Genomic DNA, 72,089 nt, shown 5'->3' on the forward strand with positions numbered 1-72,089 from the left:
CCTAAAACAAACAAAAACTCACACAAGATTACTGTTTCACTGAATTCCTAATCCTTCCTTTAAACTAATTAACAGACCCCAACGCTATACCACGATTACATGAACAGTGGCCTATATCTTAACACCAGTCACAAATCTGTAGACTAAGAGGAAAATGTTTCAGTTGGTTTTATTAAAACACGTAAACTAAGGCATTACAGTGAAAAGTAGAACTTGTAGAAATTGATTAATTTAATGAATACTAATTCGAGTGCTCCATTTTAAAGGTCCCTAATTGTTTTTGGCTTTGCATGAGCTGATCAATGGATTATCACGTATTATAGGCAGGCCAGCCAGTATATGGTGAGGTACATTTAATATGTGTAGATTTAGTTTAATATCTGAAATTCCCCAGCTGTTTTGATTGCTTTTAAATATTCAAGAGGAATAATACCACAAATAGTACTGTAATATGGCAAACTTTAAAACAATCGCATGTATACATATTCTCCTGCCACATTACATCAAATGAAATACAAACTGTGCATGTTTGAATATTTTGAATCTGCTATGGAGAGTGTTAAGGTGCATTATTCACATCAGCCTTTAGAATAAAACAATGTACCAGGCGTGCAACAGCGATTAACTCCTAAAATAAGCATCTTTCATTATTTTAACCAAAACCACTGATCTACAGGCAATGGCGTTTGTGCCTTGTACACAGAATCTTATACAATTGTGATATAACTGGTAAATGTGTTCATAGCACTTCCCATTTACAAAGCAAAACAAATATTATATGTACATTACACAAACTACAGAAATAAGCTTATGTCCACTATGTAGTTTATATTCGAGAAGAAAAGAGAAGCGGCACAGATCAATATTGTGAGACTGTAGCGGTTGGTGCTGTTGCACTGTGGTGCCGGAATCATTGTGCTGCGGGTTGTATCACCCGGCGCCCGTTTACTGTTGCACACCAAGATGGCCGCGCTCTTGGACATGAGATTCCTGTTCAGGAAAGTGAAGAACATCTCTTCTTTCATCCCTCGCAGACACCGAATGAAAAAGAAATGGGTAAAGTGGTCCTCAAGGCTCGTTTTTTAACACAATACCTGTATATAGGAACATAAAGTTTACAAACGAGAGGAGGCCATTCGACCCGTCGTGCTCATTTGTTGTCCATTAATAACTAAGTGATCAAGGATCCTATCCAGTCTGTTTTTGAATGTTCCCACATTGTCTCTTCAGCCACATCGCTGGGGAGTTTGTTCAGATTGTGACGCCTCTCTGTGTGAAGAAGTGTCTCCTGTTTTCTGTCTTGAATGCCTTGAAGCTCAATTCCCATTTGTGTCCCCGGGTGCGTGTGTCCCTGCTGATCTGGAAAAGCTCCTCTGGTTTGATGTGGTCGATGCCTTTCATGATTTTGAAGACTTGGATCAAGTCCCCACGTAGTGTCCTCTGTTCCAGGGTGAAAAGGTTCAGGTCCTTCAGTCTCTCAGTAGGACATTTCCTTCAGACCTGGAATAAGTCTGGTTGCTCTCCTCTGAACTGCCTCTAGCAACAGTTAGATGCAACTCCTCTAATCGACACCCTCTGTTTCCTACACATCAACCAGTTCATAATCCATCTACTTACATTACCCTGAATGCCTGCAGCTTCCAATTTGAGGATCAGTCTTTGGTGTGGAACGTTATGTAAAGCTTTCTGAAAATCTCTCGTATCATATGCTTTCACATGATCTATAGCTGCAGTTGCATGTTCAAAAAATTCTAATAAATTAGTAAGACATGATCTGCCTCGTCTAAACCCATGTTGACTATCTCCAAGAACATGGTATTCATTAAGATGCTCCTCTATTTTCTGTCTGATAATTTTTTCCAACTTTTCACAAGTGATGCAGGTGAGACTGATTGGTCTGTAATTTCCTGGTTCAGTTTTGTCCCCTTTCTTGTGGATTGGTATGACATTTGCTGTCTTCCAGTCAGTGGGCACATCCCCTGTTCTAAGTGTCATTTGGAATGTTTTAAATAATTATATTATAAATAATTTTCCTCATTTCTTTAAGTACTGTTGGAAATATACCATCTGGCCCAGGTGATTTGTTTGTTTTTAATTCTGTTAGTCCCTTTAGTACCTCCTGCTCATTTATCCTGATCTCTCTTAGGGTTTGACTGGACTGATTGTTAACCTGTGGCATGTTATCTGTTTTTTTTTGTAAAACCCTCTGAAATACCCATTTAGAACAGTTGGTCCTCAATTTGCTAAGTTTTGGTACAAATTTCACCTGAGCCTCAAGTAGTATATTCTTAAAATATAACCATCCATTTTCAACTGAATCTGTATCCAGTGTGCCCCAGTCTAACTCTTCTAAGTGCTTCCTCATACCTTAATGGTTTGCTTTTCTAAAATTGTAGATCATTGTTTTAGATGTGGTCCTTGTGTTTTGAAAGAATGCCTCAAAGCTAACCATATTGTGATCACAGTTTGCCAGTGGATCTCTAACTACTGTCCCTCTGACTCTATGTTGGTCATTTGAAAAGATCAAGTCAATGCATGCTCTCTATCTGGTTGGTTCCCTGACAAGTTGAGTTAGAAAGCAGTAATTTACCATCTCAACCATTTCTATTTCTGAACTTCTGTAGTCCCAACTGGGCTCTCCCAGTCTGTGGTTTGGGAAATTGAAGTCCCCCATTATAACAGCCACATCCTTGCTACATGCAGTCCTGATTACTCTGTACAATGCAACATCTTTCTGATATCTGAGTTGGGTGGTCTGTAACACACTTCTACTACTAATCCTCCAGATCTTTTGTTCAAAAGTTTAACCCACAAAGATTCTGTTTCATTACTGGGATCTAATTTGAGTTCTTCTGCCTCAATGTAATTTTTGACATATAATGCTACCCTACTACCTATTCGATTTTGGCTGTCTCTCCTAAACTGTTTGTATCCTTTCAATTTGTATTCATCCCCATCATTTTCTGTAAGCCATGTTTCTGTCACTCTTACAACATCATTGTCACATGCCAGCACTGAGGCTTCTAGGTCAAACATCTTGTTCCTTATACTCCTGGCATTGAGGTACAAACGTTTCAGGACTTTGCTACTAGTAGTTTCCCTTGGGTTTCTTTCTTTAATGGAACATCTCCCATTGTCAGAGCTCCCTGCCCCCCTGGTCCCTAGTTTAAAAGATTCTCAGCTACTCTGCACATACACTCTCCCAATGCATTAGCTTCACTTCTGTTTAGATGTAGACCGTCCGGTTTGTACAGGTCCCATCTATCCCAGAAGAATGACCAATGCTCCATAAATTTAAAACCCTCTTCCCTACACCAAGATTTCAACACGTGTTAAACTTTTTAATCCCAGCCTGTCTCCCTGGCCATGCAAGTGGTACCGGAAGTATTTCAGAGAAAACTACCATGGAGGTTCTGCTCTTTAGTTTCTTACCTAACTCTTTAAATTTGTCTTGCAGAACCTCTGCCCTACCTTTTCCTGTGTCATTGGTTCCAATGTGGACCATGACCATTGGATTCAGCCAGGCTTTGGCCAGTAGCCCGTCTACTAGTTTAGGGAGATCTGCAACCTGAGCACCAGGCAGGCAAGATACCATGCGGGTCTCCTTATCACTAGAACACACTGTGTTATCTACGCCTCTAAGAATTGAGTCTCCTACTATAACTACCTCCCTCTTCTGGGGGGGAGTGGGCACCATGGTGCTCTGGTGCTCAACTGCCCTCCCATCACCCTCTGAGCTGTCACTGTCCAACTCGGTGTCCAGCAGTTGGAACCTGTAGGGTGTTTCTAGCTCTTGGGATGTCTCTAAGGGATGTGCTCGCCCTTTTCTGTGTTTACGACTTACTGTAACCCAGCAGCTCTCTTAGGTTTTGGTGTGCTCACTATCTCCCTCATGGGCTGATTGACTAATTCTTTAATCTCACTAATACAGCGCAGATCAACAAGCTGAGCCTAAAGATCGCAGACTTTGATCTCTAGGATTTCAACATGCTGACAACGTTCACAAATGAAATTTTCTTGGATGAGTTCATCCAGGAAGGCAACCATTCTGCAAACCTGACACTGTAGTGGCCACATGCTTCTAAATGTTAGTTTTTTTTAAATCTCTTGGTTCCTGTTCCCTAATGAACTGCTTAACTTTTTGTGATCAAGAAACAGCGCAGCGCTTTCTCAACAGCTGCTTTAAGTAGCTTTTGTCTACCTACCTCCAGTTCACACCTAACTGGCTCCACCTGGAACAGAATTCCTGCTATTTATTGACTAAATTACCTTTCTATAACCTATTTACTTTCACCAACTCAGCAGCTGAACTGAGTTGACTTCAAGTAAGACAAACTGCAGACAAGATTATCTAAATTAAGGCAAAGTTAAAACAAAATGAGGAATGCTAAGACTGTCTGAAACTATGAAAACAACAAGATGGCTGCCTCTCACCTGTACTGTCCTGTGTCTGTCTGTGGCAAGATTGTAAATACTTCTCTAGGAAACACCTTCTTTGGGGTACAATACTGAAGTAAAATGACAGGCATCTAGCTATTTTTACTTTGTTTAACACATGCCTATACACTCACCTAAAGGATTATTAGGAACACCATACTAATACTGTGTTTGACCCCCTTTCGCCTTCAGAACTGCCTTAATTCTACGTGACATTGATTCAACAAGGTGCTGAAAGCATTCTTTAGAAATGTTGGCCCATATTAATAGGATAGCATCTTGCAGTTGATGGACATTTGTGGGATGCACATCCAGGGCACGAAGCTCCCGTTCCACCACATCCCAAAGATGCTCTATTGGGTTGAGATCTGGTGACTGTGGGGGCCAGTTTAGTACAGTGAACTCATTGTCATGTTCAAGAAACCAATTTGAAATGATTCGACCTTTGTGACATGGTGCATTATCCTGCTGGAAGTAGCCATCAGAGGATGGGTACATGGTGGTCATAAAGGGATGGACATGGTCAGAAACAATGCTCAGGTAGGCCGTGGCATTTAAACGATGCCCAATTGGCACTAAGGGGCCTAAAGTGTGCCAAGAAAACATCCCCCACACCATTACACCACCACCACCAGCCTGCACAGTGGTAACAAGGCATGATGGATCCATGTTCTCATTCTGTTTACGCCAAATTCTGACTCTACCATCTGAATGTCTCAACAGAAATCGAGACTCATCAGACCAGGCAACATTTTTCCAGTCTTCAACTGTCCAATTTTGGTGAGCTTGTGCAAATTGTAGCCTCTTTTTCCTATTTGTAGTGGAGATGAGTGGTACCCGGTGGGGTCTTCTGCTGTTGTAGCCCATCCGCCTCAAGGTTGTACGTGTTGTGGCTTCACAAATGCTTTGCTGCATACCTCGGTTGTAACGAGTGGTTATTTCAGTCAAAGTTGCTCTTCTATCAGCTTGAATCAGTCGGCCCATTCTCCTCTGACCTCTAGCATCAACAAGGCATTTTCGCCCACAGGACTGCCGCATACTGGATGTTTTTCCCTTTTCACACCATTCTTTGTAAACCCTAGAAATGGTTGTGCATGAAAATCCCAGTAACTGAGCAGATTGTGAAATACTCAGACCGGCACATCTGGCACCAACAACCATGCCACGCTCAAAATTGCTTAAATCACCTTTCTTTCCCATTCAGACATTCAGTTTGGAGTTCAGGAGATTGTCTTGACCAGGACCACACCCCTAAATGCATTGAAGCAACTGCCATGTGATTGGTTGTTTAGATAATTGCATTAATGAGAAATTGAACAGGTGTTCCTAATAATCCTTTAGGTGAGTGTATAGTAGAAATAAACTGTATAACATAATGCATCAAAATGCATCTTTTTTTGTTGCACGGTCACATATATACACACACGCACGCGTAGCTAACAGTCCATCTAATTCACTTTACAGGCTACCAATCAGCCCAGGATCCCTTCCACTAGGCTGGCTTTGCAGAGCTTTGATATGAACTATGGGGTTCAGTTAGGAGAGCGGTGGCCCTCGGTGCGAGTCAGCCTGCTGTCAGAGCAGAAGTACGGGGCTCTCATCAACAACTTCTCAGCACAACAGGAGCTGATGGCGGACCTGGAGAGGCAGGGGGCTCAGGATTTCGTCCAGGAGGCTTTTAGGACTTGGGGTGTCACCAAAGACACCCCTCAGAGTATCTTGCTAGGAACTGGAGGTGCTGTATCAGACTGTGACACAGGAGGAGATGAGGCAGACATGCCCCCCAGCATCAGCCCAAATGTGAAGTGTTTTGTGTTTCCTAAAGGTGACATCACTCGCTTTCATTCTGCCAGGTGAGATGTTTTAAAAGCCTTATAATAACCTGCTTTGTGGATTGGTCAAGATAGTGATAGGTAATTATGATGTGGTAGTTTTGTATGCTTGTATTTTTTCATGTAGGCATTGACATTAGATGGTGGAATTATTATTGTGTGTTTGGTGTCAGAAGTACTATCTATTTACAGTTGTCAGTGTGTTTGCAATGGTGTTTTGCCAGGCCTGACAGCACTGGTCTCCTGGGATATTACCTACTGGATGCCGCCTCCCTGCTCCCCGTGCTCGCCCTGGACGTGCACGATGGGCACACCGTGCTGGACCTGTGTGCTGCGCCCGGGGGCAAGACTCTGGCCCTGCTCCAGACACAGGCCTGCAGTAATCTTCATCCTCTCTCTCACTCTCTCTCCTAGCATGTGTTAATAAAATAAAATTCAGATTCTTATTGCAATAGAAAAACATGCATTGCTGCCAATTCTAAAATATGATTATAAAATTGTTCTATTCAAATCTTTTGGAGTTGTATTTGTTGGGTATGGCAGGTGTAATGTATAGCTGTGTGTGTTCACAGGACACCTGGCACTCAACGACTCCTCTGTGTCACGCACTGCCCGTCTGCGCAGGGTCCTGCAGAGCTACATCCCCAGAGAGCACCGCTCCGAGGACCAGGTCCGCATCACTTCGTTCGAGGGCAGGACTTGGGTAGAACTGGAGGGTGAGACTTTTGACAGAGTGAGTTGATTTTCTCCATAATGAGGGATTTCAGAATAGATTTTCATATGAAAACAAACTATGACTTGATTTAAATCACATCTCCTTTACTGTCTATACCATGGATGGACAACTTTGACTGTGGTGAAGGCCACTACATTTTCATCTTTACTACCAGAGTACCAGATTACAAACCCGCACTCTCACTAACAGCATATTGTAAACCACCTTCCTCTACTTGGCTAATGTAACTACTTTGGTAAAAAATAAATAAATGCTGCTGGCCTTGTATTTTGCCCTTCAAGTCAGCGATGATGATGTGGTAGTTTTGTAGCTCTAGCGGCTCCGGTGTACTTACGTTGAAATCCTTCAGGTCTCCAAGCAAACTAAACTTATTGGTTTGCCATTGAATTCAGTAAAATTATCATCCGTCTCCTATCTTGGCTGGAATACACAGTTCTCATGATCAATTCTTCTTTTTGTACCCTGGCTCCTCTACAGCTGGCTACAGTAGTTGAGCCAGGATTAAAAGTGCTTTTGATAATATTATAGCCTAATGCTTTTAGAGGAACCTTGTATTCAGTTTAAACGGACCCTATTTGGAATGAGAACTATCACAGTGTCTATATATATATTTTTTGTACATAATTTGGAAAGGAAAATGTATCTATTTTATATAATAAATCACCCCCCTTGGGACATAATTAGTAAATAATGTGAATGGTGTGCAGTAACTTGCTTTGATGATGCTCCCCAGGTGCTGGTAGACGTTCCCTGTACAACAGACAGACACGCCCTGATGGAGGAGGAAAATAACATTTTTAAACGGTCCAGGACCAAGGAGAGACAGAGGCTGCCCCTCCTACAGACACAGCTCCTGCTGTAAGTGCTGCTGCTGTTGTATTTCTGTGCTCTGCTACTTTTCCTACTCTGGTTATAGACTGTCTGAATGTTTCTAATCTGGTCCTGATACAGTGTGGGAAAAAAGTATTTGATCCCCTGCTGATTTTGTATGTTTGCCCCCTGACAAAGAAATGATCAGTCTGTAATTTTAATGGTAGGTGTATTTTAACAGTGAGAGACAGAATAACAACAAAAAAATCCAGAAAAATGCATTTCAAAAAAGTTATACATTGATTTGCATGTTAATGAGGGAAATAAGTATTTGACCCCTTCGACTTGGTAGCATACTTGGTGGCAAAACCCTTGTTGGCAATCACAGAGGTCAGACGTTTCTTGTAGTTGGCCACCAGGTTTGCACACATCTCAGGAGGGATTTTGTCCCACTCCTCTTTGCAGATCCTCTCCAAGTCATTAAGGTTTCGAGGCTGACGTTTGGCAACTCGAACCTTCAGCTCCCTCCACAGATTTTCTATGGGATTAAGGTCTGGAGACTGGCTAGGCCACTCCAGGACCTTAATGTGCTTCTTCTTGAGCCACTCCTTTGTTGCCTTGGCTGTGTGTTTTGGGTCATTGTCATGCTGGAATACCCATCCACGACCCATTTTCAATGCCCTGGCTGAGGGAAGGAGGTTCTCACCCAAAATTTGACGGTACATGGCCCCGTCCATCGTCCCTTTGATGCGGTGCAGTTGTCCTGTCCCATGAGCAGAAAAACACCCCCAAAGCATAATGTTTCCACCTCCATGTTTGACGGTGGGGATGGTGTTCTTGGGGTCATTCCTCCTCCTCCAAACACGGCGAGTTGAGTTGATGCCAAAGAGCTCGATTTTGGTCTCATCTGACCACAACACTTTCACCCAGTTCTCCTCTGAATCATTCAGATGTTCATTGGCAAACTTCAGACGGGCCTGCTTTCTTGAGCAGGGGGACCTTGCGGGCGCTGCAGGATTTCAGTCCTTCACGGCGTAGTGTGTTACCAATTGTTTTCTTGGTGACTATGGTCCCAGCTGCCTTGAGATCATTAACAAGATCCTCCTGTGTAGTTCTGGGCTGATTCCTCACCGTTCTCATGATCATTGAAACTCCACGAGGTGAGATCTTGCATGGAGCCCCAGACCGAGGGAGACTGACAGTTATTTTGTGTTTCTTCCATTTGCGAATAATCGCACCAACTGTTGTCACCTTCTCACCAAGCTACTTGGCGATGGTCTTGTAGCCCATTCCAGCCTTGTGTAGGTCTACACTCTTGTCCCTGACATTCTTGGACAGCTCTTTGGTCTTGGCCATGGTGGAGAGTTTGGAATCTGATTGATTGATTGCTTCTGTGGACAGGTGTCTTTTATACAGGTAACGAGCTGAGATTAGGAGCACTCCCTTTAAGAGAATGCTCCTAATCTCAGCTCGTTACCTGTATAAAAGACACCTGGGAGCCAGAAATCTTGCTGATTGATAGGGGATCAAATACTTATTTCCCTCATTAACATGCAAATCAATTTATAACTTTTTTGAAATGCGTTTTTGTGGATTGTTTTGTTGTTATTCTGTCTCTCACTGTTAAAATACACCTACCATTAAAATTATAGACTGATCATTTCTTTGTCTGTGGGCAAACGTACAAAATCAGCAGGGGATCAAATACTTTTTTCCCTCACTGTATCTTCCAACGAACTGAAATAGTGAATTCACTTAATAGAGGTACCTTTGAAAGATTTGTACATACAGTAGGATAATGTCACATAATAAAACGCTGGGATACATATGAGAAATGAACTAGGACTGAGGCTAAAAGGTCTTCAGTAGCAGTTGCCTGTTACTTGGAATGCATAAATAGTTGATTTTGTGTTACTGCACTTTTGTAATGCTTGTTTAAACTGTAAGTTGTCCTGGATGAAGGCATCTGCAAATAAATAATAATAACTAGGAGTTGATATATAAAGTGTTAGAAATATTGTGCTAATATAACTGTTAACCCTTTCCAAGCATGACATCATCAAAACTGTTAGATGAAAACATCTGGCAGAAGAGTTACTGAGCTTTTGGGCTTTTGTTGTTGTGACAAGGCAGGGTGCAGCCCCAGTGCTGCAGGTTCGTTCAGTTGAGATTAGCAGACTTGTATTCAGTGAAGTGACTTGTGTTGCACTCTCTGTGTTACTTGGCGTTGGCTCAGTGTTGGCTCTGTCTCAGGGCTGGGATTCGGGCAGCTCGGCCAGGAGGTGCGGTGATGTACTCGACCTGCTCACTGTCTCAGCTGCAGAACGAGTGTGTGGTGGAGAGGGCTGTCCAGCTGGCACAGGAGGAACTGGGAATAAGCGTCCATGTGCAGGACCTGGCCCCTCTTGCCAGACTCTTCGGGGACTGCTTCCACTTTGCGAAGGATCTGCGACTCGGGGAACTGGTCCTGCCACACCTCACTGCCAATTTCGGACCAATTTACTTTTGCAAACTGTGCCGGGTTAACTAGAGTTGGAACTCTGTTTTCTGGACACCTTTTTTTGGTTTGGTTGCAGCTTCTGGATGGACAATAAGTTCAGAGCAGAATGACATCCACATCTCTCTTCGGACTTCTGGACATCTAAAATATGCATGTCCTTCTGTTGGAGAATGATGTGTTGGAACAATATAATCTTGGTTGGTACATCTTGTTCTCGTATCAAAGATAAGCTCTTTAAAAAAAAAAAAAAAAAAAAAGTGAATGTTAAAGTGACTGGAACTAAGACAGTTCAGGTTGAATGTGATTTATTACAAAGTTAAGAATATAGAGCACAGAATACAGGGTAAAGCAAGGAAAAATTTATATGAAGACTTGTTTTGATAAGTCAGTGTTTTATGAGTCCCTGTCCAACTCCACCCACCAGAGGAGCCGATGGCAGCTGCCTGTTACCATACCATGCCTGTTACCTGAATCCCTCTCGGAGGTGATTAAATCAGCCATCCCCCATGCAGGTTAGGCAGGCTGTCTCATCACTCATCTGTATCACGAGCTTTTGATATGCTGTAGATACAAGACTGGTAAGCAAACCTGCTGCTCAACTTCCTGTGCATCAGCACGCGAGCATTTAGGGCGAGTGGACTTGTTACAAACGGGAATTTTACCAGAGGGGAATTTTCCAGTTTTAGACTGTTTTAATCCTTACATAATCCAACCAGATAAACCAGCTTCAGGATTTTAAAGAAATATGTACATATTTATTTTTTCCAATTTCTGCCAAATGGAAACTTACTGTTGGTATTTTGTTTCAAAAAAACTACACTGAGGAAGTTTAGTCTTCGGTTTTTCTTTGAGTTTCCTCAGCACATTACATTCTTAGTTACTTGTGAATCTGTTATTGATAATACATGTACATATACATTGATAATACATAATACAGCTGGTTTTGAGCAATAAAGATTTTGTGCTGCATTTAGAAGAATATTCATTTTTTGTGACATTTTGAAATCAGTACATTAATTTCTATGACTTGATTTCAAGGAGAAGGTAAGTTATAGATTTAAAATGTTAAAAACAGTCATCTTAAACTGTGCTGAAACATGCATTTTGAAATCATAACATTGTAAGATGTTAATTATTAATTGCCGTATTCCATTCTGTCAATAAATGACAGGATACAAAATCCAAGGTTATAAGGCTTTACAAAAGTATGCATAAGCAGAGTTCAGTTGCTTTGTTAATTGCATTTCACAGCCTTCTGCATTTTGTTCCAACAGTTTGTTTGTTTTTTGGCGGGGGGGATGAGGTCACTAGGTATAAGCAATGCAATCATGTAATAACTAAATTAATTACAAAGAGTCCTGGGCTTCCTAACTTACAAGCATCGGTATGATAAGCTGACTTGAATAGTAGGAATTGCCCAGTTTTAGCCTATAAATAGATGCAAGCAAATGTAGCCTAAAAATATGTAACTTTTTATATGTACTACTTATTATTATTATTTATTTCTTGGCAGACTCCCTTATCCAGGGCGACCTACAAGATATAAGTGCAGTACAAAGTGCAAAAATACAGTTCAGTACAAGGCATAAAACATTACAAATTCAAATTTTACATAATACAGTGCAATTCAAAGCATAATACATTATACAAATTCCAATTTACACAAGTGAATACAATATGAGGTCTTGCATCCTGGATTGTAAAAGATGAATGCAGACAAGATGTGAGGTCACAGTCAAGGGCCAAGGGAAAGAGAGCATAGGGGAAATCAAAATAAAACAAGTACTAGTAATGCAAGGCAAGTAGTGTGATAAAACGTTGTAAAGTGCTATCTTACAGGAGAGTAAAGGACTAAATTACAGGTGTTGTCTGAAAAGATGTGTCTTGAGTAATCGCCGGAAGGAGGTCAAGGACTCTGCTGTTTTGACGTCAGTGGGAAGGTCGTTTCACCACTTAGGGGCCAGGGATGAGACAGAGAAGCTCTGGAGGAAGGTGAGTGGAGAGGAGGCAGAGTTAGTCTTCTGGCACCGCAAGACCGCAGTGGTCTGGAGGGGATGTATGGGGAGACGAGGGTCTGAAGGTAGAGGTGCAGTGTGGTCGAGAAAGCGGTAGGTGAGGGTCAGTGTGTTGAACTGAATGCGTGCCGGTATTGGGAGCTAGTGTAGGGAGCGGAGCATGTGTGAATCTTGTTACTGCAGCTCCTATGAGACAAAGGTAACCTCATCAGCTACCTCTCCCCCTGTCTGCACTTCTCCAGCACCACACTTCCCATCCTCCCTTTCCTGTTGGCCTTTCATTTTAAATTTCTTCTTGTGAATATGGCCCTTGTTAAAAATAAGTTATGCACCCCAGGCCCAGGAGAATTATGCAAATTAAATGCAAATTATCTTCTTATACAGGTGTGTGTTTGTGTGGCAAAAAGGGGTTGAATAATTGTGGCTGCTGGGTACCCCAGGCTCCTCCCAGCATTGTCCCAACATACTGCAGTGCAGACCAACAGGGTAGGATGTAGGAAGAATAAAAATGAGAAAAAAAGTTTATCCCTTTTGTGACTTCATGTATAAAAACATCAATGGCATTGGTTTATTTTTTCCCTTTCTATTTCCTATCAAATGTTTGCACATGCACGGGTGTATATCACAGTCAATGACCAGTTAATGTCAGTGTAAAACTAAGAACAGTCCATTAAAATTGACTTGGGACATATCCTTGCAAATGTATAAAAACACTTTGTGTTCTAAAGATTCGACTTGGTTTAATTCTTTTCAAACTGAAATTTAATTTACTGCAAAGCTAATTGAAAAAGTTGTCCTCAAGCAAAGCTGACAGACCTACAATGCTAATACTGAATTATTGTAGCATTTTGTCAGGCAAGAAAAGTGTTGGTCTTATTTGGTGAAGATTGTTACATATCCCTTTTTCAAGGCTGCTAATTCTGTATTTTCACACATTACGTTCCTGTTCATTTGGTAATTGTCATTTACCTGCAATTTAGCTTACACTTCAACTGTGAATTGGAATTTTAGTGCATTGAATGCCAGTTTTTACAATAATGCTGATTTAATGTGATATTCTGTGTAGACATCGACATGAATCCTATAACACAATGAGTTCCAGTGCGACTGAAAGGAAAACACTGAGTAAAAGTAAAATAAAGTACGACATCAGCAAAGTTATATAAAAATGGATAAAGTGGCAGGAATTGTAAGAGTGAAATGGCCCTTTAAATTAGGAAACCATTCAGTTCAGAACAGTCCAAACCCCGGGCAGGATCGGACAGCGTCCCGCAGCGTATATTTTTGTATATTGATGAGTTTTTTTTCAATGTAAGTATTGTTTATATTGTAAATAAGAGTTATAACTATTCTGCTTAGGATGACAGAACAGGCAGGTGATCATGGATGCTACAGATTTGCTTTGGTTCACTTTGGGAATGTGATATGAACTCTTTGGCCTCTGTGGATATGATTCCTCCCCCCAACAAAAGCATGCAGGGGTCATTTTAATGCATGCGGCTTTAATTGCATTGCAGCCAAAGCAAAAGCGCCCTTCATCCTACTAGATCAGAAGCGACCGGATGTGGTTGATGATGAGCAGAAATCCCAACAGATGTTTAATGAAGTCCGTGTTTGACGAAACTCCATGTCGGGTTTTGCGGGTTTCTCTCCCATCGGCACCCTTTATGAGGAGCGGCGCCGCTGGAAGCCGGGCAGTGCGGCCGCTCAGTTGCCGCCATGCGTACCGCGTCTCGCTGCCCCTCTGTCGGCTGGTCTGAGCCCGGCTGCGGGGCTGTGTTAGCCGGGGTGGCCTGCGGCGCCGGGGCTGTCTTTATACTGTATAAATGGAGGAGTAAATACAGAGCACGGAGGAAGGCGGAGAGGGCGAGGCTCAAAAGGGAGGCATCGTTTCGGGAGGTGGACACCGCCGTGCAGCAGTTCAAGGAAAAGGTTTGAAACTCAGAAATCATACCCACGCTGTCCTAGCTAATGCACACACGTCCAACGCCGTGTATTTGGCGCAAGTATGACTATTGAATGCTTTCCAACTTGTGGCTAAACTGTGATTTGCGCACCTAAACAGTATTGCGGCGACTGTTCACGTAATAGCACGTCTCGTCTTCCACGCCCGTTAGTTATAAATGATAATGTACAGCATTCGTGCAACTCGATAAATACATATATGTTCTACAGTACACTACTTTTCCGTCATTGTAATGTGCAGAGTGCGCTTTAAATAGCGATCTTGCATGGTGTGGGAAGTGTATTGGTAATTGCTGCACAGGGGATGTGGTTACTAAGCATTAATGTCTAGTTTCCTACAGTAATTGGCTCTGGGATCTGGATGGACACCTGTGGTTTGTATGCATAACAAGGTTACCACAAGGTTGTCACTGCCTGTATATATAACAGTTTACTTAGTGCAGTGAAATAATATATAATCACTAAGAGGTTTTTCTGGTTTCGGTCTATTGTGTGTGTGTATAGCCTATATAGTTTATGGAAAGTACATCTTTTAAGGTCAACTTTTCCCCAACTGTCAGTGTTTTTGTCCTTTATTCATAGATTTGCACCATTGGAACAAATTCAAAACAAATATTCACTTATTTTGCTTAAATGGGGGTAGTAATCCCCCTTTTTTACCCTTCCCCCTAGCACCCTGGGACAGATTACGCCTCCATCCTGTCTTTGTCCCTGGAGGAGCTGAGCAGCCGGCTGAGAGAGAGATCACTGAGTCCCGAGACAGTGCTGCACACTTACATGGGCAAGGTGAGGCGCCCGACACACCCCGCAGCCTCGAACAAACGTTCAGTGTTGCTGTTGACTATTTTATGCAAGAAGGTGAACGCAAAAGGAGAATTTGGAAAAATCTGCTTTCTTTTCCAATGCGGTTCTGTATTTGCAGGCCCTCGAGCTGTCGAGGACACTGAACTGTACCACTGGATTCCTACTGGAGAGCCGTGACCATCTCCCACAGGTGGAGCAATGCACAGAGGGCCTCCTCTATGGGGTTCCTGTCAGCATCAAGGATAATGTTGCGTACAAGGTACCTTGCACTCTTCAAACCAACTGGAAATTGAATAGAAAAACCTGTTCGGCTTGTTTCAGTGTCTCTGTCTCTGTTGTCCAGGGCCATGACTCCTCTTGTGGGGTGCTGTCAAAACTGGAGCAGCCAGAACCTGAGGACAGTGTGGTGGTCCAAGTGCTGAAGAAACAGGGGGCTATTCCCTTTGTGAAAACCAATATTCCTCAGGGCATGATGAGGTAAATTACCCCCATCCAAACTGAGCAGTTTAGATATCGAATTAAAATGTGTATTGTAAACTGTGATTCTAAATCTAAAGCAGAGGCACTTCCCTTCCAGTAGATTAAAACTATCTTGATTTAGTGCTACCCTAGAATTATTTAACTGTTTTATTTAAGATTACTTTTAATCACAGTTGCATTGCAACAAAAAAAGATAAACCAGGATTACTAAATCTTGCACTAAGATACTAATCATACATTTATTTATTTACTGACAAATTTTGCACTTGCATATTGCACCATAATTAAAACATTAATACTTTCTAATTGAAACAATATAGCGGTTAATGATTTCATTTGTATTGTATGGAATGACAGTTTAATACATTTAAGACAGTCCGTTATAAATCAACTGAACATATTATGTTATGCCTAGATAGAAAGGCCTGCGTATTGCTAGTTCTGTCCTACATACATTTTGTAAAACTAAAATACAAGTTTAAAAAAAAAAAAAACAGTTTTTTAAGTTTAATTGTAAAATAAAAGAAGTGCTTTAAATCTTTATTTTCAGTTAGAGGTCAAATTGCATCGGCTTGGCACGTCACATTTTTTGGGGGGAGAGGCAAGAACAAGGGCACGTTTGTTTTTTTTTGTTTGTTTTTTTACATTTCTTTCAGTGTTCACTCATTTGTTTTGCCAACCAATTGATTATGGAAACTCTGGGTCCATGTATATTAAAAAATAAAAAAAGGAGCCAACATCATTTCAGCAATTATGAGGCAGTCATAACACCAAACACATCTGTGAATGTTAGAACATTAGACCTAGTAGTAGCTCGTAAAGTAATTAAATTCGGCATAGTTTTATTTCTGATGCATTGGACTCATGTCGGTCTTAATAAGTTAATGCCTCTCATCCGTAAAGAGAAATGCTCTCCTTCTCAATGTCGGCACTCATCCCTACATAGATTGACTACTTACATTTTATTAACTGTAGGGTAACTATCACGTTACCGCAAACTTTCCCTTCCCACCCGCACAATACAAAGACTGCGAGCGATCTTCAAAAAACAGATACAGTGGCAGAGTTTACCTGAATTAATATGTAAATTAGCTCTACATACAGCTCTCGCACTGTTTTAGCAGGAACATCACAGAAAGGGTGATTTACATGCACGAAAGTAATACTCGAGACACTGGCTATGTTCAAACCGCATAATACACACTACGTACGAGCATTTCAACATTACTGCAGTGTTGTCATGTAGGATGAGTGGTATGCAGTTTTGAATACAGCCACTGACAATCGAATACATAGCCGTCATGTGACAACTTGTTTAAATTAAATAATTTTTCATGTCACTGATGGAGTAGCAAGCCAGGAATATACATGTTTTATTTGGATTACCACACGATGTTCACTACTGATTTTACTGAGTTACAGTGTATGATTTCATCTTCCCATCTTTTATGTGGTCTTTATTAATCTCTTGGTAAAAATAATATTAATAGCCAAATTGTGCATTACCTTTTCAATGCATGGATATTATATGGTGTAATTTTGAGAAATGCATAGAGACATATTAGGTAATTTAGGATGCATAATACAATGAAAATGTTCTTTCATGTAGTCTGGAATTGTATTTTGTATTGGTTTAATCTGGGAATTGCTTTCACTTGCTTTTTTGTGATTAGCTATGATTGCAGTAACCCCATCTACGGCCGGTCGCTCAACCCGTGTAACCTGAACAAGACACCGGGGGGGTCTTCAGGAGGCGAGGGGGCCCTGATCGGTGGAGGGGGCTCAGTCCTGGGGCTCGGCACTGATATCGGGGGCAGTATTCGGATCCCAGCCTCTTTCTGTGGCATCTGCGGCCTCAAACCAACAGCTGGCCGATTCAGGTAAGAATGGCTCCTCCGCATTGCCTTGTTCTCCTCAGACACTGTGGGGAATCGTATATAGAGCTGGACTCTCCAGAGTGTACAAATCCCCACGTCAGGTTTTATTTTAAAGCCATAAGATCATACAAACATAGAAATATTTGTAAATATATATATTCTCAAATCTAGGAAAATATTTAACATAGCTATGTGGTATCATTATTTTTTATCATGGATGTGGTATTCAAGCTGGATTTGAAGCAAAGCTATTCCTGTTGGTGCATTTATTAGTTTGATTTTTATTTAATCGATGATCCTTTTCCCCCCTTTCTTTTAGCACACGTGGTATTCAGTCCTGCGTCTCTGGTCAGAAATCAGGTTAGATAATGCTTAATTTAAGCTAACAAGGTGCTAACTTATCTCTAGTAATGCTTTAAGTCCTTATCATATATTACTCCAGTTAGGCCTATTCTAAGTCTGCTGTTTAAATGACACCAGTAAATTTTTTCCTATCCTGATCGCATAATATTTTGAATATCAGGACTGAAGGGTATGGTTAAGACACAGATGAAAGTTATCTTATAAGATCTACTTCAGGCAACGTGTGAGAGTGTGATCTTATAATTTTTTTATTTATATTTTAAACAATCATTACCTGTTCACAAACGTATATATGTTAATAATGTACAGAGAAGAGTGCTTAGTAACCCCATCCCTGCACATAATTGGCTGATTCCAGTCTTTAACTATGTAGGTTGTAAAACATTACCATTATTTGTGCTTTGAACTCTTACCTACCTACATACATAATTCCTTTACAATAGACCAGGGAATGTTGCTTAACCTGTTGCTTAACAATCAAAGCATCAGTAATGCTTGCATGTGGAAAGAACAGTAGTTTGTTTAAAAAAATAATATGCAATAGGACTTTTGTACTGACTGTACTGTACTGTGATCAATCTTTATGGCTAAATAACTATTGTGTCTTGTGACTGATTAATGTCATAGCTGAGTACGGGTGTCTGTTGCACCCCTGCTGCCCAGAGTGATGTCCTGCTTGTCTATTGATCGCAGTGCTCTCCTCATTGGGCCCGATGGCCAGGGATGTGGAAGGCTTGGTCCTGTGCATGAAGGCTCTTCTCTGTGACCACATGTTCAGATTGGACCCCACGGTGCCGCCCATCCCCTTCAATGAGGAGGTACAGCCAGCACCCAAACGCAACGCTGCTTGAGTCGCCCTTACTGAATGTTAGCCCTTGATGGTGTGCTTGTATTAGTTAATCTTAATAAACATCAGATTGAACTGCAGAAATCGAGCAGCCACTGGTTCCAATTCGTTATTGATTGGAACTGACAATAGGAATGTATTTAATGTAATTATTTAAATAATTGGCCTGAAACAATAATGGAAAGCATGAAACCCAACACAGCAGAATGTAGTTGTTTTATTAAAGAGCAGAAATGTGTTGAAATTGATAGCCATCCGTTCACAGAGCATAAATAGGTAGAGGCTTCAGTTCTGTTTTTATGTGCTTTTCATTTCTTTCTTCTCTTTCTTGTTTACCTTGGTTTCTCTCCAGATGTACACGAGTTCCAAGCCCCTCAGGATTGGCTACTATGAGAGCGATGGGTTTCACATGCCTTCCCCAAGCATGAGCAGAGCCGTCCGGGAAACCAAGGAGCGGCTGCAGAAAGCAGGGCACACCGTGAGTGGGGCCTTCCCTTCCACAGACCTGTCCGTTACTGAATAGCACTCCTTCCATATTCCCGTAGACGCCTTGAGCCAAACGACACTCTGCCTCATCCATTGTTGACTAAATCCAAGCTTTTTAGTTTTGAAAATGAACTCGGTAAACCATCTACTGTCTGTATGACCTCTTCAGTTAACTATTTTGTGCTCTGTTTACATTAGATAAACCTGTGGGGCGATTTTATAGATTTTAACCTCTTGCAATGAGGAACATTTATTGCACTTCCACACACATTATTGAAACACGAGTATTGTCTAGTTCTTTTTGAATATAAATAAATAAATGACTTTACACGCAATGAAAGCTACTCTGATATTAGATCGATTTCAGCCCAGGTATGGCATGGCAAAACTGTACTTTATTCAACATGGTAGAAAGACGCAACATAGATCTAATGTATTGTTTTGGTTGGTGATGTCATCTCTTCCAGCTCATTCCCTTCACCCCACCTCACCTTGACTATGCCATACCCGAATTGGTCCTCAGAGGGATCCTGGCTGATGGGGCGGCCACACTACTCAAAAGCGTGTGAGTGCACCAGGGGCGGCCTGCACTAAACACAGTTGGGCCCTTTTGAAGTGACGAGTGATTAGCCTGTTCTGTAGCCCACCGAATGCTAAATCAAACTCGCTGTTTTTAAAGAGGTTATGCAATGAAATGAGAGCATTTGAGGCCTTTCTGTGACACTGTGATCTCGTTACAGGACTGAAGGCAGCATCGATCCTACAGTCAATGTCCAGATCATCCCCTACAAGCTGCCCCGTTTCCTCAAGAAGATCATCGCTGTCCTTCTGAAGCCCCTGGTGAGCGCAGCGTCACACTTCACTACCAAGACTCAACTGGAAGCGTTTTTAAAGTGTTTCTCCAAGCTGTGCTGTGGCCCTCTCTGTCAGTCCAGCCATTGTCTCATTAAGATGTCAAAATCCCATCAATCTCTCAAACAATTATACTTTGATTATCAGTAGACCGATAAACGATGTAATACAAATTAAATTAACTGATATTTGTGTGAGTTAAGAAATCAAAACTCTGTCTTAAAGATGAACTATTTTCCCTCCCCCAGTATCCTCGTGTATCCTCATCATTCAGCGCACTTTGTGGAGTCAGGTGAGTTGATCCTCATATTCGTATCTGGCAGTCTCTCTACTGTATAAAAGCTGTATTTGTTCGTATCTCCACCTGCTGTGTGTGATCCAGCTTGCCAGGAGGAGGAAGGCTAATTAAAGTGAATGTCAGTTATCATGCTTATCAAGTAACAAAGCATGTCAGATACACGCCATGTCTGTGCAAGTATCTCCCAGTTTATTGTGGTACGTTTACTTTCTATAATTTCAGTTCTATACCGGATCTTTGGAAGCAGCATGTGGCAGTGCAGGTAGGTCAATGTCTCAAAACTAAAGGGGTGCTGCCAATTGTGTATTTGAATACCTGTAGTGCACATTTACATTGAAACCCCAGAAATAAAACACCCTTGAGTCAAGGGTCAGGGGAGTTTACGCTGTAAAACAAAAGATGGTTGAAGTCTTGGGGGGGAAAAAGGAAAAAATGTGTGCTGGAATCTGATTGATTGATTGCTTCTGTGGACAGGTGTCTTTTATACAGGTAACGAGCTGAGATTAGGAGCAGTTGTGCTCCTAATCTCAGCTCGTTACCTGTATAAAAGACACCTGGGAGCCAGAAATCTTGCTGATTGATAGGGGATTAAATACTTATTTCCCTCATTAACATGCAAATCAATTTATAACTTTATTGAAATGCATTTTTCTGGATTTTTTTGTTGTTGTTCTGTCTCTCACTGTTAAAATACACCTACCATTAAAATTATAGACTGATCATTTCTTTGTCAGTGGGCAAACGTACAAAATCAGCAGGGGATCAAATACTTTTTTCCCTCACTGTAATAATTAAAAAAACAGTGACAACGAGTCTTTTGGGAAAAAACTAAACCCGTTTATTTTGTTTGTTAGATGTTTGGGTAGACTCGCCACAATAATATCCTTTTGAGTTTCTAAAAGACTTTTTCAATTGATTTTATGATATTGTCCTTTTTATACACTGTGAAATGAAATTAAAATGGAGAAAACTGAATATTACAGGTTTAGTCATATGAACACAGTCTTGTGGCATCTCTGAATTTGACTGGTCATATGTGGACTGTCATTAAAATGCACTGGATTCTTCCAAAAGCATGCAGTAATAAGAATAATGTGAAGGTAGGTTTCAACAACACTTTTCTGTTCCAGTGAATTGATTACAATAAAGAGGGATGTGAGCCCTGGGTGGGGGGGGTGTCCTGTAGTGCAGTGCTGGTGATCTCTTTGTCGGGTGGTTGCTTGAGAAACCCTTGTGTTTTGTAGGATTATTGCCACAATTTCATCTCTGAGTGGAGGAAGAGGGACCTGGACGTGCTGCTGTGTCCAATGTTGGGTCCTGCTTACAACCCCAACTACTGTGGAAAACTGATGTGTATGTATAACGTTCCAGCTACAACAGAGAGAGCTCTGTGTCTGGGAGAGTGGGCTTGTAAATAAGTAGATGACAAGAAATACACAGGCATCTGCCCCCTTTTGGCACCAATGGATGGATGGATGGATAGAATGAATGGAATGAATCTGTTAGAATGAACGGAACATCCAAACCTTGTGCTGCGTAGACTAGAGATCAGAATAGTTTTACTGAAATGAAACGTTGACGTGCATTCACACTTCAAGATCTTTATGTATGCTTTATTAGTGGCCATCTTTGAATTGTGTAATCTACATTAGTGGGAAAAACATGTTTAACATGTGTAAGTTAAGTCGGTTACACATGCTTTTGACATTAAAATGTAAATAATTGACTTATTCTCGCAGTCTCTTCTTTCGGTGCTGCGCTAGGCTTGTTCAGGGTGTGTCTTCATCACTCGGGGAGTAGTTTCTTTGCCTTCCCTTTGGTGATCTGATCGCTTTCCCCTCAGGTACCATCAGCTGTGTCGTGCTGTTCAACCTGCTGAACTTTCCGGCAGGGGTGGTCCCTGTAACCACAGTGACCGAGAAGGATGAGGAGGAGCTCCAGGATTACAGGGGCATCCACGGTGACCCTTGGGACAAGCTCTTCATACCGGTAAGTCTGAGCTGGCCGTGCGCCGACTGCATTTCTGCATGCGGGCAGTAGGTGGCAGCAGGAGACGGCGTGGGGAGCCTGGGGCCGGCTGTGTGCCAGTGTTGGTAGAGCTGCGTTTGTCTCGGCAGGCTCTGAGTGGCGGCCAAGGCCTGCCCATCGCTGTGCAGTGCGTGGCCCTCCCCTGGCAGGATGAGCTGTGCCTGCGCTTCATGAAGGAGGTGCAGACGCTCACTGCGTACAACAGCAAAGAGTGACTGACTGCGCACCAATTGCATTTGTAACTCCTTTACATTGCTACTTATTTTTTAACAATCGAATGTTTCTAGATCAGTTCATGCTTGTACGGGAGATGTGCACAGCTTTTGTTTTTAAATGTCTATTAAAATACTCACCACACAACTAGAAAGGTGACGGTGACAATGGTGGAGTTCACGCGTGTGTGTTTTGCACCCAGACATACAGGCAGTCATCACATCATGCCAAGACTGAGCACAATATCTGGTTTAATGTTAATTTTCTTCCACTTTTCTTTGTCTGTCTGTAATGTAAAGCAATATGTGCAAATGGTAAAAAAAAATAAACAAATTTAAATGCATCTGCTGACTCTGACTCTTGCCAATTAGTACTTGTCACGGTAAAAAAAAAAAAAAAAAGCTTAATTTCCCAAGCGTGAATGTAATGTTCTTCGATGTAATAGTTTTTTTTTTTCTTAATTGTTAAATGTTCCTAAGAAGCATCTTTAGAAGCCTAGAGCCTTGAAAGTTTATTCTAAACTGATTTTAAATTATTGTAAAAGCATAATTCTGCAGAAAGAAGACTAGTTAATGGTTTTTTTTTTTTGTTTGTTTTTTTTTTAAATAATTTTAAACTTAAAATTGACAAATGTGAAATGGATACAAATGCGCTGTTCTTGACTATCAGGTGTGGTAAAGCCTTTTTAAAGCGTGTGTTCACACAGGGGTGAAGGAGCCCTTTTGCCTTAAGTCCCCTTTGTAGGTGATGAAAATACAATGAGTGTCTCAAGCAATATCGCTGAATAGGTGCATGAACATTAAGAGGAGATGTTCTTCCGACCCATCTACTCCCTGCTGTCATTAAGCTGCAAAATAACATCATCATTGGCGCGGGAATCGAGAACAGAAAGGTCTGTTGTTTGTGGCGCGACTCTGATATGAACATTAAGGACAGCGAAGATGCTAAAATGTGATAGTTTCTGTTGTGTGTTTTTTTTTTTTTTTTTCTCCTTTATTCCACAGATGAGTGCAGATAATTTTCTGTGTGATTGTGAGTGATTACTGTATTATCTGTAGTAATAGAAGGAATATTTGGGAATGTTAGGGGAATTAATGATACATAAAACTATTTCTGTATTGACTGGTTCCATCAGCAGGGCTAGTTTGCTATGCCTGCATCTTGTGATTACCCCAATGTATTGTAAATATACATTTCCAATGGGTTTTACATAAATTTACATTTTTTAACACTCCTGAGATGAAGGACCATTAGGGACAAACTGTTCTATTTTTTTGTTGCTTTTTTTCCCCCCCTCTTCCTGTTCGGTTATTAAATTAGGAAACCGCTCTCATCACTGGTTAGCTGCTATTTTTGCAGTCGGCGGTGTAGTTTAGTAAACCGACCTTGGGGTTCACTGTCTTGATTTGAAAACGGAGAGAGCGCTTCTTACTTGGCTGTTTTAAACCGCGTGACTTGCAAATCTGATGACATTTAATGCCCTTTTGTTTATTTTTGTTTTTTTGTAGTTTTCCAGCACTGTCACTGCACACATCAGCAAAGTCCTGCATTCTAGATCTCGAACAGTTTTTGATTACAGCCTTTAGTCGCTCATTCTGAGATGCTGCTTTCTTTACTCTCCTTCACTGCTGTTACACCTTGAGAATGCGGAAATAAATAAAATAAACTGACCACACTTCTACATGACACCTTGACTTGGTGCATTCTCCACAATGTCTATTCTGTGATTGAGTGCAGTTGTCTCTGGCTTCTAGTGCTGTCACATCCTCACCTTTTTGGCAATGCTCCCTTTATTGGGTGAGTGAGCTCCTTACTCCCCACTAGAATGTCTCCCGGTTGTAGCCACCAGAGGGAGCCAAAGATCTTTCTCACACTGGTCTTCAGCTCATAGGGCACAGAGGGTTAAAATAGCAAATCATCAGTCCTGTGGGGCATCTTCAGACCACCCCAGTGCCACCCTTGCCAGTTCAGAGATTGACTTGTCTCGGGCAGACTGGGAGACATTTTTCTTTGGTTCCTGGTCTGGTGCAATTCATGGCCACAAACTGAATGTTTTGCGGTCTTCAAGTAGGCTTCTGCTTTTAGGACATTGAGTCCCATGGAACTGGGAGGCCCAGAGTCTGTCTCACCAGGGTTCTTTGGAGTTAATCTTAATAGCTGTGGAGAGAACTATGAAAAGGCAACCTGAACCCCTAACCTTTTTTGAGTATAGTTATATTTGACTATATTGGTGCCTGCAAATGTGCCCGATTGACAGAACCCAGATGAGACGACCATGTTTCGCATTACACAAGTAGTGTTTATGTATATTTAAGTATGTTGTATAACCTCTGACCTATATCCATATTCTAAGATGAAAATTAGTTATCCAATTGAATAATATTGTCACCCAACTTTATGGCCCCACAAATTAACACAAACCAGTTTGCAAAGCAGGTGTTTGAGCTCCAGTTCTGAAATGATTTGTCCCTGTGCTTGTGTGTCAAACTGTAGTTTGGTGCGATGCATTCATAAGAGCAGGATTGCTGTATGTTGGCATTTCCTATGTTAAGGGGCCGTTCCTGTGATGGATCCTTTTCAAGGATGGATTACACACAATTGAGAGAGCTAAACTATATATTTACTCTCCTCAGTCACCGAGAGACCGGGATGCGATGATTTAGTGCTGACTCGCAGACATCGTTCATCTGTAGCAGAGATTGCGAGGTGTCTTATCGGCTCAGTGCTTTATTAACCTCTCATAAGCCCACCATGGGGCTGGGGGGGGGGGGCCTTCTCTCTCTCTCTCTCCCGCAGCCCATTAACTCCACGCGGCACGGTGATCCGAGACACAGTCTCCTCGATTTAATAACGTCTTGCTGAGAGCAGAGGCGAATTAGGAAGCTCTTGTTAATGGGGCTAGGGGAGATTGCCGAGTTTAAATAATACTTAATGGGGGTGGTCTTTTTTTATTTAATCAGGAGCCGAGTTATAAGGGAAGCGATTTCATGTCAGTTCTTGTTTGCGAGGGTGGAGGCCAATGGTGGGCTTTCTTTACCCAGATGATCAGATAGAAATTCTAACCCTGTGCTTATTTCACTCTGTCTTCACTATAGCAAACACATAGTGCCTTCTGCATCAAGCCCTAATCATTCTGAACATTATATTATAATTGTTTAACAACTTTTTATAGTGACCTGACTTAATACACTTGGTACAGTGAAATGTGCCCACTAGCAGGGAGTGTGGTGGCCATTGTGCAATTGCAAATCACATGACCGGCACTTTGAGAACAGCTTTTGGCATAACAGGAATGGGACTTCAGAGGGCACTTGAACAGGTATAAAGGCTGCCCTACTTTTGTCAGCCAGTTTTATTTTTAACTATGAAAATAGACTCTGCTCTTTTGATGTGAAATCACATGAAAGTTCATAACTGTAGAGAAGAGGTCAGTCTGTGAAATAACAGGCCTCACTAGCCAGACACAAGCGGGGCAGAGTGTTTCTCCTGTCCTGCTGGTGGAGGTTCCCGGGAGCCTGAAGGCAGCCATGTTTGCTGAGCAGTGGTAAGGCCTCTCAGGTGTGGAAAGGGTTTATTAGATAATCAGTCCAATGTGAGATGGACTCCTGAACTGGAGAGGATCACGCTGTGGGAGGCTTTATCTGCGGCGCAGCGTGAAATTACAGCTCAGCAGGGAGGCCAGCCCCAGAGCTGTTTGCAGCCCGGCCAGCGCCCCCGGCCACAGGCACACTGCACACGCCACTCACCGACGCTGCGCTCACCCAGCCCCGGACCACACCGTCCCGACTACGAGGGGAAGGCGCGCTGCACGATCCACATCAACTGCTCCATTAATTGCTCAATTAAGAGTTTATATATATATATATATATATATATATATATATATATATAATGTAGTCCCTCCCCCCTCTCCAAGAAAAGGAGCGGGCTGAAAATGCAAAACGGGGCTTTGACAGAAAAATGAGACTGAATGCTCTGGAGATGGTCGATTTGTTTGCTCTTCCTCTCCATGTATTCCTCATTGAGTCGAAGTGTATTCTGACACAAGAATTCTGGTGCGTAATTCTGACACGGCTTGATGGCAGCCTTAAACAAATATTTTGGCACAAATTTTACATTTTTTTTTTTTTTTAACTGATTTATGCTCACGAAGGTTTAATGACTTTTCAATTTATCATCTAAATGACATAACGCTGTAGCTGACTAATATGTACATATAACCTACTCCAAACAAGTAAAGAATTGTGTCTTGGTCCCCTAGAATGGTCTACCTTTTAAATAGTGACAGAAAGAAATGAGAAATATCACATTTACTTCTGACCCTCATCTTATATGATCAGGATACTGGATTAATTATCCAAATGTTTTAAATGTGGTCATTAAACAAGGAGCACATGACTGCATTATATTAGTCCTCTATTGCTTTAAAAAAAATCTGTAAGACCCAGCAATTACGTGATATCGGTGTCTGGAGTGGGAGCATTGCTAAAGGAAGGTACCTCGCATTATATCTTTATTAAGATCTATTTTGCATGCTGTAAACGTTCTTTAGTTCATGTGTTATTACTGCTAAATCTCACTTTGAATAAATATGCATTTGTGATGTATGCAAAGAATGCAAATTAGTTGTATCTTTTCACTTTTACCTGCCAAACTAGTCACTCCCAGAATGCACCTGCTCACGCCCTCCTGGATCATGTGACGATGGAAGATACATGTTGAAATCTGTTTTAATTTGTCTTGCTCGGCACTGTCACAATTCTAGAGAGGTGTTGAAATCTAATTTGAATACACCACAGTTTCACACCTAACATAAATGGTGGTGTCACGGATAGTTTTTTTTTTTTTTGTGACGTACGTGTGTCTGCAAAATTAACTCATTATCCCAAAGGAAATAGGCCTCTGCAATTGAGTGTTATAAAGCTGTTCCCTGTATTTAAATATTTGCTTCAGACTTTGAATTCAATGCACCTTTATCTGTCTTCAATCGAGGCTTCGGCAAAATACACTTTTTGACGCCAGTGGGCCCGGAATCCGGCTGACCCTGAAGACGGTGCTCAGGTGCCCCCTAGGTGCTCCCCTATGTAGTGGCGGCTCCGGCCTAAGTGGGCGACCAGTGTGGGGTAAGAGTGTTTCCTAGCAGAGCTTTGAAAGAGGAGAGAGAGACTGGGTGACACTGTACGCTGCTGCCAGTATCGCACGGCTTTCTTCACCGCTGATATTCACAAGTCACTGAAATTAACCTCAAAACAGTAACTTCACAGCTGGCAGTGCTTACCCATGCAGCGTAATTGCAGTGTAACTAATCCCCGCTAAAATAGCGTTACATTGACAAGCTCCCAGGCAGCCTCTGCTCCCACCCCTGTTTGGTTTGGTCAGGTTGCACCGAAACCAAGTGTTTTCACGTTAAGAAGATTACCGGTAGTGGAGATAGTGACGGATTGAAGAAGAAAAAAAGCTAAATAAATTTGGTGGAGCAAGCAAAGTTCAAACACCCCTTTTTTTGTCTTCCTTTTTGTTTTCGGTCAAGTCTCCAAAATAGAAAAGCACTTTTTGTCTTGCCATATATTAAATTAGGCTTTGGACTGGATCAAGTTTCAAATCTGCATTCTGGGGATTATAAACTGGAAGAAAGAAATAATCAGTATTCTGAACACTGGCTGAAAAACTAATTTATCAGTTGATCTTAGCCCTAATCTCTTGTGTGTGTGTGTGTGTGTGTGTGTGTGTGTGTACGTGTATGTGTGAGTGTGTGTGCTAATCTGCTGGAGGTTTCCAGGAGTCCTTTGATGTGTATCTGGGCAATGCGCTATTAGAGGGATTTTCCGAGGTGACAGCTTGGAGAATACGTTGCAGAATTGCGATGCCAGTGGGCTAAAAGAATGCTGGAAACAGGATTAGGATCATATTCTGGCAGCGCCTGTCACTTTCTCAATGGGCTAAGGTTTCTTATAGTGGCAGCTTTCATTCTCTGCTTGGCTAAAACCTTTAGTGGAACCATAAAGGGGGTGAAGAAAAAAAAAAAAAACACTGATTGAATGGTATGCTGTGATTTTTGTTCTCGGCTTGCTCAGGGTGATTTCTAAGGGGAGGGGCCACCAAATTAAAGAGGCAGTGGCCCTTTTCTAATAGAAGTGCAGGGAGATAAATAAAGTTAAAGGCCAACATCCTATTGGAAGCCGAAAGGGTATCCTTTTAGAGAGAGATGGAGGCTCGTCTCTGAAAGGTTTGAGCAAAGCACAGTCTGTACTTGTGAATCTCTGAACAACTGAGAGATGTGGCACTGGTTTACATTCTCTCCAACTTACGTGTTTTCTAATGTAAGTCTCTAGATTTAGTTTATGATTAGAAAAGGCTTGGCCAGTTTCTTGCTTGTCTAGAACTGAAAATGAAAATTCAGCCACAACATAACGTTACAGATACAGGAAGAGATTTCATCATCCCCTACAGGGTTCAGCCAGTGATGTCACTTCAGCAGAATAGATTTGGGCCACTCCCTGTGAACTCTCCTAACTACCAAAGTGGCCTCCTGCTCCTACAGTGCTTTGAACTGATTAACTAGTTCATAATTTCCTATTTGTTTCGGGAATAGAAGTGAAGCCCTCTTTAATGCTCTGTATTGTAGGGTGCACCCCGGTTCCCATGGGCTCCCATTGTGATCCATAAGCAAAGCTTCAATTTTCGTCAATGCAAAGTGGATTAGCGTTGTGACCTCCCCTTGTTGTCTTGCTCTGACCTTTAAAAAATGAAATGTGTAACTGAGATCAGGACATCCCTGGTAATGCTAGGCCTTAGAGCCTCTATTCTCCTCGTGAGTAAAGCAGCAGATGTACATTGTGACGGTTCACTTGGAATTAGTTGTACTCCTCATATTGCAAGAACAAAAAAGGGACTTAATTTTGACCTTTTTGCAACCAGTCTACAAGGAAGAAAAAAAAAAGACAACGTGTGCACATTGGTTAGACTTGTTTCTGTATGAATAGGTGACTACAGTGTGGATGTTGGCAAAATGACCCAGTAATTCAATTTCTATACAGTTTAAACAGAGACTGCCCTAAGGCCCATATGCGCCAGACGTGTGTGGTAATGCAGCGCTCGTACCCAATGAAATTGTGTTCCTTCGGCTTCCAGAATCCAGGGAAGCTTGATGGAACATGATGTCACAGAAAGCAATAAATAATCAACTAGACTTTTCTGAACCGAGTATGTTAAGTGTATCTAAGAGCTGCCGACTGGGAATGCAACTTTTCTTGTTTTAGGTTTATGGAGAGACCTGTCTTTAAGAAGCCCATCACGACCCCACCTTTAGACACCGTCTTCAAAGATGCCCTGTGCCTTGGCCCCAGAGTTCTCTTCTCCATGGGCAACATTACCTCTTGGTACAATTACTCATGGTGTGGGTTCTGTATCCTTTTCCAGGGTTGCATAGTAGGAAAAATGTCCTTAAAAACTACGGAGGAGGGCGGCACTGGATCGCATATTAGTGAAAGGGTAGCAAAACGGGTAGGTCAAGTTACAGCGGCAGCGTGGGTAATAACTTCCTGAATGAATAAGTAAATAAATAAATAAATAAATGTGGCGGTATTAAAGGTGTTTGAAATAAGGTGTGCGACCTCTATTTGCATGCTCGAGGGATGCACTTTGTCATGCTGCAGCAGTCGAACACTCGACCTTAGCACATTAAAATCCTGTGCTCTGTCCCTGTACCCTACAGGCAATCGGGTAAATGTGGAGCCGTGGCGGTTATGGAGGGAGGGGGAAAGTGTGTGTGTGTGTTTATATTGGAGGGGGGTGGGCATGTTTGCATACCAGCTGTGAGGAGTGGCAGTGTCTCTTCAGCAGCCCGCCCTCAGTGTCGTTTGCAGCATTACAAGGATTATAACAGCCAGGGAACAAGGAGCGGCTGCCTATCCGAGGGCAGGCTGCGCCGCAGAAACAGCCGTTATTTACAGTAGGGGAAGAATGCGGAGGGGCAGATTCAATTAGCAGGCCCTGTAAAAACAGCCGTCACTCCGGCGGGCCTGCTGAAATAGTGGAGCCTCCGCCAGTAGTATTAGTGCACGGCAACAAATTGCCCGCGGAATGTAAATGGGGGAGACCCCTCTTTATTTCACCGGGGCTTATACGTTTTGACAAACCACGCTGTTTAAGATATAATAGCGGCATAATCACTGCCCCCGGCTGTCATTCTTCAACATAATAGGCTACTTATTCATCGGGGATAGTTTACGTCCCTACACGGTTTTTATTTCACAAGATTACCTCGCTCTCTCCCTCTCGCTCTCTCTCTCTCTCTCTCTCTCTTTTTCTCTTCCCTCCTCTTCCTGGTGTTTAACGTACACAGCCCTGTTGTTCTTTTTTTTCTTTTCTTTTTTTTTTTCTATATATAAACTCTCCTACAATTTGGCATCCAGTGCTGCTTTCTTGCCTTTGTGCCACGGACAGAAAGCTTTTCACGTTCTCTTTAAGTGGCTGATGAGATTTAAGGAAGAAGGACAATAGGAAGAATGGGGCTCAAGTTACATTAGTGGGGAATCGAAGATGACGGGTCTGTTTTTTTGATGGGGAATCTTTTTTATGTATTTGTTTGATAATATTCTTGATAATACAGCCTAGCTTTCATTATTTGAAAAGAATGAACAGTATTTTTGGTATCCAGTTTTTCTTCTTCTCAATATCATGCCGATGTCTTGGCCACAGGTTGTAAGTCATACCACAGGGCCGTACAGCAGCTGTTTAAAGCTCTTTGCCTTTGCTTGCAAGTTTCCTTTCTGTCCAGTCATGGCCCAGGGAGAATGGTTCTCCTGCATACTAATTCAATCAAACCACTATTCCAGAATTAGAATTTAGAATAAAAAATCATATTGGCAAAAGAAAACAACAATGCTCTGGAAAATGCCATCAGGAAAATGCATTGTTTTTACATTATAAAAACACATCTACCACTTCTAGTATAACCTATCGAGCAATTGTCTTTCAGATTAAAGAGTGGCGTATGTCAGAATTATACATATAGCTGTGTTTGTTTTACTCCCTCAGTGTCAGGACTTCAGCCTCTTGTAGGCAGGAATGACTTGTCTTTCAGCCTTATCATAGTCTCATGAGATATCTTTGTGTCTCAGCACATCCAGACTGTTTTATATAGGGAGAGGGTATATTATCATTACATTACTTAGCCACTGCGTTTTGTAGGATTCCAGCCCTGGCTCAGTTCAGGCAAGTCTCACCTCCAATCCAGCTGATGGCTGAACGCCACACACTTACCCTGCATTGGCAATGGTATACGTATTCAGAGTGCTAATTGCAAAACAATACTTTTAAAACATTGCTGCAGTTTCTTTTGTTTGTAAGAAAGTTATATAAAGCAAGAATTACAGGCTGCCATGCAAATGCTAAATCCCCACGGTTTTTTTTCCTAAGAGAAGGATGAAGCAGGCTGCATCAGCAAGCTCCAGTCTGGTTACTGAGCTTTGTGTTGCATAAATGCTCCTTTTTTCCAACTGACTCTGGGTATAATCCCGACATGCACCGTCTGCATTTTTACTGTATTTGTTTAAGCGCATTTGCCGTGTATTTATCTCTTTAATGTAAACCAATTTGGCTATAAGGCTGCAGGGCAGTGTGTCGTCATTGGGAAGAAAGAAAAGCCCAGACCTGGCAGACGCGCTGGGATTATGCGATGAGTAGAAATATATATATATATATATATATATATATATATATAGCAAAGGAAAGCTAGTGGAGGAAGGAGCCCTGTCCAGAATGTGTTGCCTTTAATCCACAGAATAGGGAATATAAGCAATGAAAGCCCGGATCACTGAATTGTCAGAGTCACGGAATCTTAAAATCATTATTAGGCCTTAATCCTGCCGCACACAAGGAGCCGATGCATTGAGCGTCTCCGTCTCTATAGAACAGAGTACTGCCACTTCAGAGAACACCTGTTTGTATCGTATTTGCACCTGCATCAGCTGTCTATAAATGCCACTCTCCCTGTGCCTCTTATGGGCTTGCATTCCTTCAACTCATTGTTTGTTCGGAGTTTCTCTAACCTCACGAACGCAGTAATAGATAGAAAAACGTAACAAATTCTTTAAAACCATCACCATGTTTGCCCTTGCAATAGCAGCAATCCCTCCTAGAAAGGACATTTGCTTGTCCCCATTCACTTTTATCACTCGTCAGGTCGGGACGCTTGCTGCGATACGCATTAAGTCTTATGACCTTCAATTGGATAGTGTCATTAGCCTACTGTGGCTCCCTTCATTTTGGCTGTCGAGATTACCCCTGAAAGAGAACATTTAGATCGAATCATCCCAGTTGTGTTGACGGTATAAATGACCAGTGCTGTTGTAATAAGAATTGGAAGACGTGAGTCCCGTGGGGGTGTGACTGTGTTCCACTAGGACATCGAATGCATCTCCACGCTGTCATTGAGCCTCATCTGCATCTTGGGTATTTACTTTCTCAACTGTCTGATTGCACTGCCAGTCAGGGAGGGTGAAAGGAATCGTTTTTTTTATCTGTTTACTATATCACTTATACAGTATTTTAAAGGTTATTCTCAGTATTTGTATATTTCCCCCTTACTGGTATGTAATTCGCAACTATCTGGACCTAACCTTCCATATTTGTTATTCTCAGTGCACATGTAAACAAGAAATCTTTTTCATGTGATTTATATACACTCCCATTATTGACTTTGTTTTTGAGCCATTACCCACAAATATCCCAGGTTGTGAGGTCAGCAAATGGAGAGAATTGAGCGCTGTGTGTCCACTGGCCGATGAGAGAGAGGTGATGGAGATTTGAATTGGGCCGTGTTTCCACGAGTGTCAGACTAATGCACTGAGACTGATGTCTCCAGTTTGGATGATGGAGTGCGGAGGCTTTGGTTCATCCAGGGAGCCTGAGGGAAACTGACGTGGTGCAAACAACGCTGCCAAACGGTTGTGTTGAATGTGAGGGCGGTGAAAACACTTTCTTTTTCTATTTAGACTGAAACCTACTAGACAGGCATTACTAAATACTTTCTGTTGCATTTTGAAATGCATATCACGAAATAAGGCCCCAGTGCTCTTTGTTACCTTCTGGTAGCAAGTCTGCGTTTATGCAGATGTGGGGCTTTTGCGCCAAGGTGGCTAAGCTTATTGGATGATTGATTTTTTTTGTCCACCTCTTAAAGCAACAAACAAAAAAGAAAATGCATAAATACAGATGAAAGAAATGGGCTCTAACTAGATCTCTAACCACTAGAACTAGAGTTTGGTCCCTGACTCCAAACTACAGTTGTGGTACTAGTGTCAGTATCTTTATAATTGAAGTTAGCCTCTGGTCATAGTCTATTAAGTGCACTCTGCTATAGGCAGTGGACACAGGACACAAGTATTTTACGCTAACACAAAGAATTTAATTTATTTTGGGAGTCTTTTTTTTTTTTTTCAATGTTGGTTCTGGTGTCTGTTTTGAAACAGTTGCGGCTGAGCAACATTGTGACAGGCGAAGGACGTAAATGAACTCGGGTACTGTTCACCTTTGAGTCCATAGGTGTGGATGAAACTGATTAAAATTGACTGGGTTTAAAGTCCTGGAAGTATTGTGTTCCCTCCCAGTATTTCATTTACATAATGAGTTCCTTTGTCGCGTTGGGATGTCTTGGAAGCCGTTCAGTTCTGATGTTATTGCATTAGCACCAGGACGAGTCTCATTGTGCTTGTTCCTCCTTGTGGTCGAGACGAGCCTCGGACTGGGGTGACAGTGGATTCCAGAGATGCGGGGAACAATGGAGAATAATAGGAGAAGTAAACTTTGAAAACGGTGTACAGAACTGTCTTCTAATAACATCAGCTTAAATAACACGACGGAGGTTAATTATGGATACACTGACTTCATTTGGGTTGAAACATTCTTTGGGTGCTGAAAACCCTTGAAGATCTTTGTTGTCTTTATTGCTAGATTGGTGCGCTCTTGTTACACGAGTGGATTGTTCTGTTTAATCCGTGGCCGTCTCATTATATCACCTGTTGGGTTTTGTTTAGTTTAGTTTTTTTCTTCCTTTTAGATATGTCTGTGTCACTCAACACTCAACTGCTGCCCGCCACTTCATTTAAATAAAATGTAAATAATGTGCATCTCTCCAGGTTTTTAAGGTAGTACTTTATTACGTCACGAATCTTCCACTGGACTTAAAAACTAATTACATTTCAACACATATGTAATTATTGCGCTGTTAGATATACATGGTGCAGCAGATGAGTCAATTTGATTAGTAATGTATTGAAATGCAAAACTGAACTTCCCGATATCTTTTTTTTCCCTCCTACTTATACAAATACAAATGAAGGGTGTCATATATTTCAACTTTTTATTTACCTGCATATATACATTGTATTTGCAGTGTAATTCTCGTGTGACTGCAATGGATTTGTAGTATGTATATCTGAGCACTGTGCTGATTAAGGAATGGACAGCAGACGGATGATGTGTTTAGTGGGAGAGCTGGGGCCGCACTCCTCTTACCTGGTGGGATCCGTCTTCTCACTCATTCACATCTGTGGCAAGTGTGAGGTGGACATGTATGAAATAACACAGGGTCAGAGGACTACCATTCATAGATATCTTCGAACTGTGCTTTATTGAAGATTTGTCAACATCTCGCTTTAAAACCTACTGAACCAATTGAGGAAAACCTTAATTAATCCCGATCAGTTTCCATCTAAGCTCACACTTTGTGTCACGGCCTTTTGAATTAATCATGGTTACTCTTCTCTATGATAACAGCCACAATGGAAATCGCAAAGCAGACTTTTACACAGACACCCAGACTGTATCATGTATATAATTTATCACATCTCCAGTTAAAGTGCAGGCTGATGCCTGCTCAGTATTTTTTTTTTTTTTTCCTTCAGCAAAGCTACTGGCTCATCCATTCCCATGATACTTCTCAATCTACGAACAAATGAAACCTTAAGTATCCCATTTTGGTTAACATTTACAGATAAAATGATCTTTTAATTTTTTAATTGTTATTTACATATAAAATAATATACATTATTTTAAAGGAACAACTCAGAATCCTCAACACAAAGAGACAGAAAAGTCTCTGGCCAGATAACATCATTACTGGTAAGTTAGGAAGTGCTTTCAAGGGGAATTTCCTGTCCCCACAGGAAGTGCTGCATTCAGTGACCAATCTGGCGTTAGAAATATTACATTAATTGCCTTCCATTAGGTAGAGTCCCCTCCCACAATCAAAGTGAGACGTAACACCAGGAAATTAAAATGTAGGAGTTTCTGATAATCAGCTTCTTTGTGATGTAATTGTAACAAAACGCATGGAATTAAATGCTGGAAGGCCCTATTCATCATCTCAGCGACAAAATCAAATTTTCAATTAAACCTGTTGCATGTCAGTGAAGATGCATAATTTCAGACTTCTTCAGGAAGGGTGGAGGTGACTGACTGTTTGGTAATCATTCTGTCCAGGACATGAGATTTAAGTGGAACTAAATAATTACACAATACTGCTGAAAATGTAATTTTTGCTGCTTTAGGCAAAACCTAATTAATACAAAATCATTCCCTTGTCTTTACATTATTTCCCATTTGAGTAGTTTAATCCTGGGCATAAAACACATAAATTAGTCACATTTAACTACAGCAAATGTCTAAATATACATGGCTCAGATTCACAATTTACATTTCTAAAGATAACACGTGTATATTCAACTTCAACTAACGTCAGAGTCATTGTAATCCACTAAGATCCCCTCCCTTCCCAAAAAAAGGGACACACATACTGATTTTAAGTGTTAAGTACTTTCATTACATATGTTGAAGAATCTGGGTTCCTTGACTTTTAGGATTGTAAGCATCTTCTTTCCCCTTAGAACTAATATTTCAATGTAGAAATTAAAAAATAATTCATATTTTTTTTAACAGTCTTCTTCACAGAAGGCAACACTGACTTCAACACATTGACCAGGGAAATGTGAACAGACAGGGTTAGGCTATTTACAAAGCTGGAAGGTCCCAGGTGTGAGGGTCCGTGCCTTCAATCTAACAGCACAGATAAAGGAAAGAAGATCATTTTAAAACTGTGTGAAGTTGATCAGGGCCAGCCAGAGTAGAAGATAGTGAGGTTTGTGTCTCGCCCTCTCCCTTGTGATTGCGGGCTCGGTGATCTTCGGGAGTTTTAATCCGTTCTCCTTGTCTATTATAATTGCCGATGGGTGCAGTTGATTTAAATATGTAATTTTTCATTGGTTTGCTCCCACAATTCCTTTTCCGAACAGGGCTGCATTTCCATCTCTCGCGGTGGTGATTAATACTGCTTTTCCCTGATGGGCTCTCAGTGATGTCATCACGCATGAGAAGATTTTTTTTCTTTTCTTCACAAGATCTGCATGCACCGGCAGAATCTGATTAGTTGAAATGCAGCCTCGGATTTAAAAGCTTATAGGAATTGATGTCTGAAAGTGTACTTTCTCTGAGTATCTTTAGCATGGATGTCACTCTTCTTAAGCGTCGAAGCGAAATTGGAAAGCCATTGTTCAGTCCACCACTGAACACGTCAGCTGAGAGCACAAGCGCTGATGAATCACCTCAAACAGGGAACACAAGTATTCAGTGTTAAGTGTTAGGTTAGCAGATAAGAGGGTGTGGACTGAGTCCTCGATCCCGTAGCAGTGCTGATATTAGAGACATGGTGGAGAATGGTGCGGAGTGAGTGGCAGGACTTGTTCTTGGCTGGGCCACAAGCCTAGGGGTCAGTTGGGCAGCGTGTCCAGGCCCAGCGAGGCTGCATGCTGTTTGGCGCGGAGCCGCAGGTTCTCAATACTTGTGGTCTTGCTGTTGAGGCTGGGCAGGGAGCCCGAGGCCTGCAGGATGGGGTTGTTCCAGACTTGCTGGGCATGGGACAGGGACTGGTAGTAGGACTGACAGTGCAACGAGCCCAGCGGCGCTGCCATGTTGACGTTCATGCCCAGGTAGGGCATGGAAGATGGCGTGCCCATGTCAAAGGAGGAGTAATGCACCAGGTTGTTGGTGGCGGCCATGTGCTGGCGGAACTGCTCCTGCAGGCGAAAGAGACTGAGCGGAGATGAGGAGTACGAGTGGCTCTGTGCCATCCCACTGTTGACACCACTGGAGGACGGGACTGCTGATGAACTGAGAGGAGAGTCTGTGGAAGGGAAAACAAAATGAAATGATGAAGGTGCAATAATAAGCATACTCTATGTATTTCCTCCAGCTTGAAGTTGCCATAGGGCACATTCCAGAGAAGATAAATGGAATTCTGCATTGTACCTAAAATAGACTTGTATTTTAAAATGGGCTAAAAAATTACATTATTTTTTGAGTTTTTTTCTCAATCAAAGTGCTCATAAATATGCTATTATATGCAGCTTGATACACAGTGACTGGAAAATGTGATTTGCTGCATTGTATTCTTGTGGAGTGTGATAGTGGACAGTATGATCTTAATCTCCCTGAGACCCCTGCTGTTAGCTTGTTCAGATAATTATGCGCACCGTTATGTTCTGTTGAGTCAAGCTTTTCATCTTGAAAATTACCCCCTTTTTTTGGGAACTGTTGCGTGATTTCACACTGTAACGACTTTAAGTGGGCTTGACGTGTACAACAGGGAATTGATAGCTTTCCAGGGTTTGGACACAGTCTTACTCGGCCAAGATTAACATGATCTTTAAAAGGTGAAGTTCAGAGAAACAATAGATCGCCTTTCTATTCTAAAGACTGACATAATGAGTTGTTTGTTGAGCCTAAGATCACAGGCTGAAGAGACTGACCTGCTTTGGGACTCAGGCGTTTACATGATGGGGACTTGTTGCCGGGGGAGAGGGTCTTATCACACTTGGGCTCGTCCCGCTGCGGTTTGAGCTCCTCCTCCTTGTCAGTGTGCTCCTCCGCGGCCGACTCGCTGCCCGACTGCTCGGCCGACGTGACGTTCACCTCCACGCTCAGCTCGGTGGGCAGTGGGTGTGGGGCACGCTCCGCCTCCGGGGAAGAGGACGAAGAGGAGGGGGGAGTGTGAGCCTCGGGGATGACGGTTGCCGGTGGCGGCTCGCCCTTTCCTTCCTCCAGGCCCCCCTCTGCCACCTCCTTCTGCTTCTGCAGTTGCTCCTTCTGCAGGCTGCGCTGCTTCTTGCGGAACTTGGCCCGGCGGTTCTTGAACCACACCTGATAGGAAAACCAGGGGAAGAGGATTGGATACAGTTTCATGTCAAGTTCTGGGTTCAGAGTTACTTTAATAATTTGAGTTCCTTCCCTCCCTCGTGACTGAAACGGTCACTGATGATTCCAGTACAAAAGCTACATAAACATTTCCCCCACATGAACTTTCTCTATGACAGCAAGGTAAAAAATAAGGGAAAGGGTATTGTGAATTGCTTTGGAAATAATATATTTTCACAGAACTGTAAGGAAAACTCAAAGCAGAGTGCTGGTGAGCCGTGTGTACCTGGACACGAGCCTCGGGGAGGTTGGTGCACATGGCCAGGCGCTCCCTCATCACCACGTCGGGGTAGTGGGTCTTCTGGAAGGTCTTCTCCAGGGCCTCTAGCTGCTGGGCGGTGAAGGCTGTGCGACTGCGCCGCTGCTTCCTGTGCTGGGAGCCGTAGCGAGCCTCGAGGATGATGTCTTGAAATGTACAGCCGTTGGAAGAGAAGACACGTGGCCAGTTTAATTAATGGAAAGGTCTGCAAAGGTCAGTAACCCATTTTTTTCCTCTCACACATGAGTTAGGAATAACTAGTTTAAATGTAAAATCTGTGATGCACTCATCATAAAAGCGATGGCAATAAGTATTTCTGCACCAGTTTGTGCAAATATATTTTGGAGCTGCTCTAAAGAGAACCTTAATTTAAAAACTGGAAGCCATGAAAATTATGAAGATATGTCAATTATTTTGCGCCTTCTAAATTAGGCGCAAAGGAAATTAAAGTGCCTCCAATAATAGTTTGCTCATCTAGTGTACAGATAGACTTTTCTATAGTTTTGTATAAGTTGTATGTAAGTGTGATTAGATATATTCATGAAGTGGGTACTAAGATACCAGCTGAAATCCATTTATTTCCAAATCACTGATTATTTTATAACATCAGGCAAGAAAACCACTAATCGCTACTGTTCTCACGTTGGAAACTAAAGTCACATATTTCTTACAAGTCTATGGCCTGGAGCAAATCCAAACTTTGACCTGCCTCGAAATGTAAATTACAACCTTGTCGCCTATGACATTTTTATTTATAAGTTGTAGAAAGTGGCCTCTGACATTACATAAAAAAGCGATTAGTTACAAGTTTGTAATTTGCATTTCACAGGTAGATCAACATTTTGATTTGGTCCAGGCCTATGTCTGAACAGCAGTTTAAGCAGTCTCTAAGGCAAAGGCTGGTACATATTGTCTGTGTGTGTATGTGTATGTGTGTGTGTGTGTGTGTGTGGCTGTCTCTTACCAGCCAGTCTCTCTGCCAGGGTGAGGGCATGCACTGAAGGCCTGTAGTCGGGGGCGTGCTGGGCCTGTTGTGCCGCCTGCTGGTGGAGGTTATACATTGCGCTGAGAGAGTTCATGGCGTGTAGAGAATATCCATTCACTCCATAGTGCTGCATGGCGACCCTTGCCTAGGAGAGATGGAATTGGTTACATTTTGGTCAGATCACTTGATTGCATTGAGGTCTGTAGCACGAGAATAGTTCGAAAAATAAACAAATGGATACATTCAAATATACAGACATGCAAACCTAAAATACTGTCTAAAACACCCTTGCCCCCAGTGCAGACCATCGATTTAATAATGTAATTAATTAAAGATTAATCAGTTAAATCATTGTGTGTTTAATTTGTCTTTGTCTGCTTTGCAAGGAATTCCACATAAAGGAAATAGATTTATATATATATATGCAACCTTTTTAAAAACAGGTAAACTTAAATTACAAATATCTTTAATGTGTGTATGTTTTTTTTTCTTTGTATTGACATTATATAAGTGATGTGCTAAGTTATTTGACTCCTACTACTTACTACTTACTACTACCACTACTACACTTACTACTAATAATAATATAATTAGTTGTAACATATTACCAAACCTAAATGGGAAATTCCAAATTCCAAAATCAGCACAATCAGCATCAACATTAAATATCCATAAATATATATCCAACAAATATAATTACTGAATTAGTAGAAAGAACACACGCAAGCATTTCTGTTGGTGTTGAAATTAGAAAGCAATTTATCAAGGCGGTGGCCTTTTCTTCTTTAAGACAAATTTTGCTTACTGTTGTTAAACCATCTTTATATATCATTAAACATGCAGGCAAGCCAATCATTGCCAAGAGCGCCTTTAGTTTCACCACCCCGCAAAAGCAATGTCTGCATTTATTTATTTAGTTAGTTACTAAACCATCAAACCATGAGGCAGTACGCAATTAGCTATGGACGGAAACATTTGGTTGTAATAATTAACTTTGACGTTAATGGCTTGGTAAAGGTTCCTTTTTGCTGTCACTTACTTTTTTTGTTTACATTTGTTAAAATAACTGTTTTATGCATCAAAGACTTGCCATCCGAAACCTATAGCTCCCACCCCTGTTCAATAGCGCCTCCTACTGGGAGAGGTACCCCAAGAAGTGCATTTGTGTCTAAATCAAATCTCCACAATCTCTACCTGCCGTCATGCTCTCAAACTCTGTCAAGACCCACTTAGCACAACATGCGTGTTCATGTCCGAATTTGGTACAACATGCGTGTTCATGTCTGAATTGCACCGACCCTGATAGTCGTGCGATGCCAAATGCAGCTCCCATGCGGGTCCCGGGGTTGCATGGTGCCAGACCCACTTTGATCGTCCTTTGCACAAATCCCCCCAAGCCGACGTCTCTTTAATTGTTTTCATTGAATCGGCTAATAACAGATTGTCTTTGTTTTTGTTGCAGAAGGAGAAAAAAGCCAACCCGCCTCTGGGGGCAAATGGAAAGAAAGCTTAAATCTTCTCTCAGATAAAACCGTTATCCATTAACATCCAATTATTACTTGGCCCAAGCCATTAATTATAAATCAGACTTCTAATTGGGGTAATTAGCTCTCGTTCAGTTAATGTAGTGTGACTGATGCTTTTTGAGAGAATGTCATCACTCCATTTGCCTGTGATTGCAGTAAGGCAAATCCCACTAAACCTTGCTTTATTAAAAAAAAGAAAAGAAAAAAGAAAAATCAGTACATTAATAAAACCCTATTTGGAAACTGTATTAGGATTCGTAGTAGAGCGCTTACCACCCATGCCAGGATGCCCACAACTTAGAAACCAAAGTTGGCAGTGCTGTTAAAAAGCCTGCTCTGTTTATAGTTACACTTACAACTTCATATCCCAATGTATTCCTGATCGCAAATCCATAACAGTAGAACAAGGACAGTATTATTGTCATCAGTACTGAGATAAATATTCTGACACACTTAAATGCTGTCCTAAATTAAAATTTGAATGAGAATAAATCAAATGAATTAATTAAATTTGAATTAAATTATACATACATGTTATTTAATTCAGGGCACAACATATATTTAATAATAATAATTATTAATACTAATGTTAACAGACACGTGTATCGAATGTAATTTCCCAACATTTTAAAAATATATTATTCGATTATGGCTTAAAAATGTAATCTAAGTCGGAATATCTGATATTTGATGATAATTTAAAATCATATATACATATATATATATATATATAAATAAATAAATAAATTGATTGATTAATGAATACAGAAATACGATAAACCTAGTAAAGATTAAAACAACAAAAACTAATCCCTTCAAATGTATTGCATTGTTGAAAACCATTTTGATTATATTGTATGTGTGTATATATAATGTATATATGAGTATGTGTGTGTGTGTGTGTGTGTGTGTGTGTGTATATATATATATATATATATATATATATATATAAATAAATAAACTGAAGACTTTTAAGAGCGCTTTTTAAATGTCATTAGTTCTTGTAGGAGTTTAAGATTTTTTTTCGGAGATAAAATGTGCTGCAGGACATGATTAGATATGTATTACTGTCCTGGAAGTGTTGGGGGACCGAGAGGAGATGGATAAATCTTCTGGTGCAGCCGGGTGTCTGGGGACGAGAGCCAGGGGAGAAGGGTATATATATGCCTTTTAAATTGTCATATTTTCTCATAATACGTGTGTGTGTGCATACGTATATTGTATACATACATACATGTACTTCCATACATACATAAGAGTTGATGATAAAGCCAATGGCAAACATCAAAAAAAACTTTAAAAGTGCGTCTCGACATGATATACATATTATTAGATAACGAGGCTTAACTACTATATTATAGTTAAATGTGTTAGAGCACATTTGCTCAAAAATGAGATTTATATATGCCAGTGAATCACAACTATTTAAATTAATCCTTGGTTAATGTTTCAAATTAATTGATATATAATTATGAACAGTAACATGAAATGCCATCTTTTATTTTGTATGTTTTATGTTATGTAATATTTATAGAGGATGTTTAAATTATTCAATTAAAATCTATAGCCAATAAATTAATCTAATAGTCGTTTTCAGTCTATTTCCTCTTTTGATGACGTTATGATTTGGGGTTCTTCTGACTCTTAATTTTAATAATTAGCTTTTAATTAATTCCGTTTCTGTCCCCAACAGGAACAAAATATTCAAATGTGCTAATTTGCATTAATTGAGATATTTAGTGGTCTGTCACATTTCGGGTGAAAGATAATTAGAAAAATGTCCCCATTGGAACAGGAAAAAAAAAATTAACAATAGCGTTTCACAATTTTAAACAAATGTGACATTACAAAACGCCCCCGGCAATAACAAGGTAACGATATTGATAAGGATATTTAAAGGTCCATAAAGCGAATTGTTTGTATTCCTGAATAATAGTTATTTCATGGTATGTTTTTCCTTCCTAATTGAGAAATAGATGCCGCTATATAGCCTAATTATATGGCTCCTGATTATTAAATGTATTTGTTAAACATTAACATTTGTTAAATGTTTTTCGAAAAGATCCAAAGGTGACCTGAGGCGACCAGCGGGGCGCGTTTACACGCAACACACTAACAGATGTCTCCTATAAAGGTTAGCATAACAATATAAAAAACATCAACCTATTACTACATTCATAATCATAACCACCATAATAATAAGTATAATAAATATATAATAATCATATTAATAATAATAAATAATGTATCAATACAGACGTTCCCAGAAGCCTTAAATATAAACGCGGATTCCAGGAAAGCACAAATAACTGTCAATTAACGCACGGCCTGGAAACAGAAGCCGAATCACAGCCACACCAAGAGTTCAGTACTTGTTCCCTAAACTGGACCTGCTATATAAAATAAATGAAACAATTGTCACGGGGTGGTAATTGAATTTTAACCTGTAATTGCACGTTCAGATGTTTTCAATTAACTCTTGATTTGCACTAATTGCTTTCATTGCTCCTTGTCACAGACGGAGCGGCGCTATAAATTAGACTAATCCAGTCCGAATATAAACCCCTTTATTCGCGTCATGCTCACTGGATACACTGAAAAACACCCCTTTTGTGTCCCCTTTCCTAAATTATTTACACACCTGTTGCGCTTGTGTATATGAGCTGTATTTAGAAAAAATACTTTAGCTGAATAACATGTTTCACAAACGAGGTCTGAATTTTATACATCTCAAGGTACCTTAGGATTCTAAGGAATCCAATACTCATTTACCAAAATTGCGATTGAATAAATATACATGACTCAGTATTTGCACGCTGCAGCATGGTCGCCGATTTTAAGATTATACTTTCACATATCAGGTTATATATTTTTTCATATCCACTGTGTATTTGCTCTGACATTATTTCATTACCGAAATAATGGGTGAAATACCCGCATGAGAGAGAAACTCAAACTGACGTGTTCAATCTCGGTTGTTTTATCATTTCAAAACCATGCATATATTTTCTTTTAAATTTGATTTCATCTAGGCTATGAATATGCTTTAGCTAAAAACATTTTCTAAAAAAGAATCCCAACGAAAATATGGATTTATTCAATAGCAAAAGTATATTAAGTATTTATATCTAAAAAAACGAATTCGCAATTTTCCGAAACAGAAGTATCATGCAAAATGTTGAAAAAGTTTGCAAGAGGACATAGCATAATAATAATAATAATAATAATAATAATAATAATAATAATAATAATAATAATAAGTATTACTGTCATAAACGGGTTTCTGTTGGCACAATAATTCAATGTCTGTATACGTGTTCATTTATTTATATCCATACATGTCCTTCTATCCCTTTTAGCCGTTTATTCCTATGGATCTGTTTTCACATCTATTTTTTCATGTTTCATGTTCATTTCCTACCCCATCAGTCACACGACTGCCTGATAAATGCGATCATGGCGCATAAGGGAGTAACTCAATTCGCCGGACAGAAGGTGCTTTGCTAAACATTTACTTTCCTCCCCAAGTGTTTGAGTTGAATGGGAGCCGTTTCTCCTCTCTTTCTCCTCTTGCCCCAGGGCTTCATGTGGCTGAGATGTATGAGATCTCTGCTGTAAAATATGCATGTTGATCCCCATTTGGTTCTCCATCTAATGGGGGTGCAAATAGGTTTGGACTGCAGAGCCTTCATTTATCATCATGACACGGACTACTTGGCCTTTTCTCTCTCTCTCTCTCTCTCTCTCTCTCTCTCTCTCTTCAAAAAAAGCACTTATCAAAAATAGCCCATCTTTCTTTTTTAAATCAATCTCATGATACTCTGATCAGATTTGTTTTCCATTCGCTGTAATACACTTAACTTTTGCTCAAATATAACACCGAGGAGGAAAAAAGTAAAGGCTTGTTGTGGTGCTATTTAGGAGTACAGAAGTCTGCTTACCAATGAATGTAAAACTGTAATTATATCACGCATGCTGTCACTAGCACCTGTGCACATGTTTAACGCTGTTAATGATCCATCTCTCCATCTCTCTCTCTCTCTGTCTGTCTATCTGTCCTTCCATCCACCCGTCCCTCCTCACTCCTGGCTGTGTCTGCAGCCCCCGGCTGTAACACCCTGCTGTTGGATTATTAAAGCGTCATTATGTAAATTGGCATGAATTTACAGTGTTACTCTTTGATCCGGTTAAATTGGGAAAGTGTTATTGTCGAAGGCCTTTAGCCCCCGGGGCAGCTCGCAGTACACAGCCAGCACAATCTGCTCCATCCAGCGCCAATCACACACTGTTCACATTACATTACTATTACTATTGACCTGGCAAAAGGATTTCGTCTGTATTTCCATAATGAACAGGGCAAACGTCATGTTCGTCTGGCTGAAAGTGGAATTATGAATTGCTTGTGTGGTTTTCATATCATTTAACACCAGCCAAAGTTTGTTTGTACATAAATGACCACAACACAGCACGCAGCCCATGCACTTGGACCATTCCGGTATTTTGCTCATCTTGCTGATGGATTATGAAAGACTCAAAATCAGCTGTAACCTCTGGCAGGACAATGACTTCTGAAAGTAAGGAAAGGAACACATTTTCCCAACTACCGACTTGCTCCATCAATAACCAAAACGCATGCATTTGAAAAGTAATCTTCATAAATCATCAAACCAAACACAACAATTCTCACACACACACACAGATAAGTGCATATATGTGAGTGTGCATGTGTGTGTGTGTTAGTCTAATGTGAGTGAGCCTGAAGGTCCCTGAGAAAGTTCCTACCTTTCTTCAACCGTCTCCTCCAGCAGCCCTCGAGTGCAAACGGAGTTGCCCAACTGCTATCCTCTCTTGTGTTGTGTTGGAGAGAAAGTTGCGCCTGAGTTTCGGTAAGTCTCTGGCGTCTGGGTGCCAGTGGGTGCCAGTGGGTGCCCCTCTGTGTGCCCGCCCGTGCGGCTGTGCGTGGGAGCTCGCGCTGCCGTGCCCGTCCGTCTCGCGCTCCGCCGCTGTGCTGGCACCGCGCGCGCTCTGGAGCTCCATCTACCGGGCCGCGCCGGGGCAGGGTTTTAAAGCGCCGTGCGCCGCCAGCCCGCCCGCTAATGGTCCTGCGCCCTGCCAATCAAAGCGGGCAGGCCCTTTCCCCTTCACAGTCATGTGCCCTGTGCCCATGCTTCGTTTCATATTCCTGCCCATGTGTAAATACCGCTGTGAACCTCCGCACACACACACACACACAATGGACAGTATAACACAAAATAGTTATTGTTCCCAGGATACAGCACGTCGCTCAGCACCCATATTTTGCTCCTTTTAAATTAAAGTATGGAAATTCGACCATAAAGAATATGCGTAACCTATTTATAATTCATAACCTGACCTATGTTTCCATAATGACTCCTCATATGACTTGCAATGAGAAATAATATACTTTTGATGTACCCTAAGAATAGTTCTATAAATCCAGTTTATATTTAAATTATAAAGCTTATTATTGTCAAATTCATCTATTCAAAAGAATGTGATTATTTTATTAATCTTATGAATGCTGTTTTATCTCTACATGTGTGTGCTGTGACATATATTTACATATATTTAAGTTATATATATATTCCGTGCCGGGATATCGCACTGGTTTATGCACATAACTTTTACCTTACTTTTTAAGATTACAGATCAAGTCACACTTTGTATTTTTTATATTGGTTCTAGTGATTATTATAATTTATATTTAAAATATATATTTTTTTTTTTCAATGTAAAGAAGACGTTGGTGTTTTGCTTTCCCTTCTGTTTTGAGTTGCATGCCTTTTAGGAAACGAATACACTAATTACATAAATGCATTCAAAAATAATGTTATGCGTGTGTTGATATTTTATTTAAAAAAATGAATAAACAAAGAAAAAACATCAGTAGGTAAAGTTTTACACCACTGTCAGGATTAATGCAATGTAAAAATATCTTGCATGTCTTTTCTTTCTTTCCCCGGTGTTGATTTCGGATATATTTCTATTTCTAAATACATATACATATATAGCTCTTGTGTAGTTGCATGCATGCAGTTCTTCGGTGTATGGTAAGTTGAATAACTCAGGCGTTGATTTTATTTGCTTTTCAGCTTTGTCGTGCCATTGCAGCAGAAAGCAAAGGCTTTGGAGAGGCGCTAATAGATGCCAGGGCGCTGCCTTTACAATCTCTCTCGGCCCTGCAGGATTTAGGATGGGATTGGGGAGACAAGACGCCATTTCAGCCTCCCAAAACCCCTGTCTTAAAATGACTGCTGGTAAGAGGATTAAAACAATAATGCCCTTCTCTTCTTGAAGGTTTTTAGAAAAGATTTCTTCTCCCGGAGCAAAACCGTTTAGGCTGGAATTAAGGGCAGCGGAAAGTAGCCTTTTAATGGAAAGCTGCATATTTTGTTCAAACTCTCCGAGGAAAAAAAGAGAGACAGGGGGAACACCATAAACTGAACTGTGTCTTGAGGCATGCTTTTCATCCCAATGCATTTACATTTAAGACAAAACACCCAAAAGAAAACAAATCTTGACTACATTGTGTACGTCGTCTCTTACTTCCTTCTCTAATGTATCTGTGGGTCTATCGATCGGCTGATCTGGTATCTTAAACTTCTCAGTTCATGTAAGACTGTTGAACATTGTGTCAGGACAACTTAAACACCTGTAAACCCCACTCATCTGAACGGGACAAGGATTTCCATGATTTTGTTTAATGTGATTTAAATGTGTCTAATGAAGATAGACACAAAGTGCAGGGATGTATCTGCTGACTGTATGTGTGTCTGAACAGGTGGGGAGCAGAAGTGAAACCTGGCGCCGGTCCTGCCAGCTCGTATAGGCAGAAGAGATCCAGACAGGTATGGAGGTTTGAAGCTGTAGTTCTAGTCATTGCAGCTGTATACAGTATGAGCACAGCACCCTGTCCCCCGACTGCACTTTGAAGCTTTAAATATTAGGGTTTACTTTGACACTTCGACAGACTGATGAACAATTTAAATGAAATCTTCCACACATCGGTCTCGTATTTGTATGGGCTAGAGATTTAGAGAGAAAACTTTTGAGGCTGCGTATGAGAAGCGTGTTTGTGTGTGTATGTACATTGATTGTCATTATCATGGCATTACTTTTTATATTACTTTTTAAAAGATAGTTGTTCAGTTGTGGCAACTCATGGAATCTCTGCTGATCAGCTGGATGTCGCAAGCAATAAATACATTGCTTTACATTACATGCATACATGCATACATACATACATACATACATAAGAAAGTTTACAAACGCGAGGAGGCCATTCGACCCATTGTGGTCGTTTGTTTTGTGACATGCATACATAATGAACTGCTCGTTAATTTAAATTGTTTCCTCATTAATATTGATGTATTTGCTAAAATAACCTATTCAACTAATGGAAATAAAGACCTAGAGAGTATTTCGTTGTTAATCGTTTTCAAATCCAACAGGTTGTAAATTGTTACATTTCTCTCTCTCTGTATGTATGTGTGTGTATATATATATATAATGGATAATAATATACTAATTTTATTATCCACTATATATATATATATATATATATATATATATATATATATATATATATATATATATAAGAAATTATAATAGTAATAATAAGTAGAAGTAGTAGTTTTGCTTTATTATTATTATTATTATTATTATTAATAATATAATAATAATAATAATAATAATAATAATAATAGTAAAGAAATATCAAACTGCAATAACTACAACAAACATTTAGATGCTTTATCAAATTGTGTTAATATTCAGTAGTCTATTCTATTCAATACTCTACAGTTATTATCAATAAGTATTTGAACTGAACATGATTGTCATTTTATATATTTAAGTAAAAACATGAACTGTTGGAAACAGTGTTAGGCCTGTTGAGCTTTTCTTTTGTGAAACAACATTTGGTTTGGGTTTGTCAAAATGAACTTCACAACATCTTATTTCGTTTTCTAATTCAATACGGTTGTATTCATATTTGTATCAGCAGTACTGTAGTAGGCTGGCAGTGGCAGTTGTGCTGACATGCAAGCTTTTTAAAACGAAAAGTAACAAAATGGTTAACAAAGTTAATAAGATACATTTTCATTTTTAATGTATTTTATGTATATTTGTTTCAACCAGAACTGTCCGTTTTTTCAGTTATCGATAGGCCTGTGTTAACCCGAGAAACCGCAATAAGTGAAAAGTTTGATCTCCCCAATGAATGTTTTATTGATTGATTATTTTATTATCAGCGCACTCATTAAGCAGGGTAAGTTTACCTCCTACAAGAGCCGCCTGTCTCCCTCTCTCTCTTTCCTTCTGTCTCCCTTTCTCTCTCTGTCTCTCCCTCTGTCTCTTCTGTCGCCCCTGTATATCGCTGAGTATTTGGGTCTGGGAGAGAAAGAGGATTAACTTGTGAACCGATGGAAATAAGAACTTAAACGGGAGGTAAATCTGGGCAATGTCTCATTGTGGGAACCATTTCTAAAGCAATTAAAGCGAGAAGGAATTCCTCTCAGCCTCTCTTCCTTAAAGCAGCTTTCTGGGGATTTAATGGGACTAATGTCCAGTTTAAACCCAAGTGTCGGCACAGGTTCCTATAGAGGCTCTTAGCGCTTTCCAGGACCCCTTTATTTTATTACCCACTTTCCTACCTATTTGCTTTCTCCATATTCAGCTTCAATTTCTTTTGGCTTGATTTTTTTTCTTTAGGTCGCGATTAAGTTCTTTTGTTCTCTTCCTGCTTTAACATGTTAAATCTCCTTTAATGTGATTTGTCTACTTTGCTTTCCATCATCTTTTTTCCCTCAAATTACTATTATGGTCTAAAATAACTTCATCCATTCATATGCGTTAGACTATAGTTGCCCATGTGCCTAAACGTGACTTGTTATCAGAGAGAAATAAATGAACTAACACACACACACAGATAGTTTGTATAACTTTAATTATATGGCCAACTCTTAAAGTATAACACAAATAAAATGCCCCCCCTCCCCCCAGTGTTATTTAAATGGAAGAATAAATCGAATAAAGGGACTCCATCCTCTTATCGGCCTTAAAAATATATAAAAACACATCAGAAACACCTTGGAGCCACTGTTGGTGCTAATAGCTAATTAATAGCCCTAATGATATTTCCGCAACTCCATGAATACATTATGTTTGCAATCCAAAAAAGCTTTAGCCTCTCAGCCTCCATTCAAGGGTATTCCAGCATCTGCTCATTTAAGGGCAATTAATCATTTTGATGTATGGTTTAAAATTGACTGCTTCCTGGGGACCTTTTTGACAAGAATAACAAAGCAATTTGCCAGGAGCCATCTCTTGGACATGTTATTAGCAGAGCCTTCATCTTAAAGAGGTTTTTTTTTTGCCTCCTCCGAATTAGATACCTGCTTAAAGGGACCGGCCCCCTTTCTTTTAATTTCAACACCTCCCATTGATTCCTGCAAATCCCTTTATTCATGACAAGAGCCGAGATCTCTCCCGCAAATCTCTGCACAGAAAGTTTTTACCTGCTCGCAATGTCATTTCTATTTTAAATATCTCTCCCCCCCCCTCTCTCTCTCTCTCTCTCTCTCTCTCTCACACACACACACACACATTCATACACTTATTTTCTGTATTCATATGCAAGGTGGCTTGAATGTCAAAGTCGTTTTGTGTTACCAAATATCTATTTTTTTGTAATTAATCTTAAGGCTTAAGGATTGCTATGGCCAAGCGCAGCGTGTAAAGATAACGTGTTGCTAATGTTTAATGTGTCTGTCTGTCTGTCTGTCTGGCTGGCTGGCTGTTTTGCCTATTCTTGACGATCTTATCTTTTTTAATAATGCCTCCATTGCTAAAAATGTCTATATATCCGCTATTATTAATATTTATATTTATAATAATATTACTGTTTGTTATTATTATTAATATTATTATTAATATATTAATCATCATAATCATACTACTACTACTATTACAATAATCTTGCGCCATTGATGTCAGTTAATTCTCAGTTATGAGTGCTAGTTTTGCCTAAGGATTTTATCAGAGTAATTCTATTTAAAAAATGCGTTCACTGCTCAGTGTTTGCGGATCTGTTGTAGGAAACAAAGTGTGTGAAGTGTACCTTTAGTACAACGAATTGAAAAGTAGTAGCTAAACGCTTTCTCTATGCATTGAAGAAAACATAGATACGTTTTATAGTTTTTTTGATTTGTTTAAGCTAGAAGAAATTATGCGCATTATACACAAACAGCTATATATATATATATATATATATATATATATATATATATATATATATATATATATATATGTATAATAAGTTGCTAATTGTTAATTTGATTTTATTATAGTTTATTCTATTAACTGATTAAGCGCTCAGCGACTACCCTGCGAAGGGCGCTTTACAAAATAAATGTGATTGATTGACGTGCATTTTAATAAGGAAAAACACTTCGTTTCGGTGTAAGTGCTGTCGCTTAATCTCAGCTCTCTGTAATCTTGTTTTAATTGTACGATGACCCCCGAAACCCACATCTACACACCGACGTGCACCTGACGAGCCTGTAAACCTGCACATTGGGTCACTACAGGTTTACTGAGGGCAGACACAGTGTTATACTGAGAACAAGGCGTCTACTTTTTATGACTTTTATGTAGGACCAGGGGCGATTGTAGCAAATAATTCAAAGGGGGGATATCACGTCTATTCCGACAAAAACACATTTATGATCCTTATTTGTCATGTAAGTACCCAGCTGGGTGCCCTTCATCTCTAGACTAATATGGCATAATATATATTTTACACGATTTCTACCTACAGGTGACGTGTTCTTTATTAGCCTTTTTGGGCAAAATCGATGGATCTGTAGTAAATAGGCTATTTATTTTAGATTTTAAAGTATTTTTTAAAGAAGGAAAATAACGCCTACACAAAAGAATAAAAAACATCAATGTTCTCCGGTGCATTTGACTGTGCAGTGTCTAAAATGCAATGACAGTAACACAACAACCTTTAAGATAAAAAAATACAGCAGACAACAATAACACTACACTACATTCAGATTTGGCATTTGTTTTTGCATACTTATTATTTTACTTTTTAACTTTCAAAACAATAAACGGTACTTGATACAAAATCCCAACCCTTTGCAATATTTCATTCTTGAAATTGCATTCAGTTATACACTCCTTGCAGTTCTGAACAGGTTACAACCTTTTCAGAATCAATAAGAAAAATATATTTAAAAAGCATATTTAGACCAATCAAATAAGATATCAAGTCTTTAAGATTGTAGGTAAGAACTGAATGTAGGTCTAAGCAATTGTATTTCATAGTAAGCTATCATTAAACCATCTTGGTTCTTTATTTTTTATTTTATGGATTGACATTTTATTTTAGTACAATTTTAGAACAGTGACATTTGTCAGCATAATAAAATGAAATGTATCTTATGCCCTTATTACGACATTTTGGGTGTAAACAAAAAAGCTACAAATTCACAGAAATGTGTGTTTATTAAAGCACTCCTGAAATCTGCAGATGAAAGATGGCTATTGGTGCATGATTCAAACAGATCTCATTGTGACGGGACATTTTCCTTCTGCTGATCAAGGAGAGCTGTGATTAAAGGGGAATAACTCGTTTATTGTGTTCAAAGACGTAATGAATCAGGATTAACCCTTTCAGAGTGTGAAATAATTAAGGAATTAGGCACCTTCTGTCTCATTATATAAACTCACTGGTGGGTCTACTAGGCATTCTCATGGGACCTTGCATCTCTTGTTAGCAGAGGCATAGAAAGAGCATTCTCTATACACAGTGTGGGCCTGACCGCGCTGGGCTTTTTTTAGACACCTTCTGGTCCTAACGTGTTGTTCACTGCCAGGCTTCACTGTGCTCGTTAAGATTGAGTGGGAATTACCAGAGCCATGGCCCTGGCGTTGCTGTGTTTGGAGCCAGGCCTGGTACCAGTTTTTGGCAGGATCAGAGGGCGCTTTGTATGGGGTTGAGTTTGGGCTGCTCTCCCCTCATACAGTCCAGGCAGTGTTAATAACAGAGCTATTTTAAACTACAGAGCACCTTTGATGAACAGACATTCCCAAGAGCTGACTTATTTAGGGTTTGCACTTGTCTAACATCCTTTTCTGCCCTCTACTCACTTTCTCTTTTCCCCACTTCCCCAAACCAGTTCTTCCTACCCTTTCTCTTTTTCGCTCCCTCTCTCAATCCCCCTCTTTTCTCCTTCTCCCCTTTGGCCTGAGCTACAGCACAAGGGGACCCATTGTACTTCCCTAATCCAGAAGCAACACAGCTTTAGCAACATGGAGGGATAAAAGCGCCATCAAACCACAACTTTATGGGGGCAAATCTTCTCTAATCCCTCGCTTTATCTAAACAAAGCCCCTCGTCCTAATCCGCCATCGCTTCAAAAATAAAAAGAAAGGAAAAACAAGGGGGGGGAAAAAATTGCTCAGACTTGGGTTTGAACTGAAAACGAAGATCCAAAGGAGTGATTTCACTGGAGAAACTAACTACTTCTGACAGGCTTTCACCCCCCCGCCCACCCTTTCCCCAAAAATCCCTAAGGATCCCCAAGGAAATTTAAAAAGGAGGGAACATTTTTTTGTAATGCTTTAAACTTTAAACCTTAAAGGCCCAACAACAAAAGGTGTTGGTAAGTGTAGCAGCTCTGTGTATTTGTCAGGGAAGAAAACAAAGTGATTGCTTTACTCAAGAGTTGGTGTTTGTGGTGTAAAGGCAACGGAAAGGAAAATGTTATATTTGGTAAAGCATTAGCCTATGTTACCAGCCCACGCTGTTGCCCCAGCTGAAATGTGTTCTATCTGGAACCCTTTCATGTGTCAGTGTTAAGCTGCAACTGGAAGCAAGTCTTAGCCTTTGGTTTTCAAATGTGCAGAAACTATGCAGTTTTGCCACCCATCAAATCCTTGAATACTCCCTCCCAGTCAATGGGGGTAAAGCCTGTGGGTGATTCATCTCTTTACAGTCACCTGCAGTCTAAAATAAACAACATAGAGAAGAATGAAGTGAAATTAACTTCTTCGTTCGTGTTAGGATTCCACAGCCCCAACAGATGCACCCGGTGTCGAGGAATTTGGAGAAAAGGGGAACTTTAAATTGATCCTCGGTATGCCTGTCAATGCATTTTTCAGGTAAGCGCCACTCCGCAATGGAGAGACCTAGAACAGTGTGCTTCGGCTGGATTTTACATCCTCTCTCTCACTACAGTGCGATCACTAAAACGCGTTTCCTAGCAGGCAAATCTGCTGCCTTTATCAAAGCATTAAAACATCAAGGAACCTCCATCTGCTGTATCTCACTCTTTCTCAGTGAATCGTAGGTGACAAATCCAACCCACCCCCTTCACATAGGCTAGGAATTGCATTTCAGCTTTGCTCTGCGGCGACTTCCCACTGCACACTGAATCACAAGTTCAACGGCAGCAAATGTCTCCGGACGTTGTGAATTAGGGCTTCCATTTCATGCCTGGGTCCAAACTGCCCTCTGGAGGACCACAGCCACTAAATCTGTGGGCTGGGAAAGAGATTGGGAGCAAGAAACCAGCCAGCTTATGGGCCAGTGCCATTCTATCATGTGGTTTCTGAACTACCTCTCCCTCACAACATCTCCATCCAACTTGTTGTTCTTATCTTCGCCCTGATGGTCACTTCGTCTTTTGGATGGCAGTGTGTGTTTCCCTAGATGTCAGTCAGCAATGCAGAACAAGCAAGAACAGTGCCTGTCTCGTGTTTTCAACATTAGTCTAGTACAGGGGTTCCCAATTCTACCCTGGTGGGTTTTGTTCCACTCCAGCTCTCAATTATTTAATTGAGCCTTAATTGATGTAACAATCTGCTTAGATTTGACTTTAAAAACTGTGTAATAAAAGAGTTGGTTCTTTAATAAGTTATTTATACAATGATATGCTTATCTTAAAGCCCCTACTGTTTAAAACAATGAAAAGGAAATTATTTAGGAAATTTAGGAAATTATTAGTTCAATTAAGGGTTCAATTAAGTAATTGAGAGCTCCGATGGAACAAAAACCAGCAGGTTTGGGAAGAGAAAATTATTGGACTTTTCTGTATCTTCTTTCTGAACCAAATAAATACAATGTCCTGCACATGTCAGCAACAAGAAAATGGTGCATTGTAGCCCTTGTTCTTCTACCGTTTTATGGTTGTATTAGGCCGAAGATTGCACTCTAGATTCTGCTGAGTTGTGTAAATGGACAATTAACTACACTGCCCTCTTTAGGGCACCTAGGCCAGCCTCCAGTGAAGTAATTAGGGAGATAATAGGCTGCAGAATCTCATTAGTGAATCAGTGATCAGCGATTCATTACAGCAGCTTAGACTGAGAGAGAGAGATACCACACAGAGTTGACAGATTGCCAATTGATTTGTCAGGGGTTCTTCAGACAGTAGAGGGGCAGTACAGAGGAAGAAGAATTCAGTCTGTTTTATTGGGCAGGCACCTGTACCTTTCCAAGGCAGGAGTGAAAGGCAGGAGATGTTTTAATTCAGAAGTTTACTAGAGTCAATGTAGGCTCTTGTGTTTTTAACTGAATCACTGCCCCATGCTGGATGGCCAAGAGAAGACATTTTAACCTTTATGGCAAATAACATTGTTTGAGAACATTTGAATAGCTGGTTTAGTGCAGGTTCTGATAATTTTGTGTACCGCTCTAAAAGCTTGAAACAGATATAATCACAAAGCAATTTCTTTTTAACGTTAATACATTTTCTGCTTCCAGGTTCCGGTGTAAGCATGGTGATTTATAACACAATCTGTTCTTGTAAGCACTGAGTAAGGAAGTGATCTTTAACCCTGATTTCCAAGTTGCCTTACATGTCGCTTTTTCTGATATGTACAGAATAATTTGTATTTGTCAGGGCTATGCTAATCCCAATGAACAAGTACAAAAAATGCTTGGAATTATGCTGAGCTGGATTGTTTATGCTGGAACCTTGGATGAATCTTATTTAGTTCAGGTTGTTTTCCTCATATAACCTTTCGTACATATTTTCAAGATAGTCTTGTACTCTCCTGCACAATATGAGTGCTTATACAGGAGTCATTTTGAGCAATACGATATTAGACAAAGGACCGGATTAAATAAAAACTTTGACCCACCCGCTAATAGAAAACTACAGAACTAACCTCATTTCTGTTAACAGACAGGTGGAGGATGCTGGATTCTTAAAGAAGTGACAGAGTATTGCAGCAGCTACATCATTAAAAAGATAATTAAGAACAAAAACAAACTAAAGGGGAATGTGTGTATCTATTTCTATCTAGCTTGAAGCTGGTGATCAGGAAACAGCACAGCGTAGAAACTGTAGTGCAGAACACTTCAGACTTTTGCCGTGGAATTTTGCAGCACTACAGAAGGTTCGATATATCATCATAGATATGTGGATTAGTAGATGTGTTTTCGCATTTTATCAGATTTGCGAACGCGTTAATACTTCTAAATTCCTCATTCAATTAAAGGAATGGGTTCATATGGAAGAGTTCTGCTGTATAACAATATAAACCAGTTACCTTGAGCTGAGACCCCTTTCTATTACTTGCCTGCAAACATCTGTCTTTTCTCCTTAAATCCTATCAGCTCTATTTTGCAATATGGGCGAGTCATCTGGCGTTCTACATGTAGAGAACTGTGCATCTTTGGTACTTGACTGTGCTTTCACTCTGTGGGCACATCACAAACCTGCATGGAGTCTCATCAAACATTAGTGATTTGAATTCAATAAGAAATAACGAGCACCTGACCAGCTGGGATGTGTATGTGAAGTAGCTGATGTAGAGAACTCGATGTATCCAGTGTCATTGATAACAAAAAATCAGCACCTTCCTCCTTTTTTACCCAGAAAATTTTAATAATAGGCTTACATGTTAACAAGACTGTGCTCTTTTTCATACAATAGTTTTTGGAAAATGAATTATAACATGAAAAATGCTAGACACAACTTTTCTAGCTGACACTATATCACCTGGTGAATGACCCAAAATCAGATTGAACCTGTCACATGACCTGGGTTCCATTAGGCCAGGGGAGGATGGCAACAACAGCTAACTGTGAGCCATGCATCCATAACGCATAAACTGTGTGTCTCAGTGTATTACAGAACGAACAGAAGGGATTGTTTTATTATTGTTTCCTAATCTGGGTTTAACTCCTTGTTTTACAAATGGCTGTTTAAAAGGCTTTCACTGACTGCCCCGTAAATCTTATCCTGCATTAACCTACTGCCCCAACACTAACCAGAAGGGGTGTCTTCGGGGAGCATCCAAGCTGCATTGTTTCAGTAAGTGGCCAAGATTGCCCCGCCCCATTATTGAGTGGGAATGTGGTCTGCAAATGGAAACCTTAAAAAATCATTGTTATAGAGGCATAAAAAAGCCTGTTCATTTAGTTTTAAAGAACTAAACAGTGTTCAGCATCACTAACATATATGGTGTTGGGCAGCAGTCTGGAGTAGTGGAGGGTTGTGGGTTTGGTCCCAGGTGGGGGACACTGCTAGATTGCACCAATAAAAACCCAGCTTTATGAATGGGTAATTTTATATAATAAATTATGTCACATATTGTAAAAAATATAAGTTTCCCTGTGTAAGGGCATTTGCTAAGACATATGTCATATAAATGCCTTATATTTAGCTGAACGTGGGTTACATTTGACTCAATGTTTGGTCATCAGTGTTTATAACTAAATTATTTGATTATGTAAACATAATCCCATCATGTTTTTAATCAATTAGGTTTCAGAATTGGTCAATAATTATATATGAGCTCTTCAGCTTTAATGAGTTAGGCATGCTTCCATTATACATGGATTTTCTCACTGATATCCAAGAGCTGGTTTAGCTATTAGTGGGTGACACGTACAATGTTGCATGGAAGTTTTTCCCCTAGTAAAAATCTCAAAAAAGATATCTGTCTTTTAAAAAAGGTTATTATTACACATTTTAGATTAAAGCTGAAAATGAGAAGAAGCTCTTTCCACCATGTGCTCTGTCTCCTTTCCCAGGATGCAGTTGGGTGCAGATGCTCACTTCGGAAGGACAAGTGGCAGTTCTGCTTGGCTGTGTCCCCAGACATCTCGTCCTCCCTCCCTGGGTCTCCAGATGCACTTCACTGGCTGTCCCTGTGAGTGAGTGGCGTCTTGCTGGGACCAACTGGCCATGTAAAGAGGTGGGCAGGTCTGCCGCAGTCGGGACAGGAAGCCCAGCAGCTACGCAGGCCTTGTTAATGGCCCCCCGCTCCTGCAGCTAATCCCTCAGCACACGGCAGTGGGAATCAGTCAGGGAGGGGATTAATGGACATGTTTGTTTACCTATTTGTTCTTAATGATAAATTGATTAAGGGGCTAATTTACTGACACCAGGGGTTGTTACATTTACATTTAAATTGCAAATGGGTTTCTTTTCTTTCTCTCTTTTTCTCAATAGCACCGTTCCTGTCACCTTTTCACAATTGTATATTTAAACCCACTTTAAGACAATTATTATGTGTAAATTGATAGAATTAAAATAATGTTAATCCCATGAACAAACATAGGTGTAAGAGACTCATGTTCAGATGGACTATAAAGCCTAAATTAAAATAAATAAATAAGTTGAACTTTTGGACAAAGAATATATATATATAATTTTTTCTTTTTTTCTTACAGGTTGAGTTGTAACTTGTTTGATGTAATGTAATTTGAGCCATGTGCTTTAATGTTTTCTTTGTCAAATTGTGAAGCTGGTCCAGCACACAAACTTAACTGTAAATTTTCCCAGTAGGAATAGGCTGAAGATGAAGTGCATTTAAAATCCCTTACATTTATGTAATTTATCATATATTCTAAAAAAGGATATATTTAATTTTACACATTTTAACAGTTTAAAGCAATCCACAAAGAAGGCAGACTACTGTTTCTATCCTTGCATTTTCTTCTGGACTGGATATTCTGCTGTGTGAAGTAGCAGATCACTATAAAGTGTGTGTGCTAGGCCTCCCAAAGGATCATTAAAGACGGGAGATCTTAAAAATAACCACCTCAGCTTATGAGCTGCTCCGAGAACAAAAAATATCTGATGAGTGCGCAGAAAAGTGTGCGTCGCGGCGATTGCTTGTCAAACGAGCCTCTCATCCTGCTGGTAATGAGAGCGCTGTATGTAAATGCGCGGGCTGTGGCTGACAGGGCCCCGCAGGGCGCTGCGCCGGGGCCCGTCGTGTGACGGTAGACGTGGCCAGCTGGCTGGCACCACTGGGGAACACTGTTTACACAATGAACACACATTCTGCCACTCTCCTGGGGGAGGTGGGGGTTCCCCCTTCATCATCACTTAACAAAACACAGTTTAATCAGACGGCTATCAAACACAGAGGGAGTTAACTAGCTCAGCTCTCTATGGGAATAGTGACGATAATTACCCCTCACATGAAGATATCAGCTAGCTCTCACTGCTCAATTGCATTTCTTTTTCTACTCCGTTAAAAAAAATAAAAAAGGCTAACCCTCGCAGGCAATTGAGCTGGAAGGTATAGTTTAGTGATTCCCGGAGCAAGGGAGGGACATCTAGTTTTGATTACTGCTAAGAAATTAGAACTGGGACCCTTCTAATGGTAAAAGCAGAAGACTCCAAGGAGAATATGCTTTGATATACACTTTATTAACTAATCTGGATTAAAATGAGGCACTAGAAATAGTTCTATAACTTTCAAAGACAAGCCCCCTCCAAAAAACATCAGATCACATACTGATTATTTTATATTTACTGAAGACTTAACTAATACTGTGTTTTTTGTGTGTTTGTTTTTAGTATTTTTGCAGCACAAAGAAATCTCTCCAAACCTCTCTTCACTCACCTCTACAGGTGAGTCGTGTTTTTTGCACTTTAATGTGGGCATCCTCATTCTGATATAACTATTATAAAAAGGCTAACAGTGTTCATATACTATGTGGTTTATATGTGCCCTCATCCACCTGGAACAGGAGGCTGAGTTTAGGTTGTTCAGTTCAGCCGAGTCACTGTGGATGAGGTTTTTGCAAAGCAGCTCCCCCTGTGGCCGGTCGGGAGATTGCAAAGCTGCAGGGACATTGGCTCAAACTCTGTCTGTGCCCCTGCTGAGGTCTTCGTTCTTTTCGCTTCCAGTTCTCAGTGTCCCAGCAGGGGAGGATAGTGGGTTTGGAAGAGCTATCCTTAATTACTCTAATAATAGTGGAAGATAAATGAGGGGGGAAAAAAATAGCCACCGACTCTCAGTAATGTGCGGAAAAAGGAGGAACAGTTGAGAAGGGAAAAATGAAAACAAAAAATGGGGAAACAAGGGATCCTTTTTAAAATTACAGTTAGAGGACAATGATAAGGAGGGGAAACTTGTATTCATTGCATACTATATATTGATATATGTATTCGGGAAGCAGGGGAACTTCTGCACTACTGTTTCTTAGCCCCTCAGCCCCTGCCATTGCCTTGCAGGAGTCAGAATTTTTTTTCCCCTGGTGTTGTTTTCATTTGCTTTGACATGTGTTGCCTATAAGCTATATAACCCCCTTCCTCTTGGGTTATGAAGCTTATCTGATAACTCCCCTTCCCTCACACAAACACACACACCAACACAGACACACACACACGATCAATGGCTGCAAATTTACTTTCTGACAAGCCCTGCAGACCACTGGAGCCCCGGCAGCACCTCCGCAGCCGCTAAGAATCAAGGGCGGCTGACACATTTGTCAAGGACCTAGCTGACCTCTGACCCCCTGGGTTGGCCTGCTATTGATTTCTGCTTTTTCTTGCACTCAATTGGGCTGAAAAAGGGGAATAGCACTGGACAGGAGGGACCTTCTGAATGGAACGGATCGATGGGGAATGATTTAGAGCTTGCAGAAAAAAAGAAAGGGGGGGGGAGCTTTAAGCCTGTAGCATGAAAGTTAAGCAATAATGGAGTCACGGGAACCAGAGAGTCATTCAACTTGGGTGCCCTTTTCGGTCTGATGCAGGGAGGCTTTGCAGTGCAGGTCGCAGGAATGGCCGGTTTACAGAGGACAGGATCAGGGTTTGTTTCTTTTTTTTTTTTGCAGCTGAATAAGTAGATCTGCTGCCACACGGCTGAATTCAGCAGATTTAAACACTCGGGGAACAAAATCAAGTGCTCTGGGATCAGGGCAAAGGTGTAAATCTGTCCTTAAGGGCCTTAGGCTTTGCTTGATGTCATTGTATATCTCGGTTCCTAAATTGCTGAACTAATTAGTTATCTCAAGTTACCAATTTAACACCTTTTAATGTCAGACTGGTATAAATCGAGGGGATAGCTGTGTTATTTACTCTCTGACTTGTTGCCTGTCCTGTTTTATGTGGTGTTCTTTGCTGTATCATCTAATTGTTGTCAATCAATCTGTAGTGGATGGTTGTAAAAACAGTTTCTAGGAAAAGCCACTCAAGCAGAGCTGTGCAAAAGTATTGGGCAACCTGATGGGACTGCTTGAGGTTTAGTGCAGCTTCAGCATGCACTGTAGACCTGCATTGGAGTAAAGTTATTTTTATATATTATTAAATCAGTGGAAAAACAAACTTTTGGTGACGTGTGCTGAAGTCTTTATTGTTTTGGAGATTTACCTTTGCAAAACCCAATCCTGCTGATAATTCAGCCTCCCTCTCTCTCCCTCCCTCCTGCTTTTTCTCTCTCTCTCTCTCTCTCTCTCTCTCTCTCTCTCTATATATATATATATATATATATATATATATATATATATGTATATATGTATGCATGTGTGTATTTTTTTCTTAAGAAAAAAGCCACTTAAGAATCCAGGCCCTTCAAATGAGGCCAGGGAATAATCTGTTTCCGCCTTTGCGGTAGATCAGGCCTGGATTTGCGGAAACATTCGCCGGTGACATAGATCTACATAATCGTTTTAAATTTCTCCCCATTCCTCCCGATTATTCTCCTCCTGTCACTTTAGATACTGCTAAAACTGATTTGGGCTCCCTAATCTCCCAGTATTTCTTAGACTTTAAAATCTCTAATATCATAAGGAGATTATTTCATTTATAATTGATTGAGTGCATTTGCCAGAGCTCCACTTCAAAGTTGCTGAATTAAAGATGTGTTTAAGATGCAGGGCTGGCGCGGGCACGCTAAGTCAAGGGGGGTGCATTTTCTTGTTGGCAAATAAGGAAGGGGAGTGAGGATGATCCACCGATGGTGGAAAATGGGCTCTCGGAAAGCGCCTTGCCAGGGAGAAGACACAGGCTCCCGGGAGCCAATCACGGATCCGCGTCTGCGCAGGAGGCGGAACTTCAGGGTAAGACTCTTGGCTTGGGAGTCGGCGACGCTTTTCTTTAAGCTAGGAGGCAGATTGGAGCCACTGCTCATAGAGAGACTAATAATCTCCTTTTCTGGCTGCTCAGAGGGCGAAGTGGGGGCTTGTATAGCCGATTCACCTCCCTCCCTCGCTACATCTGAGAACATCGGACATACATCAGGAAGTGGAAAACTTTTCAAAGGCAGGTTTGAAAGGACTGCAGTTGTCTCCTGTATCTTCAGCATGGGCCTTCAGCGCAGTCAGAGAACTGTATACTTTTCACTTCATAGCCTTGCACCTCCAGCCCCATCAGCTCCGCTTTCCAGCCTCATCAACGGATGCTTCCAACGACTTCACAGAAAAGCAGGTGGATAACTCCATCTCCATCACACGCAGGGAAAGATGTGGCACCATCTCACTGAGCAGACCTCAAGCACCTTGCAACGTGACCTCGGACTGGAAATGGTAGACCAGAACGGCAGCTCAGACGCATAGAGGTCACGCAGTTGTTGTCTTCCAAACTCTCGTGTTCCTCGTACTGGTGATGAGAATCAGCCACACCAGGGAACAGTATCCCATGCCGGGCCGTGTATTCAGGGAATGCCAGCCCCCTATTTAAACTTGCAGTTGAACATGTTGACCAGCTAGTCCCACAGCGGACTTCAAACACTGTGTTGTGTCTGACATGGTGAAGACTCCCTGATGGTCCTCAAGGCAGCTAAATACAAAAATCAGATTCGCAAAACCTATTTCCCTTCATTAGTAAAGGCAGACGAGATAGAAGGGTTTGGAAATTCGAAAAGAAACAAATCCAGAGCCATGAATGAAAAAATTGATATTTCTGTGATCAGTTCTCGCTAAATGAGTCCTGACACTGGGCGGATACTCACACATGCAGCACGACTGCCCTTACTTTACCCCTATCAGGCGAATTACCGCCCCTCCGAGTCTCAGCCCAAACTGATCATAATCCTCTTAACTCTTTGCCTTATTAACTGCTCATCTAAATGACATGAAAGGCAGGAAGAAAGCAAATTATTTCCCAAAATAAAGTCGGGCCCCTTTCACACTACAGTACTTTGTATTTCACATTTGAATATGTGACAAGTGTATCTAAGTCTGCTTTCAGCTGAGAGGAGTGCGTCTCAAAACCGTAAAGCACGAGTAGCAGATCGCTGAGTGAAGTTAGACCGACGCCTTTAATTTCCCCGTTCATTTCCCCCAAATTGAATTCTAATTAATAGATTTTTTTTTTTTTTTTTTACAGTGACGGAACGGATGAAGAGATTATCTTTTTGTGAAATTCAATAACGATAATGACTGGGAAGCATAACTCTGGGCCAGTGATGATGTCACAAAACAATTAAAAACAAACTCCACTTAAGATGTTAACCTGAATGAAGGAATATATATATATTTGCCTGCCTGCTAATCAGAGTTCATGATATTTCAAGAACATGTAACTGAATTGACAAAAAGCAATACATTTGAATTCAGATAATAATAGACTGAAAAAATAACCCCTTTTATAAAACGTGCATATTTATGAACATCCAGAATCCAACTCAACAAACAAAATTAATTATTTACTGACTACATTAATTACAAAATTAATCTCAAGATTATTTTTTTCTTTTCTTTTCCTCTCTCTCTTTTGTGTTTTCTCTGTCTACCCTGTGTCATGTTCATTCCTGTACCTTGCTAAGGTACAGTATCATTATGACAATGGCTGTGAAATTGACATATTTAATCAGGAAATTAATCAGTTAATTAAAAGCAGTAAAATACTCCCTAACTTCCAGCCAGTAAGCCTATAATGGTGTAAAATTCTGTAATTGCTGTAACTATAGATTTGTGGCTATTATTTTAAATTGATATCCCCCTGCTTTCAGCACCACCTCCCACCCTCCCTCCCCCTCTCTCTGGGGGCAGATTAACCCCAATTCCCTGGTTCACAATAAATTATTTCTTATTAAGCAAGGCAGGCTTGGTTTTCACACCTCTCTGGGAGATTTAAACCTTCCGCTTCTCTCCCCATCTCTCCAAAGGGCTCGCAGTCAAAAGGAACGGCCGTGGCGTCACTTGAACACTGAGAAAGGCTATTTGGCATCTGGGGGGAGAAGTCTGTGGCTTTTGTGAGACTTGTCAAGTGTCTAGCCAAGTGTTAAACAAATCAGAAGAAATACTGTTTGAACCGAAGGCCTTTTGCTTTAAACACAGCAGCCTGGAGAGCTGGTTGTTTAAAGAGCAATTGTTTGTCATAGCTGAAGATCAGGTAGTTCGTTCAGAGTATAAGGGGTTAGGGGTCTTCATAAAATATATTTTGGCTGTATCTTTTTTGGGATGTTGTGTCTGCCTTGTCCATTCATGAGTTAAATCATTTCATTCGACTGTGTATATCCAAGAGTAGCCACTATGTGCATGAGTACAGCATTACAGCACATATTTACGGGTCCTCGTGTAAATCAGGCCTGTTATTGTCAGGCAGTACCTTAAGTGCACTTTAATCTGCATGTCGTTATGTGGAGAGACCCTGACTCTAATGCAATAATGGTTTCTTGCTGTAATGTTCGGATGTGTAAATATTAAGCCTCATACAGGGTGAGAGTACTGCCATGAAGCAGCAGGGGATCTGGTACACAAGTTAACAACGCGAGTGTGGCTCTAATAAATATTGACTCATCCTCAGTGTGAGTTTAATAGAGGAAGCTAGCCCTTTTCCATTACCTATTTACTTCTTCATCCAAGAGAAATATACGGTAACTGTTAGTTGTTTATTTTGCTGAGTGGGAATGCAGTTATTTGGGGTCTATTGACTTCAACTTATTGGAGGAAGTCAAGTCCAATGTTTTTTCTAAGAAAACTCCACATGAACAAAACATTTCATATTTCCTATAATGCAAAAACACAGGGTTACCACCTTCTGCATCTGCACAAAGAACAACACTTGTTCAGATGTTTCTTAGGAACGGACGTTTCTTTTCGCAGAGTTAAAATGTCAGCTTAGCCAAAGAGACGGAGAGTGAGAAAATATTCCAACCAGGGAACAGAGCTCCATCAAGACTGAGAGACTAAGAGAGGCTTTTCACAAACATGCACTTCATGATGCTCTTGAAGATCCTTAGCGTTGTGTAATCCTCCCGGGCTGGACAGAGTGTGTCTGAGTTAGCATGGGATGGCCCAAGCACCATGGAGGGTTTTATAATGTATAGCAGCTCACTATTACTGTCCAGACAGAAGAAGCCATTTTTGTTAGTTTCATTGCCAGAAATGCATTGACTAACCTTGGTTCACCAGGTGGCATCTCTGTATGGTAACTGGAATCTGAGAAAGGAAGCTGCTGATTTTGTTGAGCTGAACGCAACTGTTAATCAATACAGGTGACCATGCAAATAACGTAGGTCTGTGTTATCCTGTTCACTACGATTGCCATTTGCCTCTGTTTACTTTGAACAAAAGACAACCGACTGAAAACTGAAGTTTATCCCCCTTAATATGAAGTTTATTTAATATATCTTTCAGGAATTGGGAGTAGGTCAGTATCAACATGTATGCAACACTGACATCAATTATATATATATCAAAACAAAGGCACAAAAAATGATCATGTATGCTTTTATTGTACAAGACTCGACTAATGAGATTTGGTGTCAACATGTCTTTTCACTTGAATAATGACGTGACTATGCACTGTCTAGTTAATCACTCCAACAGGTGTCCCCTGATTTCAGTTTAGAGTGTGAACACCAATTATTAATTGATTTGTGATTTGTCATCTCTGTGATTTGATTGGGAAATGGGTATGGATTTACAACACAAATTACAGCTTGAAAGGTAGGTAGGACCAGCAGAAAGAGATGTTGAAAGGAAGCAAATCTAAGTATATGTTTAGTATCCTGGTTAGTAAGGTTGCATACACAGTAGATTAGATCTCTTTTAAACTGTTATGTTTCCTAAACTGTTATATGTTCATACATGGAAAACGCTATTTCTTTGTTACTTTAATGAACACCCCATTGCAGAGAGCAGCTGAGCAGCCCTTGACCTGGAAATGCCGCTATTTTAATCCCCTCAGTTTGGCCAGGAACTTCAGTGGCCCCCAAAGCTGCAGGTTGACTGAAGTTGAACCTCGAGAATTATGGCACGAGAGAGTGTGCTGACTGAGAGCTACTACTCTCTCCGTTTTAGTTTTTTCACTTATTGAGTGCACTGTAAATACATCAAATAAGGCTGATTAGAAGCTAAATGCTATAGCCTGTAATCTTTTTTTTTTTTTTTTTTGGGGCAAATGAGATTTTGTGATTAAGCATCAAAAATTGGATTTTTCTGCTATTTATTGGATTTATTGGATACACGTTGGAAAATCTACACATTAACACAAAATAAGTCCTAAATCCTATATACATGTATATGTTTTTTGCACCATATGTGGAAAGTAACATTAAATACACTAAACCTTCTGCTCTCGTCACTCCATCACACTTCCTGGCAGTCTGTCAACTGTGACCACTGAGTCGAGCTGACTTCATCCCAGTCCATCTGCTCCAGCAAGTAGCTGCCACTCGTCCCCTCCGTCCCTCCCCGTCCCTCGGCCTTGCCTGATGCACCTCAGTGGCTTCTCTTCAATGGCCCTGCGCAAACCACTTGACTTCAATGATTTCCTTTCAGAGCCTCTACTTATCCCTTAACCCTAAATCCCTACTTTTACCTATTATCCAACCGTGGCATACTTTGCTGCCCCCAAAGTCAAAACTAAGTATTGTTCTGGCTTCCAGTCTATAGCTCATACAGTTCTCTGATAAGTGTTACCTATTGGGAAATATCTTTCACTTCCTTTTCACTTTTCAGGTACAGTGCAATACAATGGATTTACTCCATATGCCAATACTGAACAGGAAATGACTGGTACCACTTTTACTTTCTTGACAAACGATTCCAGTGCATACCACAGATATTTATTCCTCACCTTCAGAGAGGTAGAAGCCTTGACCCTCCCCCCCTGCACCCCTTCCCTTAAAGTGGTTCTGGAGAGGAAAAACATTCATTGTCAGGGCACAGCAGTCAGCAAACTGTCAAAGTCAACAAGTCAGTCAAGGAGAGACAAAGTTGGAGAGAGCGAGACCGCGGAGCTCAGGACTGAGCATCCATGAGAATAGGCCATCTGTGTGCGTTTAGCTCAGGAAATAGTTTCCAGGCAAAGGGAAGCCCGTCTCAGTCTATTTTACATCTGCGCCTAAACAGCCAACACAACATTGCTCTGAGGAGGATCGAACCCATGCTAGACCAAATCTGACCTACCTGTAAATCGCACATTTTCGTTTTACCCTATCGCACTTTGATTTTTAAACAGTAGAACGTGGTCTTGCAGTTTGTGTAATGCAAAATCTATATGTATATCCATCCATCTTGATTCAATAACTGCTTTTTGAAGCAATTGATTCTATTGTTGATTCTATTGTAATGATCAGTGTTTTAAAAAAAGCATAAATGCCTAACATTTTTATAAAGGTTATCTATTGCTCGACAAAACATGAATTAAATCAGACCTAAAGAGGATTAATGAGTTGAACTACTAGAGGTAGTAATAATAATAAACTGTTCAATGTTGACAGATGTAAAAAGCCCACCTGAGCTTTTCAGTTTTAATTTTTCCCCTCTAGTTTAAATTCCTCATATACATCCTCCCCCTCCTAAGCTTGTATTCTGCGTGTTGACTCTATTATCGAGGGTGCGTCAGAATGTGACACCCGGCCCATAAATACCTGCTTGTCCGCTAGTCCCCTGCTCCCGGCCCCACACACTCATACACATGCGCACACACACACACACACACACACACACACACACACACACAACTCAATTTCCTAGTTGCCAAAAATGAAACAAAAATCATGAATATATGAAAGCCATGATTATGATCCTTATGATCCTTGTGATTAAGCCCAAGAATGTATTTTCTCTTTTACAGGGATAGTATTGATAATAGACTATTTGAAAATGTAAATGTTCTTTTTTTTTTTTTTATACTGTACTGTATACACTCACCTAAAGGATTATTAGGAACACCATACTAATACTGTGTTTGACCCCCTTTCGCCTTCAGAACTGCCTTAATTCTACGTGGCATTGATTCAACAAGGTGCTGAAAGCCAGTTTAGTACAGTGAACTCATTGTCATGTTCAAGAAACCAATTTGAAATGATTCGACCTTTGTGAAATGGTGCATTATCCTCCTGGAAGTAGCCATCAGAAGATGGGTACATGGTGGTCATAAAGGGATGGACATGGTCAGAAACAATGCTCAGGTAGGCCGTGGCATTTAAACGATGCCCAATTGGCACTAAGGGGCCTAAAGTGTGCCAAGAAAACATCCCCCACACCATTACACCACCACCACCAGCCTGCACAGTGGTAACAAGGCATGATGGATCCATGTTCTCATTCTGTTTACGCCAAATTCTGACTCTACCATCTGAATGTCTCAACAGAAATCGAGACTCATCAGACCAGGCAACATTTTTCCAGTCTTGAACTGTCCAATTTTGGTGAGCTTGTGCAAATTGTAGCCTCTTTTTCCTATTTGTAGTGGAGATGAGTGGTACTCGGTGGGGTCTTCTGCTGTTGTAGCCCATCTGCCTCAAGGTTGTACGTGTTGTGGCTTCACAAATGCTTTGCTGCACACCTCGGTTGTAACGAGTGGTTATTGCAGTCAAAGTTGCTCTTCTATCAGCTTGAATCAGTCGGCCCATTCTCCTCTGACCTCTAGCGTCAACAAGGCATTTTCGCCCACAGGACTGCCACATACTGGATGTTTTTCCCTTTTCACACCATTCTTTGTAAACCCTAGAAATGGTTGTGCGTGAAAATCCCAGTAACTGAGCAGATTGTGAAATACTCAGAGCGGCCCGTCTGGCACCAACAACCATGCCACGCTCAAAATTGCTTAAATCACCTTTCTTTCCCATTCAGACATTCAGTTTGGAGTTCAGGAGATTGTCTTGACCAGGACCACACCCCTAAATGCATTGAAGCAACTGCCATGTGATTGGTTGGTTAGATAATTGCATTAATGAGAAATTGAACAGGTGTTCCTAATAATCCTTTAGGTGAGTGTATATTATAATATTTACAACTGGGAAAAAAATAAGTTGTATTATTCCTTCTTCTTTTCTTCTTTGAGTGACTTGGACAAATATAGATACATCCCAGGAACTCTTCCCCGTATAATAGAAAGGGTAAAGGGTGAAGTTAGGGTAAACCAGCTGTTCCCGATGCTTTTGGTTTTTGGTGTGTGCTTTCACTTCATTTTTATAGCCTGTTGTGCTGCTAAATCCTTTGCAAGTGAGAATTTATGACTAGCGCTTGAGTAGAGGCCAAAATGTTGACAAAATCACGGCCCTTGTTTGCCTTTGGAATATTCCTCCGACAGGGTGCTGAGAGAACATGTCAGCGGGACAGTTTGGACGTGTTTAGAAAAGACGGCATATACCTCTTACTGCTGACGAATCTTCACCTCTGTAATCTGTTCCCCCAGCCCCCACCTCCGAAATCCCAGCTCGCAAACCTGCCGAGGCATTTTCACAAGAGTTTGTCACTGTTAATATTTACCCTGGCTTCTAGTTGAAGTGAGAGGGTCGTGTTCTTTCTTTACATCTATTAGCTGTTCTGTGTGTCTTTCACTGCATTTGCGTCCAGACTGGAAATGTTACATTTAAGGGAGACTTGTGAGGTGAGAGCTAATTTGTTTTGTTTTTTCCCCTCCCTCTGGTTGGGTTCTTCTGTCTTTCATTTCACAGGGCAGTAAGGGGGTCAGTGCTTGTCCATGCCAGTCTTATTGCTGGGTAGTGCCACCATAGCCTGAAGCGCTAACCAACTGAATAGTCACTCAGTGTGTCTACAGCCAGCCTGGCAGAGACTGGGCACCACAAAACATAGAGCTGGAGTGTCTTCTCTCTTGATATCATCTTTAGGTTTCAGTTGTATTAAAAAACTTCCCAAAACTGAGGTTTCTGCTAAAAAGAACAAGCACTCTCATAGTGATGTCTCAAACTTATCCCTGCTCATATTTATGTTACAATAATAACAATAATTCTATAACAGAAAAAGTATTTTTTGTATTAAACTCTCATTTTCATTTTCTTAAAGCAAACGTTGACTCTGATTTCCTTTGGGATGGTTAACCCTTCCCGTGGTGAAGTACATAGTCGGTGAGAGTGCTGCGGTGACTGGTAATGTCCCAAACAATGCTGGGACATCTCTCCATAGTGACTGGGAATCAAAGCTGTCTTGATACAAAAGTTCTCATAAGCAGTGCTGTTTTTGTGTGGCAGGACGGGAATACAGGCAGGGTTTGTTGTGTGAGGGTTTGACTGGACTAATGAAAGCTGACAGGGGCCAGAGCTCCTTCACAGAATGGTCCCCTGCGCACTAATGAGGCTTAACCCAGAGCCGCAGCCCCCGAGACCAGTCTGCCCAGCTCCCGCTCTCATCTTTCCCCTCTGCCCACATTGGGAAGTCAACTGAGAACAGCCACCTCGGCTTTGAGGATTGAGTGTCTGGATTATCGAGGTTTTCCATGAGAGTTTCCCTTACTGAGCTGAGCGCAGGGAGGTCACAGTTAGCTGTCGACAACAATAGGGTGGATGGTGGCATCTCGGACAGCTTTTTCACAGGTGAGGTATAGATGCTGAAGCAAAGAAAAAGATCACACTGTATCCAAAGCAGGTCTAGGTACAATAGGCATAACTTGTGTCGCTGTTGAAAGGAAGAGTTGCAGGAAAGAAATATTGATAGATAAGAAGACAAGACCAGAAGAGCTTGTGGTGCTGAACATTGACGACAAGTGCTTTTCAATATTTATAAAGCATCCATAACTAAGCTTCAGCAGGTGGAAAAGTACACAGCAATACCGAATCTTCTTGGATACCAAAGAGGTTAGCGATTATATTTCAAGTTTCTCGGGAAAGTGTCCATAAGAACTCGAATTTATTAAGAGATTATCTTCTAGAAAGGTAGTTTGCAGTAGCTTGTTGTTGTACCTGCGACTTATTCTCCCCCCCCCCAGTTTTCAACCCCATCGCGTCCATCTCTGTCCATAGGCTGGTGGGCAGAGCAGAGCGTTTTGTTTGCCTGCTGTCCACTGAGCACGTGCAGGAGAGGGAGGGAGACAGGGGGTGCCC

General features: G+C 40.8%; 3 protein-coding genes across 3 annotated transcripts; 2 read left to right on the forward strand and 1 right to left on the reverse strand.

Annotated features, from left to right (window-relative positions):
* The first annotated feature begins 937 nt into the window (after positions 1–937).
* nsun4 (NOP2/Sun RNA methyltransferase 4) lies at positions 938–11,284 on the forward strand. The gene is made up of 6 exons (XM_066691725.1): positions 938–1,056; positions 5,902–6,290; positions 6,494–6,648; positions 6,842–7,002; positions 7,739–7,863; positions 10,069–11,284. The coding sequence occupies exons 1-6, from the start codon at positions 964–966 to the stop codon at positions 10,343–10,345; spliced, it is 1,200 nt and encodes a 399-aa protein (XP_066547822.1). The 5' UTR covers positions 938–963; the 3' UTR covers positions 10,346–11,284.
* Positions 11,285–13,993: 2,709 nt separating this feature from the next.
* Positions 13,994–22,886, forward strand: faah (fatty acid amide hydrolase). Its single transcript, XM_066691724.1, has 15 exons — positions 13,994–14,262; positions 14,968–15,081; positions 15,218–15,358; positions 15,443–15,576; positions 17,253–17,459; positions 17,776–17,816; positions 18,513–18,637; positions 19,019–19,144; positions 19,620–19,717; positions 19,893–19,992; positions 20,253–20,296; positions 20,525–20,564; positions 21,547–21,655; positions 22,146–22,291; positions 22,420–22,886. Exons 1-15 carry the CDS (start codon positions 14,050–14,052, stop codon positions 22,543–22,545), a joined length of 1,764 nt encoding a protein of 587 aa, XP_066547821.1. The 5' UTR covers positions 13,994–14,049; the 3' UTR covers positions 22,546–22,886.
* A 12,264-nt stretch (positions 22,887–35,150) lies between these two features.
* LOC136714803 (diencephalon/mesencephalon homeobox protein 1-A) lies at positions 35,151–46,573 on the reverse strand. Its single transcript, XM_066692419.1, has 5 exons — positions 46,347–46,573; positions 40,018–40,183; positions 39,021–39,199; positions 38,350–38,740; positions 35,151–37,724 (listed from the first exon to the last, which is right to left on the reverse strand). Exons 2-5 carry the CDS (start codon positions 40,169–40,171, stop codon positions 37,312–37,314), a joined length of 1,137 nt encoding a protein of 378 aa, XP_066548516.1. The 5' UTR covers positions 40,172–40,183; positions 46,347–46,573; the 3' UTR covers positions 35,151–37,311.
* Between the last annotated feature and the right edge of the window lie 25,516 nt (positions 46,574–72,089).

This window comes from Amia ocellicauda, chromosome 19, assembly GCF_036373705.1.
Source record: "Amia ocellicauda isolate fAmiCal2 chromosome 19, fAmiCal2.hap1, whole genome shotgun sequence".
In the NCBI taxonomy this organism is placed as follows: domain Eukaryota; kingdom Metazoa; phylum Chordata; class Actinopteri; order Amiiformes; family Amiidae; genus Amia; species Amia ocellicauda.

Excerpts from the sequence above, each read along its gene's own strand:
- LOC136714803 (XM_066692419.1), bottom strand. The coding sequence starts at position 40,171 with ATGCAGCACTATGGAGTGAATGGATATTCTCTACACGCCATGAACTCT. Across the intron at positions 39,200-40,017 it reads CCTGGCAGAGAGACTGGCTG|ACATCATCCTCGAGGCTCGC; the intron begins GTAAGAGACAGC and ends GTACATTTCAAG. Across the intron at positions 38,741-39,020 it reads TCCCCGAGGCTCGTGTCCAG|GTGTGGTTCAAGAACCGCCG; the intron begins GTACACACGGCT and ends TTTTCCTATCAG.
- nsun4 (XM_066691725.1), top strand. The coding sequence starts at position 964 with ATGGCCGCGCTCTTGGACATGAGATTCCTGTTCAGGAAAGTGAAGAAC. Across the intron at positions 6,291-6,493 it reads ACTCGCTTTCATTCTGCCAG|GCCTGACAGCACTGGTCTCC; the intron begins GTGAGATGTTTT and ends GTGTTTTGCCAG. Across the intron at positions 7,003-7,738 it reads AGGGTGAGACTTTTGACAGA|GTGCTGGTAGACGTTCCCTG; the intron begins GTGAGTTGATTT and ends GATGCTCCCCAG.
- faah (XM_066691724.1), top strand. The coding sequence starts at position 14,050 with ATGCGTACCGCGTCTCGCTGCCCCTCTGTCGGCTGGTCTGAGCCCGGC. Across the intron at positions 20,297-20,524 it reads AGCGCACTTTGTGGAGTCAG|TTCTATACCGGATCTTTGGA; the intron begins GTGAGTTGATCC and ends CTATAATTTCAG. Across the intron at positions 20,565-21,546 it reads AGCAGCATGTGGCAGTGCAG|GATTATTGCCACAATTTCAT; the intron begins GTAGGTCAATGT and ends TGTGTTTTGTAG.